Genomic DNA, 72,089 nt, shown 5'->3' with positions numbered 1-72,089 from the left:
ATATTCCCATGCACGCTGCACGTTTAGCAAAAGAAAGAAATGTGAATGGAGGAGTGCTGTATTTCCTGGATCCTATTAATGAACCTACCCAGAGTTCAGTGCTGCTCATACTCAGCGCACGCCCTGCTTTTAGGATGTGAACTTTAAACACTCAGCAGCCTTCACCCTTCCGCTGTTTAAAATAAGACAGGCGAGTACCGCTTGCCCACCTTGACAAGGAGAGATTAGATTACCTCAGAACATTTCCTGATTTCACACCAGTCATCTTAACAAGAGCCAGGACCCTTGGCAATGGGCAGGTATAAAGACAATGACAAAGTGCTGTGGGCTGACTTTTCCAATGCTACAGCAGTACACTGAAGAACTGCTTAATGTCAGGAGCTGTCAATTCCTGCACTGTTAGCCTGCTAGCAACACCATCTCAGCAGCACATTTGATTTGTGCTGCTCATTCTCGGCATTGCACTGCAGGCAATACAATCCAGGTACAACAACATGACATTAGTAGCAATCTGTGCCAGTCCTTAATAAACCCTACTTAGTCATAAATACTCTTAGAGGAGTGATACCTTGAAATTCTTGTGCTATGCCAACTTTGTAAGGCACAAGACTGATTTTACACATCGGTATTAACAACACTGCCAAGTCTGGCAAAAACAAATGTGGCAGTGAAATGCCAACCTAGAGATAGATTACAAAAAAAAGCTGTTTGTTAACATTACAATAGTATCTTCTTGTTTTCAGATTGGGCAGTACCTCAGAAGCTAAGTAGGGTTGAACCTGGTAAGTAATTAGACCAGAGACCACCAAGGAGAACAAGATGCTCTAAGAAGAGTTGTTGGTAGCTCAAGAGCATGCACCTCTGAGACAAAATTCAATGAATGATAAGCATGCTGTCAGTGGGACATTATACTTTGGAAGAGATGTACTTTGAAAGAGATTCCATGCTGCCAAGGAGGCGTTTCCTCTAACACAAGCCACTAAACGCTCCCAGTCTGTTTCAAAAGTGTTCCAACTTCCATTTCTAGGGACTTGTGCAGCAGATCTCTCTTGCGTAAACACTTAAGATGAATAAATAATTGAGTCCCAGGGGCTCACCTGGTAAAGGCACTGACATGTAATGAATGGGGAGAGTCATGCCAATGGGAGCTTGGAGGTTTAAATCCCAGTTGCAGCATATTTCAGATCTTGACCGGGAACCCATAATAACAGCTACATATTTTATTCACACTATTTAGGTAGGAAAAACCATCGCACCTCATTGCACTAAATTATATTAACCAGTCCTTATAAGGTAAATTAAATTTAAAATATACTACAGCATATAACAGTTATCCAAAACTCTTGGACGTAGTACTGAAATGTTATTATCTCAATGCTGGGGATGAATAACTCCTGACATGGATATAGTTGAGACAGCCATACATATGCACATACAGGATATTTATATCACTTGCATAGTTATTTTGTAGGAGGTACTACTGGCAGAACTTTAGCTAGTGTTAGGGGTATTATACAGCTTTTTCACAAAAAATGAGATCCACTTGACTTTACCATGCAGTATCAAAACAAGCACTTTGCAGTGAATGGGGAACCATCCTGGACACCTTAATGCAATTCTCTGTGATGTTGACTTCGGTATGCTTGCTTGGGAAGACATATTGAACACAGCACAGTGCCATCAGTTTAACGTCTCGAAACTGAGCCGAGTTTTCTACCGCACCTGGAATTAACAAGGTCCAGCTGTATTGTTCCTGAGGAAATATTGTCCGGTGAGTTTCAGATTTTATTGTTTGTTTTCAGCATCCTGCCAAAACACCAGTCACATCCCATCAAAATGTATGATCTGGAAGCATTCCCAGCTCTGACATAAGTGTGAATTAATGCACTCTGTCCTAATAACTCATTCCTACAGCTCACTCTCTGTTTGCATGTGAGGTGGAACTGGGTAGGACGCAGAAACAGACAAGCCAGAAAATAACTGTTTTGCACCAATGAAAACTGCAATCATTTCCATTGCTATGCCTTAAAATGTAATCCTTGTCAAAAAGTACTACTGAACTAGATCTTAGTTATTGCACTTGTACTGTATCTACTGTAGTTACCACTGCCACGCTGGAGTGCAATTAAACAGGGCACACTAGAACTAATGGGCAGGATCCGACTTCAGTAGAAGTGGTACTTCAATTAGTTGGATGTAACTACCATCAAGTACTATGGATTTCCACGAAGGAAGATGTTTAATAAACACCGAACTACAAGTACTTTCATGATGAATTGTGTTTATATAACAAGCACGTTATATGGAAAGGAAAGTATGTATAACCCTAAATTAAACAGCTGAACTTGGTGTGGTTGTCTTCCTTATATAAAGCTCCACATCTCCTCAGTGACACAGTGTAATTTAGGAATGCACGCTTCTGTCATTCCATTGTTGGATCTGAATGCAAATTAGATCAGATAAATAATGTAGTAATGCTGTGGCGTTGAATTACGAAAAAATAAATGACAAGATGTCTTTCAAATGTGTATAATAAATGGCCACTGGTATGAGAAAATCACTACTTTTATCATTTAAGCTCTGCTACAGCATGCACGTAATATTTCACCTTTATATTTATCTGTAAAGAAAAACCTTTTCCATAGGACTAGGGGGTTAGTTTGTTTAACCTATACCCACAGGAATTTTAGAACATTTTGCAGCACTGGGGAAGCACCCTAGATTGTATAAACCACCAATCCTTAAAATGAAGGGGTTGATTTGAGACGGATTCCCTGGTGCTGCAAAATGCTTTAAAATATCAACTTATCCTGGCAGGGTATCACAGCTTAATTACAGAAAAAAGAGAGCTCAATCAGGAATGTACGATTTGAAAATTAATATATTTTATTTACGATGTTGCTCTCTGCAGCTGCATTTTGCAATAACTAATAAAAAGCAAAAAACATCACAAAGGGCGCTTTTTAAAAAATAAATACTTATTTCTTTGCCAGTGTTGTTGATTAGTCACACAGATTTATTTAATAACTATATATATATATATATATATATAATATATATATATATATATATATATATATATATATATATATAAATAATAAATCTGTGTGACTAATCAACAACACTGGCAAAGATATATATATATATATATATATATATATATATATATATATATATATATATATATATATATACACACACACACACACACACACACACACACACATTCATATATACATATACACACACACACACACACACACACACACACTATTTTGAACAACAGACAAGATGTTAATTGTACCAAAGCATTACTTACTAGTATATGGGAATTGATACTGGTTTACCTATAGCCTGCAAATAGCGCTGGACAGACATTCCTTTTTAAATGGTATGTACCAATAAGCCAATCCACCTTTCATATGGCACCATTCACAGCGTAAACCTTCAGACTACAGAGACATGGTTTGGTATGTTTGCTTTCAACCAAATATTTTGTTTGTGGAGAAGAAACATTGTGATTCAGTATTAGAACAGCAATGAGAACACATTGGATTCAGAGCACATAGTGCTCAGTGGTCCTAGTATGGTAGAATTGCTATTATCATACCATGGCTCCAATCATACCATGAGAATAGATCCATTGCATTGTTTCTGTGGGTGAGATTGTGTTTTTTCAGGTTGCAGTTAAACTAGGGTGTAAGGCAACGTGTATGGGTAGCTGTAGTGCTTATCATTTTCTTTTCTTCGTGGTAAAATCCTTAGTGGACATTAAAATTGTGCATTGTTTAAACCGTAATCTATGTATGTGTGTGCCATGGGTGGGGGGCTTAAATGTAATGGCTCTTCAATTTTATTACACCAAAAGCATTACTTTCATTCTGATTTATACTGTGAATCTGTATTGTCTCTGCAAATCTTTGTAAATGTAATTGTGGGTCATATCCATACTGTTACCTGACTCACTAAGCTTTTATGCGAGTGGGTCATTGATGCTCTATTCTGTAGAATAAAAAAATAAATAACCGTTTATGTTTCACTAGCTCTGGTGTAGTGGTTATGGTTAGGGCTCACAGATTTTTCCTCCACAAATAAAATTGTTAAAAGAAAAGGAATGATCAGCTTTTAGGCAGTCTCAAGGTTATTTATAATAATAATTATAATAGTAAAAATAATAATAACATTTTTAATAATAATTATTATAATCATAATAACAATAATATATTTACATACAAAAATATAATCAACGAAATTCTAACAGTAAGGATTAATTTGCAGATGTATACAGTGTGCATTGTATGTTATATTCACACCCAAGATGAGAGAATGCTCACTGCTGCTCTTCTGTTCAAAGCTCTGTGCTCCCAATTCGGTCCCCTCTAGAAAACAGGACACCAGTTAAACCAAGTTCTCCTAACTGTGGCTATTTTTCAAGTCCTATTTTTAGTCTATTCCTTCAGCATTGTGTCTTATAAAAGACTTCCTTCCCAGCTGACTCTTGGTTAGGCTTTGCAACAGAACAGCATGCTTCCACAGGAATCCCACTTCTGAACAGCAAAGCTCCTTAGAGTTCAACAGGAATTTGCCAGGAATCACATGCTAAAGTCTGCTGAAGATAGTGTTGAATATTGTTGCCAAAAACTCCTGAAGACGCAGCAGATACATGGTACCTCTTTAAACATTTTCACTGGCCCATGTATTGTCTCTTCATGCTGAAATAGATGTTCCAGAGGCAAATCTCAATAATACATAACCTGTATGAACCAGGTCTGTTGGTCCCATTAGGTTCACAGTAAAGAAGTTTTAAATTACATTTGTGGCCAACCCTAAAGAAATCTGGCACCATATCTTCTCTGGGGACAATTCCTTAAACAAATAACAGCAACAGCACTGACATTGCTGCTGCTACTGTGAAATCCTTTGCTCTACATTGACTTCTGGTCATTCCGGTCCTCCTTCTCAGGAATTTTATAAATGAAATGAGTGCTAAATGTAACAGTGGTTCTGAAAAGGCCTCTGTAAGATTTAACTTCCATAGGGGAGAGATCAGAGATCCCAACAGAAGCTGCTGAATGACCATTGATCCTTCTTTAATGAGAACACTCTCATTCTAAGAACCTCTGGCAGATGCCTCTTCGAGTCCCACATTGTTGCAGTGCATAATAATTATTCCAAACTTGAGTTGGCTTTGGTTGTCCCTTTAATTCTTTATTACAAATGTATATTGAGTTCATTGTCACTCCGGGGAATGTTCCTATAGTCCATCTAAACGCCATATGGACAAATGAACACCAACCCCACTGTGTCTGGAGGCACCAACATCCAGTAGGACCTGAGCTAATGAGATCTTCATTCTTCCAACCACACTGCTATTTAAAGCTATCTGTATATATACCCTGTATGCTACAAGCAGATACCCTTTGGGGGGTTTTTCCTTGTAAATATATAACGTGCAAACTCCCTCGCCCCCCCAACCAAAAAAAGGCAACGTTATACGGTATTGTTATAGTTACCGGTGTTTTTTTTTATTTTTATATTATTGTTTTTAAGCTTTAGTTTGGTTAGACTAATGTGACCCTATGGTTTGGGAATCCTTTGTCTTTCAATGCCACATTTGGAGGTCATACAGGCTTCTGCAGGGTTTTTGGGAAGGGTGTTGGGCCTGAGGAGGAGGAGATCTTCCGACAAACAGTGTTGGTGTTGCTGCAGCGGCAGCCAGGCCTCTTGGCTTGGTCGTAGCTTCTTTGGCAGAGCTTGAGGCAGCCCTTAGCGGGGAGGTAACAGCAAAGACAGGGCAGAAAGACAGAGAGAAGGCCCATGGTTGTCCAACGGGAGCAAGCCTGGCCCTGGCTGCAAGAGCAGGGATGGTCAGCACAGTTGTCCTCATCGTCGCTGGAACAGTGGTAGAAGATTCCCTTAACGCAGCAGAGGCAGGTGCCATACTCCACAGCATTCTCCAGGGAGCACAGACACCTTTGTCCACAGAGCCAGCAGGATGGAAGGGTCCGAGGGGTGCTGCACTCCTCACACTTGCATTTCCCGCAGTGCTCACAGATAAAGAGGTGCTGGCTAAGGTCTGGACTGTCCACCACACCTTTCACCAGATCTTCTGGCTTTACTTCACCCTTGGGCTGAATCCGGATAATGACGGGACCAGAATGAGAAGGGGTCAGGCCAGCCAGCAGTCTCTGTTCTGATGCTGTGCTGCTCCAGGAAACTGAACTAACTGTGCTGGATGGGGTTTGGTGGCTGTGATTAGGATGGTGGTGATGGCTTTGGCTACGGTGGAGATTTTGCCGTTCCTGGGTCCACTCAATTTTCTGATGCTGCTGAGAGACGGATGGGTTGGACTGGGTAGTTGATGTTATTGGCCTGTCCACATAGTTATTATGGGCCCTGATGGATCGGATCTGGTCGATGGAAAGAACCTGCACCTGCTGCAGGTCCACAAGGTCTGGCTCCATCATCAGTCAGCTGTTGAGTTTCCTTGGACTGTGCGGGTCACTCAGGATCTAGTATCAGGGTACATCTGAGAAACCTAGAAAGAGAAAGAGTGAGGAATGATCAATCACTAGGCACTACCTTTGTCTAAAATACAAGCAACCATTTAATAGAACAGAAAACATTTTATAGAGATTCATCCAAAGACTTTGTGCATCTAGTTGCACAGCCAAGTTTCCACACTCCAATCCACTTGATTGTGGATGGTGAGAAATAAATATAGCAGACAACCTGGAAAACACCCAGTCATGAACAGGAAACATATGAGCTGTTTGAACTGATCGCTTGAGCATGCATAGGTTTTTTTTTTGGTTTGTTTTGGTTTTTTTTGGTGGGGAAATTATGCTTTACCTAGGGAGAATTTGGCAAAGGCACTTGGGTCAATTCCCCTGGCCCTTGTTCATCAAGCAATGTGGGATCTTGAACATCTGCATAGCAGACATGATCTGGGTTTTGCATCTTGTCTGACGCAAATCCAAATGATCCTGCTACAGCATACTGGGCTCTGTTCCATGTCCACCAACACACATAAGGGCAAAAACAGGACTTGACATTTTATCCATAATATTTATATATATATCTGCACTTTGATTTACAAATTGCTTCTTTTAATTCCTATACCAGAAGTGTTTATGATAGGTTTAAATTAATGTTACCTAAATGCCACTGCATGCACATGTTATAACTGATGTATGTGGAACTTCAATTATTATTACTGGTATCCAGTCGTTATAAAAAAAGAAAAGGCTTGCAGCCCAGTCCAGTCGCTCTGCCCAGTCGTCACTTTGCTCACTATAGTGACTCTTCGCTGCTACAATTGCTCCCATTCATGCCCTTGTTTTATGCAAAGAAATCAAAATCATGTGCTGGTTTGCTGAGCAAACACATTTTGATATGAATCCTTATTAAAAACAATCATGTTCAGGCTCAGCCCTAGCCATTGAGTAAAGAGTGAGAAGTATTGCCAGCTGAATCCAATGTCTCGGTTTAGGCTGATTGCACATATCACATGGTAATGAAACCTCTCACCTTAGTTGATAGTTATCTCTATTCTGCAAGTAGCTTAGTATTCTATGTGGTTGCTTTGAAGATATTGTTATTATGATCTGGCGTCGTTCTCTTAAATAAAACTGGTGTCCTAGCCTGCATTAACACTGGGGTGTCTGGAAACTGAGCCTCCAAACCCTGCAGAGTGAAGCAGAGGCCAGGCACTAAATAACCACAATAGGGTCATCTTGTTTCTAAATGCACTTCAGTGGTATTTTAATAAACACAAGCCCTTGCCAATATCATTCCTGCGGAAGACTACAGTAAGACGTCTTACAATACTACCATGCTTGTCACTCCATGATATATATATAATATATAACAATATTATATATATATCTATTAGTTCTGGTCCGGTTATATAATACTTATATATATATATATATATATATATTATATAAAAATATATATATATATGATGAGAACTCGATAGATGTATATATACATTTTAAACTGCAAAAGTTGAAATATTTACATACTTCAAACCTGGCTAGGCAATGTGGCATTAACATTCTGTTCTATGGGGGAAAAACAACATATCTGTGAGCTGAGAACTGAAGATGTCCGCAACATAGAACCCAGATCATTTGCTAGGGATTTGCTTGAGTAATTACCTTGTAGAAATCCTTGGCTCTGTAATTGTATCTGTTTAGGTTACAGGATGTGTACAGCGCATTATTCATAACAACCAGAGCGTCTTTTTGGCTTGAGAAACATAAAACCAAGCATTGCAAAAAAATAAATAAAACAAACATTTCTTTGTTATTGTTGGACAATGGAATAGGACCAGGTAATCCCTTAACACAAATGCACTGTCCATATATTGTATGCATGCAAGAATGCTTGAACAGCTAGTCCAGGACATGGATCACTGTCTGAACCAACACCCTGCTTTGCCTATGCCAAACAAGTCATTCTTTTCTTGATTTTTTGGAATATATCATTAAACAGGATGATTTAATATATGGTATATATTAAGATGTTTTCCAGGCTATACCCTCAGTGTTCTTTTTCATGTTTAATCAATACTGTTCAGTCCATGTTTGATATTGAATTTATGTATAGGGTGGTGGTTGTGTTTGTTTTTTCTACCGTATGTTAACCATGCTCACCTGGTTATTTTAATTGATATCCTTCTGTGTTTGTTACAGTAGAAGCTGTTAAGAGGCTTTGTGAAAAATCTAAATGCTATTCGAATGTATTAGAGGACTGATGCTGGAATACAAGCACCCATAAGTTTCAAAGAGGCACATGCCTTTCTCCGTGAAGTCCCGGGTTTCATAGTTTCGTGGTCTCAGCATAATTTCTGATTCTAATTCCGAATGAAGAAAAAAATACTTTATAGTTGCAAAATAATAAACAATTGATTGCTTTTTAAGTAAGTTTTATTAAATGTATAACATTAATATGTGGTTTCCTTCAAGTAAAAACAAAACAAAACAAAACAAAAATATGATACAAGCAAATTACACTTTTTATTTATTTTTATTTTTTTAAAGCAGCTTTTTGTATTGGCCTCTGTAGCAAAGCCACTACAATGGCAATTTATGAAAGGACTAACCTATTGACAGTTTATCTAAATAAAAAGGCAAACCAGTGACACAGAATTGATATTTTCCCACTGTGGTTACACAGTGTCATGTAAGAGGTGTTTTAGACACAGCTGTGGGTTAGTAAATGTCAGCAGGGAGCTTTAATAGCTCCTATGTTTATTTCTCAGTTTTTCTGGTGGAAGGGTGAGACATAAACCTATCAGACACAGGGACCCAGGGACCTGCTCCCGGCCCTGCTGGTAAAAAGAGGGATTGAATGACAATAAATTGTTTGAGATTCCGGATGTGCTGAATCCGATCCCCCAGGATGCACTGAAATAGATATTGCAGACAAGGGAGAAAAAGTCCAAGAGCGAGCCACATTAACAGAGCAGCATTAGGGGAGAAAGCAACAGCCATCCCAGGGAAATGGCAGGCTCCCTGATTCACTCAAGCTTTAAAGCAGAAGGGAGGGTGGCAGACACATTCCCTATACACATTGATGATAGGAGCACAGCTTTAAAAGTCACTTTGCACATGTACAATCTTTGAGCTACACTGAGTTCATTCTAATCAGCCTGAAAGAGGTGGAAAAATCACACCCTTAATATTTTACACACTTTTAAATGTAAGTTGGTATATAGTCATAGTCATGTAGTATTAAATTATATATATATATATATATATATATATATATATATATATATATATATATATATATTATTATTTATATATCTGACAACTATGCCGATTATATTTTTTAAAAAAATTTTTGAAAAGACAACTTTTCAAATGATTACATAGTATCATAATAATAATAATTATAATAATAATAATATAATATAATAATAATAATAATAATTAGAATTACATGATTATTTTTATTTTTTTTTACATGTTAATGAAATTACTATTCTGATAACATTTTGGTCCCCCCCATATATCCGTAGGCATACTTTATTAATTACATATAAATGATGAATGATATGAATATATAGTGTATAGATATAATAATATATATATATAATATATATATAATTATATATATATTATATATATAGATAGTAACGTATATATATAGACAGACATCTGACACTGCACGTTCCAAAGCTTCCAAAGATTTCTGTACTGTAGCTGTTTCCATCTATATCTTCCCATTGCTACGCTATAAACGGTTTGCCTAGTTTTATGTCCTTTTTTGTATTGCTGTGCTCCCACTGCACAGTTATGTTGCCCAAAGTGCTGAGGTGCCTGTTCTGACCATGCAAGTCCCTTACCTCTGTAACAATGTAGATCCATACTGGCAAGAGTTCACTTAGTAGACAGAGAAATTCCCCTAGTCAACCTTGAATGTTCTTATCCTTTTCAAAGTGCCTGGACAGTCCAATCAATGCAAACCCAGAATCTTCTGCAAACATCTCAAAAACAACCACCAAAAAAAAAAAGAAAAGTCTACAAATTCCAATCAAAAAGTAGAGTTTGATCTGGTACTTTTTCCCAGAAAATCCTGAATGAAATATTCCCTTCTTTTGTTAAACAACAATGATGTTTTCCCTCAAAAGAATTTAAAGGCTGGAAGCTATCTCTCTGTTTATCTCTATCTGTTCAGCTGCTTGTGTATATATTCTTATTCTTAAAGGTCTGTTTAAAGTCTGCCAGTGGCTGTGGGATGTACTTATGTGTGTGTGTGTGTGTGTGTGTGTGTGTGTGTGTGTGTGTGTGTGTGTGTGTGTGTGTGTGTGTGTGTGTGTGTGTGTGTGTGTGTATGTGAGTGTGTGTGTGTGAGAGAGAGGGTGAGTGATCGAGAGGGGATGTAGGATGTGAATGGTGAGGAGGTGGGGACTGGCTTTGGGTTATAAATTTGCTAGAGATAGTTAATGGCTAAGTGGCGTCATCAAGCCGAAACTGAATAGCCCATTTGAACTCCCAGAGGCTGCTCTTCATCTGGCCCCAGAGCACAACCTGAGAGAGAGAGAGAGAGAGAGAGAGAGAGAGAAGCAGAGGAAATAAAAGGGAGTGGGAAAAAATTGTAGGAGAGGGAGTAGAGAGAGAGAGGGAGTAGAGAGGGAAAGTGAGGGAGGTAGGGGAGGGAAAGGGCAGGGCTACGGCAGAGAGGGGGGTTAGAATAAATAGGGGAAAAAGAGACAGAGAGAGAGAGAGAGAGAGAGAGAGAGAGAGAGAGAGAGAGAGAGAGAGAGAGAGAGAGAGAGAGAGAGAGAGAAGATTGACGGGAAGGGAAAAGAATGAGGTAGAGAAGTGAGAGAGATGAGGGAGGAGAAGAAAAAGTGGGAGGGAGTGTGAGGATGTGACAAGTGGTTAGAGTGAACAACTAGGGACATCTACAAACATGTGTTTTGATATACTTTATCCACATGTCTCAAGTTACTTATCAACTGTGCCTTTTAAACATGCTCCAAGCTTTTTTCAGAATAAAAGTCCCTCATAACCATATTTCTTTTTTTTTTCTGCTTCAACAATAACAGTAATAGAGAAGGACTTTTATTGCAAAGAAGTGCACGGCCATAATATCAAAACAAATGGCAAACATTTGTGTCCCTCCCAAGGCAGTGCCTTTTACAAATGGAAAGTCTTCTACCACAGTAAAAGTATAGAAAAGTGTAGGTCAACACTGTGGCATTGTGGAAGCAGATAGACATGGCAGAGAATACATGTCAGAGGAAATGTATCATCTCCCAGTTTGATAGGACTTCCTTTAACCATTTAAAAATGATTCCTTCCCTTTTATTAGCACTAATAATGTTATTACTGACCCATCTTTGCTTTTTTGTATAAAAGGAACACCTTTTGTCATTAAAACGGTAGTGAGAGGGGTGGGGGTGTTGGCAAAAAAATCCAAGCAGCTGAAAAGTAGTTTTAGTTCTTCAATGTATTTGAATTGAACTCATCACACAGCAACACTCACACTCTCTCTATCGCTCATTAAAATCCTGAAATTGAACCAATTTTTCGAATCGCTAGACAAGACAAGCCTGGCGCTGGAGTCATTGTCCCTACACTGGGGTGCAGTGAAACCCTGCCTTTAAAACTTTTAATTAGCTATTCATGAATGACACAGCTTTCATTGCAAACTGCCTTTATGTATTGTGGCACTACAGATGTTATGAAATGAAAGTCCTGTGACTCTTTGCTGTGTTCAAAGGCTCCAGGGATTCAGTTACACACAATGTGCTGGCAGGGAACACATCACACAGTGCACAGGTAGCAAAGAACATCTCTAGCAACATGTTGCAATCCATTGGCATTTTGCTAGACCGGATGAGATTTACCTGATCTGAAGAAAAAGTTATGCCATGCCAGTTCACTTTGACTCTTGGCAATCACCAAAAAAAGAAATGCATTTCAAGTTGAACGTTTAAGTTACAAATCTATTAATAAATCTGTTAGCACTTACTGCGGTACGTCATGACTAAAAAAAAAAAAAAGCAACAGAAAGCAAAGTCAAGCTTGATTAACCACAGAAAAGCACATCATAAAACCATCATGATGAGTAGAAACCACAACTGCAAACCAGTGGATTCTCCCATATAATTCTGCAATGTTTTCAAAAGATAAAGATAAGAGAAAAGCACAGCAATTGCATAATACAGGAAGTGAAAGGCTTTGAAAACTGTGTTTACTGAAAATGGCAGTTTTCCATTCAGGTTTGCAAATTAAACAGTGTTACTAACAGGTTTCATGGATAGCAGCTTAGATCCGATTTGGAGTTCAGGCATGAAAAAACGTAGGCACCCTATATAAATTCTGCCAGAAGGAACTATAATGCATGACTGGTTAATTGTGTAAAGGAGGGGATGTTTCTATTTTTTAAGGGATGGGTTTTAGCTTGATAGAAAAGTAGTAGAGGGTCTTTTTTTAGACTCTTGCTGATAAACTAAAGCTTCTCCCTCCCACTGGAAAACACTAGGAAAATTAATTTAGGATTAACAAAAAAAAATAACAAAAATGAGCTGCATTGCTAACAATTGAGGGACTGCCCACTACCATTGGGAGAACTGGTGGGGAAAAAAAAAAAAAAAAGATTAGCTGACTTTAATCCCAGTCAAAGCAAAGCCTCCACTCCTCTGATCCCAGGCACAATGGTGGATTGTCCTCCAGGAGAATTAAAAGAGTCGGGATGTGTGGCATGCATTGAAGCCCACATCAGGATAAATGTTAAATGGTCTGGTAAATGGTTGGCACAGGCAGCAACTTCTGCTGACAATGTCATTCATCTCTCCCGCTGCTGTGTCAGTGTGTATGAGTCTGTGTGTGTGTGTGTGTGTGTGTAGGTGTGTATGTGTGCTTTTGAGCCCACAACCTTCTGCATGCTGATGTATCATTCTAACTTCTGAACTAGCTAAACCAACTTCCTTTCACATTATAAACTAGGATGTATATATGAGTAGTTAGTTGGCATTAGTTTCTGTGGTTTTAAAAGCACCAGATTGCAATCAGAAGTGAACTGACCCCTCTGGTCCTTGGGTGGGGTAATGGGGACGCACATTTTTATTACAGAAATGAATGCAGGTAGCAACCTGGGTCATACTTCTAGGGTGCTGGTTAATTTGAAGAGTGGCATATATGTGTGATGCGTCACTCCTAAACTTCTAAGCTTTAATTTCGGATGCTGGGTTGGGTATGGGTGTCTCTCTGTTGATCGGTTAATATGTTACATGTGCTCACTGTCTAGAAGCCAATTCTTATCCTTGAGGTAGTCTGTCCCCTCCCTCATCTCATTTTCCTTGGAACTCCATTTCAGACTAGCCCCCCCCCCCCCCCCATCTGCTGTCTGTGTTTATTAATGGCCATCGTAATTGTGCTTTATGTTTCAGCGAGGTATCCATTAAGTGACCAGCTCTTGCCGACTGGCTTGCGCCGCCCTCTAAATAACAGGACTGGCCACCGGCCAAACAGTCATTTCCTGTCAGTCTAATAGCCTGCAGCTGATTAGCTGGAAATGCATTTCCTGACTGTACAACATTTGTATTAATGGAGGAGGCAGATAGAGTGCATCATTGGCTCTCTGTGCTGCTGCAGCTGATGATGGGGAGTGCTGAGTGAGAGAGGCCTGCTCCCCTGGTCCACAGATCAGAAAGGAGTTCAACCCCCCTGCACCACACTTTTCACTTTAAGGGTGTAAATGCAGATGCTTATGTATTTTTAATTTAAATAAAACAAAATAAAATGAAAGCCAGCTAAATTACAGCTGCGGTAATACTATTTTTTGTTCATTTTCCATGAAGCAATCTTTTACAATTGGTCTCACAGCTATCGAATAGCTCTTACTATTCGATAGCTCTTACCCAAGATAAAGTAAATAGTGCTAATCCTAGGTATATACACTTCTCGTCTATCAAATACTTCACACATTACTGGCACCTTATCATTTTAGTAACGAAATGAAATACAGGTCTGGGACTGCAGAATCCCAACTGACTTTATACTAAAAGGGATTGCAAGCAGTGTGCTTTGGTTCAAACCACTGTAATACCATTTGAGTGTCAAATTATGTTATGGTACCATTCTACCATTGGCTCATTGCTACCTGCCTTTGGTGTACTAAAAGTGGTCCTTAGTACAGCCATTCTGCTGCATTGCTATTGAAAATGTTACTGAAAAGGTTACTTCTACCTCAGCTCTCGTATTATCTTTGCCTGACTAAATAGCCTGATTTGATTTCATTATGTTGACCAGTCTCCTCTTCTTGAGCATTACTCAGAGTGGAGAGTGATGCGGGGCTCATCCACTGCTCATGCATAATTTAATAGCGATTGTTTATTGCATCTAACCTTTCCCAGCACAGGAACCCCTTGGAAGGAAGCAATGCGCCTTAGGATAAATGCTAATCAGCCTTCTAAAGGAGATGGGATGTAATGTGGAGCAAACAGGAAATGGCTCTGTCTCTGAACAACGACCTGCTCATCAGCATGAGGTTTGCCCTCCAGTATAGGATGCTCCACTACAGAAGACCCTGTGACGGTGCCAACCAAAAAAACTTCAAAATGCAATGTTTCTCTACTAAGGTTCCTAATCTGTTGGAGAGTACTTGTGTTCTGTGAGCAAGTTCAAGTAGTCCATGAAATATCCTTACATCCTAGTTGCTAAGCAAGAGGCATTCAGAAAATTATTACATCTTTTTCATTGCTAATATATTAAACAACACGCAATCATTTACGATTATAGTGCCTTTTTTTGGTTAATGTTTAAAATAAAGATACAAATTAAATACTGGTATATAAATGTATCTATTATTGGTATAAGTTGTAGTAAAAAATGCTTGGTCCAAAGCTGCTAGTGGTCTATGGAAAAAATATTAAAAGTCAAGGTGGGCATAATCCATTGGTACTTCAATGGATTATTAGTATGTACAAATATCATATCAATGCTATTGTATCAAGTGCACTTTACCAAAGAAAGTCTGTAGCAAGATATGACAATGTGACAGGCTGGTGAGTGGATAGAGGCCCAGAGACAGACTGCAGTTCTACATACTTTTATTATAAACACAAAAATAAAGTGCACAAGGGCAAAATAAAAATCTTTAAAGACAAAAAGAAAGACAAAACAAAACTTACAAAATTAAGGTTTCCAGGCTGGGCAATGCCTTCACTGGATTCACAAATCACAAAAACCACAAACACCAACCTGCTTCCTCAGCTCCCTCCTCCTAAATGAGAAGCAGAGGCCTCCTTTTGTCAGGTGGCTGGGCGCTTATTGATCGTTAAACTAATCATCTAATCAACCCCAGCCACCCGAACACAATGAACCCAGGCAGGTAGGGGAATTTAACCCCATCCCTGCCAATTTAAAAAGGGCAGAGCTTTGCTCTGCCACAGACAATTAGACAAGCGGTTCTCTAGGTTATCCAAAACTCCAAAGTGTAGTATGTCACCCCCCTCGCATTTTCCCCCACCTCCCCCCACCCCCCATGGGAATATGCATTGAAACATGGTTGACCATGTTAAAGCACAAAAGATTAATATTATATCATGGAGATCTGCAAAATACCAAGCAGTATTACCATGGTAAACTATTATAACGGTAATGGCATTTCTGTATAGAAGTTGATATTTTAGTTATATCCATATCATTTCACAAATTACCCGTATGACTTGTCAGTCTTGAACATAGTTTAATTTGCTTTACTGGTTGTGTTTCTTTACATCAGTTGTCCCCAGCCTGCAAAGCCATGAAAATCTTCATGTCAGTGACTCACCATCAGATTATTATGCTATACTTTTATTATGGTGTCCTGTATCTGACCTCTATCTCAATAAAACTAGAAATTGTAGTTTTTTTGTGAATAAACATACATGGGGGCATAATCAGATTGGAAGACATATTTGATTGAAGTAGAATGGGTATGTGAAAAACATTTTTGGATCACTGTTATGTGCAAACATGTGATGGGAGTTTGTTGAGCGAATCTTAGAATAGATAAGTGTAGCAACTATACAAGACAAATGTCAAAGCGGGTGGTCTCTGTCATTTATGAGGTTATTTTTTACTGGACAACACCAGTAATGGAACTTAAGCAAGAGTCAAAGAATGCAACTGTGTTTGAAAAATTAAGACAATAATCAGAAACATCGAATTCATATGACCTCAATGCCATAGTCAGCAACACACGTACATGCAAATATGAAGTCACTACCTGAAATGGTATTGTAGGCTGTGACATTATGATACTCAGAATCTTGACAGAGAGAAACACAGAATACAGCTGTGAGCAAGGAGCCAATTTGAAGCTTTATTTATTTATAAAATGACCCTGCAATTTACTCAAATGTATATGGTCATCTGACATGTCATGTGTTCCTCTTGACTACGCTGTTTGAGAGTTGCGTGTAGCTATTTAAGTACAATCAGTGGAAATTAGTGACTTCACATATGCTATGCATCGTGGGCTATTAATAGTAATAATAATAATAATCTTTATTTTTATATAGCACCTTTCATAGTGGACCTCCATCACAAAGTGCTTTACGAGATACAAAACTAGCATGTGTAAACTATGCATCAGAGGTACTTACAATAACATCTCTACATATAGATGGAGCACAAGAAGGTTAAGTGACTTGCTCACTGGTCACATAATGAGTCTGTGGTTGAGCTTGGATTTGAACCAGCTACCTGCTGGTTATAAGCATGTTTCTTTAACCACTGGACCCCACAGCCTCCTGTAAGGCCATTCTTTAATTCAGTGTATGTTAACAACCTTTTGAAATATTGAAAGGCTATTTTGAAAACTGGGAGACTGCACCTTAAGTAAAAGCTGTCAATTATTTATGAATGCATCTCTTCTTCTTTTCTCAATGATAGCGTGACCTGGGTTTTGAAGATAATGCTTCACTATATAGTAGGACAAAACAGAGCGTACAACATACTTCTGTTACCTCCCTTTTAAAAGTTTAGTGCAGTCTACCATGGTAAGAGCATACTTTAGAAAGTAGGTGAAAGCACTACAGAATTGCCACTGCAAATCTGACACTGGCTTGTGCAATGTTTATGCTAAGTGGATCCCCCTCCCCATTTGGGATATTAATGTGTGTTGTTCAGAGGTGAATAAATAGTACCTCATCTTTCCACCATGCCGCTAATTCCTTTAGCTCCACACTCTTTACTTTGTTATTTTAACTGGCCCATGACCCTATGCTTTATTTGTTAAAGAAAGAACCACAATTAAAACTCTTGAATTGGTATAAATGAGATTTGAGTAGGGGGTAGACTCTCCTATTGACAGAGTACAGCTCTGCCCTGTGCAAGAAGTGGGGGTCACAGAAGACACAATTGGAATCAGAATTCCCAGGTTGTCAAAAGCTGCTATTATGAACTGCCACCTGGTAGGGTCAAGGGCCATTGTTTCAGGGGAGAGTGTGACATTGGTAGTGAATAATTGGGCAGGAAGGATGGGTATACATGGGATGAAGTTACCCTTTCATTCAATACTTTCCTCTTGCAACTCCGTAAAGCATAACTTTACTGATTATATCAGACCAACTAAAGGTTATGTATAATGCTTAGAATTGTCATCATACATATACAGTAATGTAGTAACTCCAAGAATATATAATATGATACCCCTATAAAAAGGTAGAAAAATACTGATAGATACCACAAATGTAAAGGAATGGAAACACAATTTGAGAGAAATATTGCTCTTAGCCCTGGTATAGTAACACCCTTAACTGACGCTGTTTAAACCAATGGTGTGCATTGGTTGTGCACTGGTTTAAACCTGTGTGTGAAATATGAACATCTTACTACAGTTGGAGCATTCTATAGTACCAATGGCTTATAACATTTTAGCAACCATTTTGTAAAGGTATACAATGCAACTCAGGTCAACAAATAGATTCCTCTCAACATCCAAAATTCCATGTAACACTACCCTCGGTACATTCAAAGTCTGCCCACAAAAATTCCAAACTTTTCCCAGGGTCCATTTTGTCCCCATCCACAATATATCTTAATGCTAATCATTCAGTACAATTATGGAAGCTGTCCAGGTGAATCGCCCAAGGCTCAGTGAAGCTGTGGGAGCAACGGGCGCTGACCCATATTGTTGGATTCCAGTGGTAACAAACCCATAGAATTAGCAAGGCTGCTTTTGCGAGTCCTGCTTCTCAAGTAACAGCTGCCCCTGCCCAAGCTGTGGATCTATTTTCTTGTGATTCATGGGCTGCAATAACCAGTCAATGAGCGGGACTGAGTAATGAACAGTGCTGGGTTTCACTGATTCCTCAATGCAATCACCTCCACGCCTATATACTATAACTCAAGATGTCGCATAACAACACTAAAACACTCCATTCTCAGCTCTCCAGCATGGTCACTGTGGGCCTTATTATAACAATGACCACCAAGCATCCTGAACCTTAATATAATACACCATGTCACTAGAACCAACCAGATGACAATGCTCCCATCCACAGAGTACGTGTGCTGGCCCAATGGTTTGATAAGCATGACACTGATGTTATCCATGTCATGGCCTTCTCAGTCACTAGATCAGAACCCAATCGAGCATTTATGGGATATTCTGTAACGGCGCCTGAGACAGCGTTTTCCACCTCAATCAACCAGGCGTGAGTTGATTGACTTTCTTGTGGAAGAATGGTGCTGCATCCCTCCTGCAGAAATCCAGAGGCTGGTAGACTCTATGCCACGGCGCATACAGGCCGTACTGGCTGCACATGGCGGCCCAACACCCTATTAAGTTGTGGGGGGGGGGGGGGGGGGGGGGGGGGGGGGGGGGGGGGGGGTACTTTACGTTGGTGTTTCCATTTTTTTGGCCATTGTGTTTGTGTGTGTGTGTGTGTGTGTATATATATATATATAGGGAATTATTTAGATAGAAAAAGTTGACACACAAAGCCAACTGTCATAAGTTCAGGGAGGAAGGGAGAAACAAAATCAATCAAAAGGTAAGAGAATTCTTTCATTGAGCTGTGTGTCTTGGGGCAGGGCAGATGTTCCGCCACATTTATATTAATATTAATAGTACATGTCAAAGAAGGGTCAGGAAATTTGACCCAGTTGTGATTCAAACAAGCCTTCTGCACTAAGATGACAGTGGAAGGCTGGACAGTTCTTGTGTAGGTAGCTGGAGATTACAAAGAAATCAGGAAAGTATCCAGCTGTTTACCTTTTTACTGCACTACCACAAGGACAAACACCAAATATGTGTCAAATTTGAATAGTTGTGTTGTGTGCTGTCTAAGACAACTTTATACATCTTTGTACTTCCATGGCATAGCGAGGCTAACCAAACTAGGGGGGCAAATAGGCCACATGTATTTCTTAAATAGAAAGAAAGGGCTTCCCTTGATTGCACATTGTCACAATATGGTTATAAATGACAATTACAAACTGTTTTTTTCAAAATCTTGACATTCTTGTGTTTCTCAGAAACCTTAACAAACTCCTCAAGATCTAAGACCTGGACGCTCTACATGGAGATTTAGACTCCATTCTGCTGGGGTCATTGTATCACCCCTAGCGGATTAAAAAAAAAAAAAAAAAAAAACACACGTCTGTTACATATTCGCATTGATATTGGTCTGAATTTTTAAGTACAGAAATACAGTGTATATATATATATATATATATATATATATATATATATATATATATATATATATATATATATATATATATATATATATATATATTTGTAATGAAGGACACTGCTTCTTTAAGCAAATAGCAGTTGATGATTCAACTCTGCAATATAATGCCCTATCCAGCAGTGTTGATCTGAGTCTTATTCCCTAGGAAATTCTCTGTAAATAATGCCTGGACCAAGAGAGGAGGAAATGCATTCATTATCGCGCTCACACGGCAGGGGGTGGAGTGGATGGCAATTAGATCAGGCATTTCCAGATCTGGCCCCTTTTTTCTGGAGAATTGATTGGAAACACTTGTCTGAATGATAATTAGTTCAACTTCAAGCCACCGCTGCATTTAAAAGGGAAAAGAATCGGTCAATCAGCTTTTGTGATCAAGGGGCTAACGGCAGCTTGTTATCACGGTAATGGAAAGCACATACACCTGGAGATCCTAAAACACAAACAAAACAAAACAAAACACCTTCAGGAAGTGCACTGTGCATGCCAGAGAAATAGGCTACAAGTAACTGTAGCAGGTAAAGCCTGACAGAATAAATGATCCAAGGATAACCAGAGTACTACTAAATTACAGCTATAACATTACTAAGTATTACTTATAATATTATTTAATATTACTAGTACCTAACTGTTCTACCCTATTACGTAATCAAAATAATATAAAATATTCATGTGTTGGGAATATGATTGTGATTTTAAATCAGCATTCACAATATCACAAGCTTTAAATACAAAAGTATATACATTTTGCTTGATGTTGAGATTTAGGTCGGAAACCATTGCCCCAAGGGTTTAAAGAGTGACACAGTGGGCAATAATGGCCTACACGATTGTTGCTTTTTTATCCAAGAGGCAACAATTTCCACTAGAAAACTGCATTCAATTTCAGTTTTATTAAATCTGTGACGTCGGAGGTCGTGTTTTGACTACTGACTGCTGTTTGTGTACGTTTACAAAAAAGAATAATACACGGTAACCAGTGACAACTAAACCATTTAACCAGGAATGACTGGAACAGGAATACCTAGCAAGGGAGAACCAAGGAACAAGGGGAAATGGGCATGACTTTGTCATCTTTCAACGACTATCAAAATGACCAATACCTCCTTGTGTGAGTTTAGCCTTGCCTCACTTTATATTTCTTATTTTTAACTTTTAAAGCACAGACTAGAAAAGACTGCATATCCAGCTTTGGTCTCTTGTGATTTGTCCAGGAGAAATATTCATGCTGTATCTGCAGAGGTACTGGATTGTGTTATTAATGGGATTTGGTCAAGGTTTGTTTTAGATTTACTTTTTTATTTGAAAGATTTCTGCTTATGAATTTTACTACTCATGAAAGTTGAAAGTTGAAAGCACTACCGTATTTGAGCTTCTGTATAAAGTTCGGCCAAAGCACTTCAAGCTTCACTTAAACAACCACCCCTTCAACCCTTCATTCAGTCCTGGGACTCTCTTAAATGGAGACCGACAGTGGAGTACTGTCTGTGTAGAACTTCAGGCCACCAAACTGCTTTCTCTTGTTACCTTAGACAGATAACTGTTCTGGCTTCCAGGGGTTAATTGATAGATCATGCACCTATGCCCATTAATTGCACAAAATTCTGCACTGTCCTGTCTGAACTGTTTTATCACTCTAAAACCTGGTAGGATGTTCTTATACAGTTCTTTATAATGTCCTTTTGTAAGGTAATAAGAGCCTGATGGCTGAGAGGGGCTGCACTTTCCCTTCACAGCCACACACAAACACACCTTCTTTTAAACCTGATATCCTTTCCGCTCCCAGGGGAGACTATGCACAGGAAGCAACTCTGCATTATCCACATCAAAGCCCTGAATTATCAGCCATAATCAATCCCTGCCCATTGTCTGTAGAGAATGCTGTAGGTACAACGGTTTACTGCACTAAAGCGCAATGCTTATGCTGCATATTGATTTTTGGTTCTGGAGCGCTACTCATCCCATGGGGTACTGAAACTCTCCATGAATGGGAGGTGAGATTCCATTTATTGATCATGCTTGATTAGGGGGTTGGGCTATTGTTCAAGTCAGCATTAAGAATGGAAGCTCTGGTGGTTGGAAAGACCTTGACTTCTCACAACATCCCCAAATGCGGCCTTGGGCTATGAGGGAGTCTGCATTGTTCCACTGCCCACTGAGTATCACAGGTCTCATACTCACCTTTGAGGAGTGGCCTTGTGGAGCTGTTAATAGAAGACTGTGTTATAGTCCTCTTACTCCCTCTTCTGATAGGAACTTGGTATTACAGTCTGTACCAGCCATACTATCAGTATGGTAAATACAGGGCTTTAAGTCTTAACTTATCCAACCATTCTTTGAAGTATACTAATCCATTGCATATCCAACTGCGGTGGGGCCAGAGAAGAGAAAGGGTGGATAAGTAAAGGCAGATGAATGAACCGTTTCAAATACCATTATACACAGCTGTAACAATTACTATATTCACACAATTATTGTTTTGAGATTCAGCTTTTATTAGGGAGCTCCCCTAAATCCCTTGTTTAGAAAGATACAGGGTATCTGTCTGCTGTGTGGAGGCAAACAGGATTTATTTACATATCAGCATACGGAACAGCAATGGCAGCACATGGATCACGTATAACATGGTGTACTAAAACTTTGGTAGGATCTGCAATATCTGAACTAATCTTCTCTGTTCAATAGCATACTAACTTTGCTGAAGAAGTTGATCATGGCAGAGAAACGGCTAGGGTGGATACGCGATGGATTACTGTTGTACTAAAAAAAACCAAAAAACTTTTCAACCAGAACACATTCTTATTACTTTTTTTTGACCGAGCAAGAACAATAAAATGTTCTCAATAGCATTATCTCCCAAGTCAGTTACACAAATTAAGCTTGGTTGTGTGTGTTGCTGGAAAAAAAATTACAAGTTCTTCTAGAGCACACACATATTCTGTGCATGATTGTTGTTCTACAGATACATCCCTGATTCAACCAATTACAGTACAATGCTTTTCTCATTCGAAAGTGGTGTCAGCATCAAATTCTCTTTTAGGAATGATATTTATATGGAGGCACACTCTCTTGTGGCAGTTTTTAATATTTGAAAGCCAATATCCAGAGGTGGAGTTAGTAGATTACAGATACATTTCGAAACTTAGTAAAGGAATTGTTTATTTCTGCAAGCCTTGCAATGTCCTAACCTGTACATATTCCGAATGTCTCCCTCTGCTGGTGTATAACCATGAATTTAACTCTAGGTCAATATGGGTCTGTGGCAGGGCAGGTAAATGTGTTATGATTTTAAAAGGAATGGTGTTTGGAAACACAATGGTTTTGGAGTTATCATTTTACAGCATGGATGGGTTTAATTCCCCATCCAGGTAAACATTTGCATATTGTGGCCATCTTCAAATTAATTAAGTACTTACTAATTTGGAGATGGCCATGCATATAAAAGAGCATCAGTTGCTCACAAAGGGAGAGTGGTGGGTTACTCAGAGGAATGTCAACGTAAGAAGCAAAAAAGAAATACAATTGCTACTCATGCTGGATTTCGACCAGCACAGTATTGGTTTTTGATTGAAGCAGTGTGCCTGTTTATTTTGGCCACGGTGCCGTTTCTTTAGTGTTGTTTTATTTAACCATTTTGTTTAAATAAATGAAAAGAGCGCATTGTCGACTAACCCGCAGTACTTGTGTGTCAACTTCCTGGTCTGTGACATCATCCACTCAGCTATCCGGTCACAGTGGGCCATTAAGAAAAACTGAAGGAAGAAGGGTTCAGGATACAATTTCTACAGACTGCATTTATGCCTTTCTTTCTTTCTATGTATTCTCATTTCATTCAATCAGCTCCTTTGATTTGATCAAGGTGGAATCCAAATTGCTGTTCACCTAATCAATAACTGACCTATTCCAGGAGACACTTCTGAACCTGCTTTGTTGTGGCATTCTCTGACCTGAAGGTTTTTTTTTTTTTTTTTTTTTTTTTCATTACTTACAATATTTGGTTATTTCAATTTAGAGAATTTGACACTAGGCATGGACCCGTTTTCCATTCGAGATGAGTTATCCCCCCAAACAGATGTTCCTTTCTCATTACTTATAAAAGGAGACCTTTACCAGAGTAACATTTTAGCACTTCCACTTTTTTTCACAATCCTTGAAGATAATGATCAGTGTCATTTATCACTTTATTTGGGATTTTTATTAAACACGTTTTCAATTAAAAGTATCTGTTGAGTGTCATTCCCTTTCTATGCAGTTTGTCAGATGAAATCATACAACTCATTCTTAAGCGGTGTGCATGAGGCAAGTCGACTCGAATTCCAGTTGACATACGTGACAATGCACACATATGAAAACAAAGTAGTGCAGGGTTATTAGTTGTCTATTTACAATTTAAATGTAAAATAATTGTATAGTAGTCATATTTCAGATGAGTGCAGGACTTTGACCTTAACTGCAGTATGTCAAATGGAACACATTACACACTTGTGTTGCAAATTAGATATATCTTTATTTTGAACAATTAAAAAACCTTGATGTTGTCTTCAAATTCCTATTTTAATTTCAGGCACATCTACCTTGTTAATAACGTGCTCTTACAGTATTTGCATTGTAGTGTTGATTTTGCACCACAATAACACTTAATAGAAAAACGGTGTTTATTTGAATTTCTGTAGACTCCATGTTTACCCTAGGAGCCAACACCCAAATATCCTATTATGATAGTGTCCCCTCCCTCAGAGCCATTTTGCAGCCTGCAGCTGTACACACACATAACATTGGATTACTATTGTTGAGCACTTTACACATCAGAAGTGAGTTTGTATTTTAAACTTGTACCAGCAGTTGTTACTAAATGGTGATGTATTTCTGCCTGTCTTTACCAGAGAGAAGGGGAATGCTATACTCTTTGCCCCCTGATGTCATGTTATGTAAAGCAAAGTTCGATCAAACAGTGGCCAAGAAAATAATATGTGTTACAGAAGGAATGCTTACACTAACATTGAATTGTGTTTTCTTTACTAGATAAAAGACCACCGCTATTTAGTGTATTTAGGCCTAGGGAACATATTCATTTTATGAGATTTGACTCAAGATGCCTCATAATTTGTTCGAAAGTTGTTTTATATGCTACCATATTGGATACTGGATAGGTCCATAAGGTATAAGTCACCCTCTCTTCACTATTAGTGGCAGATATATCTAAGGAAACACTGCATTTAAATTGTTCCTGGGAACTGAGTTATAGTTATTCCCAGTTTCACATAACTATGAAACTATTAACACTGTCCCCAAATTCACAGCTGACATTGACTAAACAAGTCACATGACACTATTAGACAAGTCCTTTTGGAATTAGACTCAACGCTGGGAACTGTTGTTGCAACTAGATCTAAGCTGAGACAGCATATGGAAATATACAAAATACATTTCTAATATTTACCATACAATATAAAACTGCACAAACTATAATGCTTCCATTATTTTTTCACCAGTATATTTACTCTGTAAAACCCATACATCTGACCTAATATGAATAAAGCTATCCTCTAAAAATGCAAGTTATTTAATGTTCTTGACTATAGTGGCCTCTGCTGGCAGAAATTAAAATGTCCTTCTAAATCTTTTGTCAGAATAAATCTATGTACTGGTTCCCTTATTGTTGTTATTATTAATATGATTTTCTTTTTGTTAACAGGATTTTAAAAATAAACAAACAAATAAATAAATAAATAAATACACATTCATAATGTTTAAACCACTGCTTCCCAGTACCTTCTTACATCCTGGGCGACAGGTCAATCTCTTGTCCATGGGCTGGGGGTAAAAAGAAGTGCATGTAATGTGCTCAATGTTGATGTTTGATTACTCCACAAAAAAAGCATTATGGTGATAATTAGGTGTGTGATCCAGTGGTTAAAGAAACAGGCTTGTAACCAGCAGGTCCCCAGTTCAAATCCCAGCTCAGCCACTAACTTATTGTGTGACCCTGAGCAAGTCACTCCACCTCCTTGTGCTCCATCTTCTGGGTGAGACACTGTTGTAACTCTGCAACTGATGTATAGTTCATACACCCTATTCTTGTATCTTGTAAAGCTCTTTGTGATGGTGGTCAACTATGAAAGGTGCTATATAAAAATAAAGAGCATTATTAAGACAATTTAACAAAACAATGGTGATGCAGCCTTCAGAACCCAAATGCTTAGTGTAGATCTGTTAACTTCCGATAGCACAACCGTCACTTCAGAAGTGAAAGAATCTTAATTATAGACTCCACAAGAGTTTGAAAAGGCCTCCTTGTTCAATTCAACCCAGATATGTCACAAAAAATTCTTATGTTTCTGTAATTTGGGTTGCAGTACTTTTTTTCTTCTTCTAAAAACAAGCCATTTAATTGTTTAAAGTATGTTAGCAACATGTAGCCACTCATAATTGTAACTAGCCAGTTTCATGAAAAAGTAGATCAACAAGACCTACATTCACCATATGCACCTGCAAAAATGTATAGATGCACAGACATCTCTGTATATGCCCAGATTCAAAATCTATGCAAACCAAACACTTGGCAGACAGACATCTAATATAATTTGGCTTGAACAATAAAACACAGATTTTTTTTATTTATTTTTTTTTATAAAAAATGGTTTTGTGGTGACTGTGTGGCTAACAGTAAAGTAGTGCAGTGTCATGGCTAGCAAAACATGTATTTGTGATAAAAAGGGACAGACATTTGTAAGCATAGTTTCACCTCTCATCTGAAGCACTACAGACTAAAACTAGATTTAAAGAGCATCCCCCCCAGTCATGAAAATGACACTATTTGATGGCATTTTCATACAGTACGTTGACATTTTTACTTGGAGTAGCAATATGTGATCTCTGCAGCAAAGGACATTTTTTTCACTTGCCCTCAAGAACAATCCTTATATACACCGTAGCAAAAGATGACTAAAAATTTCTGTTCGAGATTACAAAATGATTTCTGCTTCAGAAAAAAAAGTTTTCCATCCAGCAGTCTAACAAAACACAATTTAAAAAGTCCACCATCTTTTATGGTTCGGGGAACTGAAAATGTGGAGATGTTTATACACAGATTACTTGAAGTTTAAAAATACCAGCCAGAGTGTCTCCTGCTAAGCAGGAATGCATATTTTCTAATGTCTGATACAGAGCTTGTGGCCCAGCCGGCTGGGTTTGTGCTTCAATAGGAGCTGCTGATGTGTATCTTTGTGTTCAGCGGGGAACTGGGAGAGCTCTCTGGGTTTTCAGTAACATCCATCCTTCCAGGACTCATCTCTGACAGGGCTGCAGGTTTTCGTTAAGCCCAGAGACCTGCCGTAAAACAAAATTAACTAATAAAATAAGATGGGTAAAAACAAGGTGAAGAGGGGGAGTATATGTTATCTCATTTTGTTTTCCTAACATTTTCCCCTCCAAGGCACAACACAAGGCAGAAGGTGGTTACGTGGAACACTGAACACATACGCGATACATTTTTGGCTGGTTTCACAGACCTCTTGGACCATCTTCAAGATCAAACCTAATTGGGGTCTATGAAATATTATAAAATCTTAACTATCAGTTAAAACGAGAACTAAACACCCAAAACAACATACAAATGTAATCTAGAACTATGAATATGTATGAAAGCACTGAACCCAGTCGATGTCAGTTGTATATGAAGCCAGATCCGAGCTCAGGGATCCAAAGATGAGACAGAGGTACTGGACCAATGTACCCATAGGTCCCTAAATGAGAATATTTCTGTAATTAACGTAAGGCAGGAACTGGAAACTAATTCAGCTTTCACAGCATTAAATTACTTACAGTTAATCAAAATGTTACGTTTGTAATACAGAATCTATAATTTGTATCAAATGTGGATATATGCAAAAAAGAAAATAAATCAACACTTTGAGCCAAAAGCAATTAAGCCACCTTTCAAAAGTGAACAACCGTGAGTTTGCAGAAAACCAAAAATGAAGGAAACAAAAAATAAGCTACTGTGGTCTTACTTGTATATGAAAAGCCACATATTTAAAAGGAACCTTGGAATTTATTCTAGTCAAACACATCCTAGGAATAAGGTCAGACAAGTAAGATGGCATCATTTATTTAGCATGAAAAGAATAACAGTAGAAAATGAAGAGCGGGAGCATCCTTATTCCAGAGCCAGGGTTGAGAGAGTAGTGAAGGCATTACATTACCTCCTGGAAGGCTGGGGCAGCCTTCCCCTGGGTGAGCCAGTGGGACCCCCAAGGGAGGTGTGGGTTCGGCCCTGGGTGTGCTTTCCTCCAACTCCAATGCTCCTGCTGGTGGATGAGACTCCCCCCGTGGAGCCTGAAATGGAGCACGTGGGTGACTGAATCCTGCAGATGCCCCCAGAAGGGCCTCCTAAGACTGCTGCTGCTTTCAGAGGCTGCCTGGATGCCCCTATAGAGCCTGCATGTCCCACAGGTTTCACAGGTGCACGGACTGACAATGGTGACTGGCTACTAGTAGAGGGGCCACGCAGCTTACTGGAAGGCAAACCTGCAGGAGATGAAAAAGAAAACTTGTAGAAAGAGTTTAAAAAAATGAAATAAATAAACTCCCTGATAAACAGATTTAAAAAATCAAATAATTAAACTAGGATGAAATAAGTCAAAGCAAGGAATACAGTGCTTAAATTCAGGCAGACATGACAATATTCAAAATATATTTTGTTAAATGTGCAGTAGACAAATTTTTCTAACATCCCTGTTTCTAACAATGAAAATCACTTTACACAGATGTGATTTTTTTTTTTTTTAATTAAATTAAGAGCTAGCTCTTGGCTAGGGAAAGGTTTACAGAAAAGCCAGGTGTTGCAAGCACAAAGCAGATGTTCTGTGCCCATCATCAAACAGATGTCTCAAAAGCAATATTGTCAAACTGTTTTCAATCACACTTTACACAATAAAATGAACAGTCAGTAAATCAGACCTGTGGAAGTGTGCTGCAAGCGGGAGATTCGGCTTCCGGGCACTTGCAGGTTGGACTCTACACTGCGGCTGTTCCTCACTGCTTCCAGGGAGCGCAGGCTGGTACGGGCCAGGTTGGGCATGCTGCGCCGCATTTCATCTGAGAGATACACAGGGAGCAACACCTTAGACATCCAGACAGTCTCTGCACCAAACACCTCTGTATTTACACTACAGTCTGCCCTGAAGCTATTCTGTTCCACATGCTTATCCCATCAGGAATTACTGAACTAAAAATACTACATAAATGAGAATCCCAACAGGACATTACCAGTTTCACACAACAGCCACAACTTTAAATGTTTTCCTACCTTCATTCTTGGCAAATCTGACCAGCTCAGGGGCAGGTCCCTGAAGGGATCTACGTGGGGGTCGGGCATGTGGGGCAGTGGCTCTGCTGTACTCTGCCATGGCACTGGGAGACTGGCAGCGAGGGGAGCTGAGTGGGGAGGGGGAGTAGCGGTAGTTGCTGCGGTAAGACAATGAGCAATCCTCCTCTTCATCCTCCAGGCTGTAGGTATCGAACTCCTGGTCACTGTAAGTTCCCCTGCGTAGTGAGTGCAATGAGGCACTGGAGCTACGTCGAGACACTGAGGCAGAGCTAGAGGCGTAGTCTTGACGCAGGCCTGTTCACAAACAGCCTCGTTAGGATGGGAAGGGGTAAATCTGAAGATTGCAGTTAATTTTTTCGCGTTTACTCAAACAAAAAATACTACGTTTGAAAATGTATGTTTTATTCAAGATGTAGACTCTGAACAAACTACCAGTATCTGAAGGAATAAGAAAATAATTATTGATGGCAGAATAAAACAAAATGCCTCATTACCTTTTGTCAATTTCAAAAAAACAGTTGAAAATTGGTAGACATTGTTTAAATGCATTACAACTAAATAAACTGGATCTGTAATTAATAACTATGTTTATATTCATTGAATTAAGATCAAGAGAAGTGGCTATTTGGTCAATACATTTACATAGCTTTACAACAGATTGGCATACAGTATTTGAACATGTATATAATTGTAGTATGTAAAATTATCCGTTCTTTTATATTTAAATTAGCTTATATTCAAGTCTTAAAACTCAAAGCCTCATCCATTATTATTTGTGGCGTAAATCCAGTCAAATTAAGTTTTACTATTATTTTACAGAGCTCACTGAATATTAGAAGTAAATTATATCTTTCTCTTCTCTTTCCTCTTTATCCCTGGTCTTGTAATCTTAAAAAAAAAAAAGAAAAAATCAACTTGCTTTCTTCTTGTAAGCGAGCCATAATCTGTACATCAGTGAGGTCTTGCAGTTTGTATCCCATTGAAATTGAGTCATCAGAGGTGCTCTGCTCGCTGTCAACAGAGGACTGGGAACTCAGGGCAGAGTGCATGCTCATGTAGCCTTAAATTTACAAGGATAAAAAAAATATACATTAATTCATACAAAAATAATAATCTGCTCTAAAGTATGGTAGAGCAGTAGCTCTAAACTTATTAACCCGCCCCACCCTGCACTGGTATTCAAAAAGGTTTCTAGCTAGTTACCCTTACCTAAACTAAACTGTTGTCTGACATGAAAAAAAGGTTTAAGTTTTGAGAGCAGATCAGCAGCATGCAAAGCATACTCAGCAATAAAATGTTTCATGCAAGAGGTTATTTTAATCATCAGATACTGACAAACATGACTCTTAGTTCTTAAAGCTTTGTCCCAAAAATACATTCACATTACGTTGAAAAACTTCTTGTAACAAATGTCTGTACTAATATGGGGGAGCAAATCTACTGTATTAGCTTAACCAAGCTTAAAACCGTTAAAAAAAAAAAAAAAAAAAATATATATATATATATATATATATATATATATATATATATTATATATATATATATATATATATATATATATATACACACACACACACACACACACACACACACACACACACACACACACACACACACACACACATATATATATATATATATATAAGAAGATGTTGTTTTCTTACATAAACATATGTTTAAGAAGGTAATTTGTCATGTATTTATTTTTGGAAGTGGGAGATGAGGGACATATTCTATTTTGGGTGTATTTACATACAGTGACTTTTAATTTGATAGTCCATGCAGCATGCACTGTAGAAAAAAAAAAAGCCACATTAACTTGTAGAGAGCAAGCAGTGTATACCAGTGTGACTTCGTCAGGCCAAATCAAGGGTGTAATTTTTTTTGTATTTTGTTAATGCCATGCCATACCTGAGCTGCCACAGGTTAGTAGTGTTTTGTTAGTCGATTTGAGATACCCAGGAGAGTTTAAGGCATTGCTAGCACAGCCCACTTCTGAGGTGGAGCTAGAAGCACACTGGGATGGGCTGCTGTAAATGTTCTTCCACCGGGTCGCTAGAAAAAGGAACAAGCATAAAAATGGTTAATAGAACTCACTAAACCTTTAATTCATACATTGTGTCAAATCAATGGTCTGATTTTACTCTTAAGTAAAACCAAAACAAACAAGTGGAATGCAAGTTATAACTAACGGAAAGTATCCAACATAAGGAGACAAAATGTCTACAGTAAAACAGAAAACAAATTAAAAAAAAAAAAAAAAAAAAAACTTGTCTAAAGTTTGCTACAGTGATAACTAAAACAATATTTTTGGTATCTTGTAACAGCTGAGATGTTTCGTTTTAGATTTGCCTTTACAATATGCAAAGAGCAACTGCTTTACATAGGTATCTGAAATACATGTGGACAGGTTGTACAGTGAGTAAAGCACATGCTATTTGTTTAAGCTCACATGACTTTACACTAGCCCATGTTAACTTTAAACTGCAAGACTAAAGCGCCGTAATTTTAAAAATGTAAAGCTTATGTACTATTGAAAAAACAACGAATTGAACTACTCTGCATAAAAAGGTATAAAGCAAAGTATTTCTGTTATCATACAATTAGAAAACAAAGCATATTTAACACAGGCCAGCTGAAAGCTATTTGTAAAGGTACCTGAACAATGTTATGAATAACGTGATCAGCCAGCAGACTTAGCCCTCTCTTTCTTTCCAAATTAAATAATACTACACAAAGCCGACAGCAGGATCCAGTCAAGTGAGAAAACCTACAAAGGACATTTTCTCTAAGAAAGCTTATTTGATTGAGTCTACAAAGAGACAACATCTGCATCCAAGAACCTCCACATACACTAAAGAGTCAGCATTACAATTGAACCCATTGCTTTCCTTTGAATTTCAAGTTTTCATCTTCTGACAGTTTACAAATTGACTTGCCAATTATTGTTTTAACATCCCCACCACCCAACCCCTCTAGATAGCTTTTCTCCCACTTGTTAGGAGGTGGAAAAACACACTCTGATCAAGGCGACCCATGAGGGTGCGGCATGCTACTTCAGTCTCTGGGCTGGGGTGGTCCAGGACCTGACGGCACCACTTCAGAGGGCTCTCGGGTCGCTGTCCTGCTAAAAGCTTCTTGGGAGACACGTACAACCTGCAAACACATAGAAAATATTTTAATACGCCGGTAATAAGTGAAAGGTTGAAAACTCTTTTGTATTCAGCGACAAGTTTTTTTTTTTTTTTTTTTTTAAGGAAGACTGGAGGCTGCAGAACAAATGGGAAGAACATTTCTAAAAAATGCACTTTTATTTGCAATTTATAGACTTGTCTTGTGTTCATTTTTCTTCTTATTTTTCTTAGTGGGTCTAATTCATAATTGCGTGTGGCTGTGTAGAACGATAGGTTCATTGTGAAGTATCTATTAATTGGTCTTACAATAAACACAAAGACAAGTGGTCTTTCTCTTGGACAGGCACAATGGAGATACAAACATCTAGCAGAATACAGAGAGAGACACAACTGTAGTGTAGAGTGTTTAGTTCCTTGCCATCTGTTTATTTTAAGAGCTCTACAAGTAAGTGAATACAAATCGATCTAACTGGTTTAACAAGCAGCCTAAGGTAAAAACTATGCATACATAGAGCAATCAAAACACATTATGCTCTTGATGAGAACAAACAATGAATTTGTTAGGTAGAAGAGAAGATTCGGTAAACCCACTGAGCATCAAGACTGAGTTTGTACTGCCTCGGTCTTACTCATAGGATAGGATAAGCTGTGCTGGTCCACATATGAGAAGTACAACAAAGTCTTTTAACACATTACCCCGGAGTTACTAATCTAGGAGATGTTTTTGAAAGTCATTAATACTAGAACTACCGGAGCTGTCATTTTGACCGCTATATTAAAATGAGTATAAAACTATTATAGCGTTGTACACAACGGAACTGTTTTGTCTTATTGTTTAATTTCCTGCAGGATTATGTTTGTGACTCAGTTTTTGTAGCCTACTTCGTACACATGAGGGACACCTGTTACAAGATGGGACTTGGGGGTGGTGTTGGAAGGGGAGTTAAAAACGTTGCAAGTTTATGCAAACGGTGGGCTATAAAATGGGGTGGTTTTAGCAGCTCAGAGCCATCTTTTGGGATACAGTGGGAGCTTATGACGCTGTGGAGCAGTAGCGAATTACAGTGCCCGAGATTTGGTTGTTTATCCGTTTTATTTTGTGCCTGCTGAGTTAGATTCATTTTCATTAGACAATAAGTATTTTTACAGTTGCTGATAAATCATGTCTGAAAAAGTCTCCTGTAGCTATTCGAAATAAAAGCAAAGCTTTCAAGTTGCAGTTTCATCATGTGCACTAAGTCAAACCCACCGTTTTTACTATGACGGTGAAAATGACAGCTCCGGTAGTTCTAGGTATAACGTCTTATATCACCATACGTTTCTGCAACCTTGAGGAACTGCTGAATTTATCCTGAAATCACATGAATCACTACAATTTAACACAGGTGGAGGCCACTTAACTTGGTGTGTGATTTTGAAGGCGATTGGTTACACCTGAGCTAATTTAGGATTGCTACAAGGGGGATGGACACTTATCCAACCAAGCTATTTCAGTTTTTATTTTTAATTAATTTTCTACAAATTTCAAAGTCTCTTCAAAGTCTCTGGGGGCATACCGTAGTAATTTCTCTCTAAAAAACAGCCATTTACGACTACATTGAGGATTTGTTATACAGCCGAGGAAAAACAAAAACAACCCCTGCTACTTTAACAGCAGTACAGAAATTAATGAGTGCGTTCTTGTAAAGCAGATTTCCGAAGTTCTGCGAATTTCACACAACAGAACTGCAGAAATATGCGTTTTTCAACTACCAGAAGTTTCTATTGGTGCAGAGGTGCACACACTTAATGGTTAAAATTAATTCTCTCTTGTCACTCTCACGCAAAAGCCAAAATAAGATGAAGCAGGCAGTTCGCACTTTCTAAAAAACATCACAAAGAAAATTTTGACTTGTATTTTAAGCGTGCCAATTGTAATGCTGAAGAACCTGAAAACGCTAACCTGGAATTACGCAAATACAATACAAAAAAAAGTTTAAAACGTGTCATACAAAACAACATGGTTTTCTTGTTGCAGTGATAAATAGTGCAGGGTAAAAACTACTGTTTTTGGAAAGTTGAAACAAATTACAGTATATTGTGCCATATATTGCATGTGTATTGTTCAGCGCACATATACTGGTACATAATTAGAAACTTAAATTTTATCTGTCGAAGAGTCTAAAGAAATGCAGATTTTGCTAGTACACAACCATATATGATAAGAAAGTAATGGAATTGTTACACTGCTAGTCTATACCACGCACTCCATTAAAAAAAATAAAAATAAAAGATTTGAGTTTCTCCCTTCTAACAACTGTAATGGATTATACCTTTTATTTGAGAAGGGAAACATGAAAACATGTGATTTTTTTTTTGATCACTATAGGTCTGTACAAATTACACTGTGTAACAATTTTTTTTTTTTTTTTTGTTCCTGGGTAGTAAGTGTTATTTCCTAATTGCTTATGCCTCAAAAGTGTAGAAAATGGCTATTATTCCCCACAAACTTTGCTTTTGTGACCAGGACAGTGATATTTCAAAATATCACTATTTCCAATGGGAAAACGGGCAAATGTGTGTCTTTTCGTTCACATAAAGTCAGAAAAAAACAACATATGAATCCAAATTAACATGTATTTATACTAAAGTAATACAATAATGACTACAAAAGATTTAGAAGTGAGTAGTTTTTCAAGATTTACGATTATACTGTATTTTAGTTTGTACAACAATAAAAATGGCTGCCTCATTTGCTAAAATAGACAAGAAAGTGGAATTTCTCATAACCTACACCTTGACATTTACCTCATAGCCGACACTTTTCTTCAAACAGAAAATATGTTGGTTATGAGAAGTTAGTGTCGGTTATGATCAATTATTTGTTGTTCAATGTTTTTGTTTGTACGTTATTGAACCAATTTAAATTTAGTTATACAATCTCATCATTTGTATTATAGAATGGTAGAGGTTAATGGTAATTCAAAGGGCAACATGTTGCCATTAGGAAGATTTACAATCTATTATTACCATTTTACAGGCCAAAACTAAAGATAATGTAGAGAAGTGTAGAAGATACAGAGAAAAGAGAAAAAATGATACTGAGAAACATATTGTAGTGATGAAACAGAAAAGCAGTTGACTAAAATATTAGTTGAACTCTATGGGCTCTATTCTGATCACTGTGCAAATGCAAGCGTGAATAAACCTTGCCCCTGTTTCTGAGGCACATAAATGGAGCGGAGACATAAAAAAACACAGACTACACAGAAATGGTATACTGCAGACATGTTCTGTGCATAAGAGAGAGCCTGCCCCAGCACCACATGTCGGCATAAATTTTGGGCTTGGCATCATTAACATATTAGCCGAAGTGATTCTGATGACAGCGCAGTGGGGTCCCGAAAAGACAATAGAGCACCGCATTAAGACTTGCCGAAAGCAAATCGATAATGTTGATATTGTCAGCAACTCACAGATAGAATGAGGAAGTCAACGAAGCAAAATTGCAATAAATAAATAAATACAAAAGCTAAGAAACTGAACAATATTTGATGTAAATTACCAATGATCAAATATATGAATAAAATAAGGTAACCGTATTTTGCCAAATCCGGGGCACAGCAAAGTAGCCAAGACTGTATCTCCAATTGTATTTTACATGTCCATAACACACAAAACAGAATATTAAACGGAAATATTGTAGTCTTCTATTACAATAAAGGTGTGTACTTACTCTCTCATTTTCTTATAATCTTCATGCAGTTGTACTTCCTTTTCTTGCAATGCAGCAGCCTACTATCTAAATGCGTTTGCACCCATGTCATCAGAATAGAGCCCTATGTCTATGTAAGAGCTAGTCCATAAACCTGAAATACAGGGAGTCTTATTTGTTTCTCTGCATTATATGAATGACTAATTTACTATACTTACTTTATTTAGATTAACTTGGTTATTTTATTTGCAAGTCATATCGTCTCTCTAATTTTTTTTTTTATCATAACCAATACCAAGATGTCATAACCGACATCAATCATTCATAACCGACATTTATATGAAAAAGACAATTTATGCAGAATACATCAGGAAAATTAAAAAAAATAATGCAATAGTTATGTTCTACACTCACAGTGCTTAATATTTACGTAAGTATTGTTTATAAAACATAATTGCTGGTTTCATAAAAAAAACAAAAAAAAAAAACAATTATGTATTAAAATTCATAAGGGGTGTTGGTTACTATATAAAACCTGAAATAAAATAAAAAATAAAGTTTGTATTTAAATTTATTTTGTACATTATAGAGACTAAAGAAAAGGCATTTTAGAAATACCAGTTTTACAATAGTTTTTTGTAGCAGAATCAGATTTAATCAGATTTAATCAGGTTTTTATATTAAGTGTCAGTTATGAGATTCTAAGGAGTTTATTTGTAAAAATTAAGAAAAAAATCTATATAAATGAACAAAATTTGATGTGCCAATACTTGGATGCAAAACTTCAAAGCCTGCTAAACAGGAAAATGTTTCTAAAAAAAAAAAAAAAAAAAAAAACTTTTTTTTTTTACTATGTTTTTTAGCCCAACTGACATAGTTATTTGCAAATTACCCAACAGTGTACAGTTGATCTGTTTATAGTAATTTAACATACAGAATAAAAACAGGGTGTAAAGCCCCTTGAGGATTCTATACCAGTAGTGACTAAAGTTTAGTTAAAGGATTAGTCTATAAAAGACTACAAAAATATAAATGCCAGGGTAAACCCTCACTTACTTTATTATCACAGAACTACTGCTGCAGTTTGTGGGAAATTTAAAATTACCTCTGCTGACAAAATTCTGTGGGTGATTACTGCTGACAGAAAAAACAAAAATCTGGAGCACTGAATATAAATATTTTATTCCTGACCTATAAAATATGAATGAATGCACCTTTTCAGCAAATTTACCTTTCTACAAAAGAAACTATAAATGGGTGTTTTGATTAACAAAAACAAAGCATCCCCAGATGCAAAATCTAAAGCAAATGGTTTGTATCTAATCAATTGGTTTGTTAACATAAAGTAACATTGATCTGTGAACATCCTGTGCTCTGTATCTGTGACTTGACCATAGGCTAAAAAAAGCTGCCACCCAAAAGATTCACAGGACACTCCTGTAATTGAACTTGTAATATTGAAAGAATCATATAGCACTGCTGTATACAAACTTTAAAAGACAACATTTCAAAGATTGTGGTGTGGAATGTATCACTGAATTAATATAGCCAGAGGTTAAAATGGTAAAATGTATTTCACTAATCAGATGCACAGGAGATGGTTATAACAGCGTATAAATGCACGTCATTGTTTTCTGCCATCCCCAGAGTCCCTGCTGACAAGCAGCAGCACATTTTCCTGTCATTAACACATCTACAGTATAGCAAGACCTATCCGTGATGCAATTATCAACCATTCTAATTAAATACAAAACATAAATTTAGTTATTACTACATTTACGATGAAAATGGTCAATGATTGTATTTAGATTTTTATCCAAAGCTTTTTGCTAACAGTCTTTGATGTATCACTGGATCATTCATGATTCCATCTAGGCTTTATTACTATAAAAAGGAACCCTATAGGGACATCGTAAAAATAAATTAATAAATATTACACAAATAAAAATACTACTACAGTACACTCCAGCTAAGAGAACACTCCTCTGGAAGCAAGCGAAGTATTCTTATAGCCAAAGTGTTCTCTAAAATGGAGTTAGCCACCAGACACAATATGAATCAGTAAAAAAATATATAGATATGTATTACTTGTCATGACGCACGTGCATCAACATATGAAATTAACTGAACAAGTAAAAGCAAAACAATAGGCAAGTATATGTTAATAAACTACAACAACAAAGTAAATAGACAAACTAACGTTAATAAAACTAAAGCAAAACTACATACTCAAAAAGCTTTAATTATTATGTACTATGAAATTAGCTGGGGGGGGGGGGGGGGGGGAGTGTTTCGGGCTATAATGGCAGAGGCAAAAAGTTGAGTTACGTAGGGTTAACTTAACTTTAATAAACTGTCTAACTAAATTAACACAGCACCCCTACACATTTTACAAAATGCAGCAGACATACACATTATTTAACAGAATGGTGAAACAACTCACCAGAACGGGAAACACCAACCTGTTTGGCGACATTTGTGTGATTCAGGTTTTCTTCAAGAGCTTGAACAATTTGTGTAGCAAGAGCAACAGCGACGCACTTTGCCATTTGTGTGCATGACATTTTGTAGCGATGAGGTGCACTCGTGGAAATCAGAATACAAAACAATTCAATGATATGACAGTGGTTCTGGAAATATTTAATAAACCAATCAGTGTCCCTGAAGACACTCTCATGATGACAAGTTGCTTTTTTTTTTTTTTTTTTACAAAACAATACTGTATCAGTTGTGAACGAATCATTGTCGGTGCCAAGAAGGTATTCTTTTAAGTGAAGTTCCTGTTCGGAGGTTAGGAGACAATTAGCATATTTTCCTCATGGCAAAACTGGTGTGCTTTTAGACTCATGATAGTTTAACATAAATACATTATTTATTGCATCCAATTGTATTCTCTTACCGTCTGGAACATTTCACAGTTACAAAATCAATGCGAAAGGAGTAATTTGAGTCATGTTTCAGGATTTTCAACTTATCATGAAGAAAAATATGCACATATATGCCCTTTACATTATACAGTAGGCCACATCATACAAGAGATCCTAGCTCCTGAAGACTAGCTTGCAAGAGAAAGCTATTTTACCTCAGTGACACAGATCACATGATGTTCAAAGATTAATGTTACTTTATGTTATCTTCATGATATGGAGTAAATTGAGTCATGTCTCATTGATTTGCGAGTTATTACTGGGGCCGACACAATGATGATCGAGCCTGATCCTGCTTTTGTTCTCAGAAAATGGGTGATGTAGCTCATCTACGTAAATGACAGCATTGTAAAGGCTTAGAGAAATTGCAAAAGAAAAAATCAAATGAGGTTATGTGACAGAAAGATAATGAGTTCTGGTGATAGATCTCCCCCCGACCTGTGAGGGCGCTAAAGAACGGGAGGAGAAGAAGCTGGCCTGACAGTTCGTTTCAGGGACCAGGAAGTCGGTCAGCCTGAAAAGAAGCGAGACTCTGTTGTAAGACCGTATTGACCTGAAAGGTAAACGAGGGGCAGCTGCAAGCAATAAGGCAGCTGCAACTGTTTACCAAGATGTCATGTGGGATTACATATAGGGGCCAGGGTAACGCTGATCTTTTCCTTCGTTTGGGTAAAAAGCTAGAGAGAGAGAGAAGGACAGAGAGAGGAGCTCTCATTGAAATAAGTGTTGATGTTGTTTTTTGTTTGTTTAAATAACTGTCTGTGTTATCACCACTAGTCAGTTAAACGCACAAATCCAGAGCTGTCGCCGAGGGTCAGCACGAACTGGATCACCTCTGCACCAACCGTCATGAAATACCCGTGTCTTCACCACCGCACCCGCACGTCTGCACTCACCCAGGACGGGTGACCGTGTATTTGTGTCTGTTCGAGACTGTGCCCTGTTTTGTTAACCGGGATTTGTATTGCCGGGATATTATTATTTAAACGGTCAACAGACCTGGAAAACAAATAAAGCACTTTTTTCACAGGACTACAATTGTCTGCCTGTCACTCCTGCACCGCATCACCGCTACACCTGTTCCCCCTTCACCAGCCACTTTGCCACAGGTTACCACAATCTCTTACAAGTATTAAGCACTAACTAGTGCTAATGAGATACCACCTTGTGCGCACGAGATACTAACTCACGTTCCTTTAGGATTTCAGTAACAGACTGCTAGCTACTCAGCGCAAAAAAAATTATAAAATGTTTTTTATTCTTTATTGCACACTGAGATTACAAGAAAAATGCCTGATTTGTTGTAATCTATCATTTTACTGTTTTCAATTCGCAAACTGCTAAATTACAAATGGCATAATATTCAAGTATTCTTTCATACACATAACAATTATGAATTAGTTTTAGAATCATGCTTATTTTACCAATAGAAATCATTTAGGCATGCCCCAGAAAGTTCAGCCTCTGCCTCTGGGATGGTGCTGGTTATTTACAGTACTAGAGTCATAACTGATATGGACCAAGTCCTAACCTTTGAACTCAGAAGCAACATCTGAGTTATCAATTTCACCTGGCTCATTCATCAGATTCATGTTCCCCGATCCTTCCTGCCGCTGACATTACATTTACAGAGGAGATGAAATGCCTGCACGGACATATGTAGCAGTACTCAGAATTCACTATATTTATTCAATAAATACACAAGGATTATCAATGTAGGGTAAACTTTAGATTTCTGACTAGTTAAATGTGTCAAGGTGTCAAGGACAGGTGGATTTCCTTCCCCTGATGTTCCAAATAATATACAAGGATAAACACAAACACAATGCCTACTTTGGGTCAAAACCTTATTACTGTGTAGAAAAAGTTAAGCAGGCAGAAGTCAGGTCATTGTTATTTACTTTCCCTTTAGAAGGTAAAGTTAAGCCAAGATTACCTTTACAAAACAGGAACAATCACAACCAGGCAAGGATTACATTACCTTTTTAGAGTTAAGCTTACACACGTCACCAGTACAGGGTTTTGTTTTATTATGAATGTAAAAAAGTGCTCTGTGCATTGAATGATTCATGGTTAGGGTTAGCTTCGGTTCAGATGCCAAAAATGTAGAGCGGTTTAGCGGTTTCGATTAGATGATACAGACTATGCAGTCTGACTACGCTTTCCTGTTGCGCTACAATCCATATTTTGGATTTTATTTTTTAGACACTGCAAGAGCTTGTAAGGCACCATTTTTCTGTATTGGACATTTGAATGCTACAATACTACTTGTTAATTTATTATTTCAGGTTGTATTTTCCTATTGGACACTGCAATTTCTTACTTGCAGAAATTATGTAAAGCCCTTAGTGGACCAAAAATGTCATGTGGTTATATATTTTCTAAATGTTACAACTTTTATTTTAGCATTTTTCACCTACAAATGCAGTTTTTCAGAATGCGGTTTTGTACTAGACACTGCAACATTAAACTGTAATGTTTGTTTTGTGAAAAGACTTGAAATAACAAAGCTGTGTACATACTGCAGAAGCTTTATTTTAAATTGTATTTCATTGGGTGTGTGTGTGTGTGTCACATATATATATATATATATATATATATATATATATATATATATATATATATATATATATATATATATATATATATATATATATATATACACACACACACACACACACACACACACACACACACACTGAGTGTACAAAACATAAGGAACACCTGCTCTTTCCATGAAAAAGACTGACGAGGTGAATCCAGGTGAAAGCTATGATCCCTTATTGATGTAACCTGTTAAATCCATTTCAATCAGTGTAGATGACGGGGAGACAAGTTAAAGAAGGATTTTTAAGCCTTGACACAATTGAGACATGGATTGTGTATGTGTGCCATTCAGAAGGTAAATGGGCAAGACAAAAGATTTAAGTGCCTTTGAACGGGGTACGGTAGTAGGTGCCAGACACGCCAATTTGAATGTGTCAAGAACTGCAACACTGATGGGTTTTTCACGCACAACAGTTTCCTGTGTGTATCAAGGATGGTCCATCACCCAAAGGACATCCAGCCAATGGCAGGCCAGTGGTCAAAAACGTCTCATTGATGAAAGAGGCCAAAGGAGGCTGACACGAATTGTGCAGAGCAACAGGCAGGCTACAGTTAGTCAGCTGACAGTCCAGTACAACATTGGTGCCGAAAGACCCATAAAAGAATGCACAACTATGGAGGTATGGAGAAAACCACATAAGTACATGCATCCATCATGCCGCATGTCAACATTGCAGGCTAATTGATGGTGGTGGTGTGATGGTGTGGGATGTGTTTTCATGGCACACATTGGGCCCCTTGATAAAAGTGGAGCAATGTTTGAATGCCGCAGGATATTTGAACATAATTGCCAATCAGGTGAATCCCTTCATGGCAGCAGTGTATCCATCTGCTAATGGATTTTTTCAGCAGGATAATGCCCTATGCCACAAGGCTAGAATTGTCCAGGAATGGTTCCACGAACATGACAGTGAATTCAGCTTACTGCAGTGACCTGCCCAGTCACCAGATCTCAATCCAATGCGGCATCTGAGGGATAAGATGGAACAAGCTACTCGTAGAGATCCACCACCAGCCAACTTGACACAACTGTGGGAAGCACTGAAGTCAACATGGGCCAGCATCCCTGTGGAACGCTTTTGACACCTTGTACAGTCCATGCCCTGATGAATTGAGGCTGTTCTGAGGGCAAAGGGGGTGCAACTCAATATTAGGAAGGTATTCCTAATGTTTTGTACACTCAGTGTGTGTGTGTGTGTGTGTGTGTATATATATATGTTTCTGAAAAGTGGCAACATTCAGGTTGAATTTAACTTGAAAGTTTAGGTTGAATTTAGATTTAATGTTTTTTTTTTTTTTTTAATGTGCAGGTGCTAACCCTGTTTAAAAATCCTTTTAAGAGTCTATGCATTTTTATTAGGAAGTTGGTTAATGATTGCATCTCTACCTGAATTAGCACCACAAACCTGTACAGTACAATTCAGCTAGCCAGCATGCCACAGTGGCTGTATACTTTCCATGTTACCTTTATTATGCAGGTCTGAAATACAAACCAAATCAGTGCTTCTAAAAGCAGTTGCAATGGGTTGAATGCTATGAATATAAATCTGATTCATTATCAAGTAGAGATGATACTGCCCTTTAGCCCACAACAGTCCCCAAATGCAACGCAATCTGTTGCAGATGAAGAGCCACTACATTTAACAAGGGTGGCCTCAAATATAGCTTATGATTTTGTAACAGTTTGTAAAAGTTGTAGCCCTGTCGGTTTGTGTAGCAGCCTTTGCCATCTCAAAAGGAAGAGAAACGGGGTATTGATATTGTGAAAATACATACCAACTATCTTCTTCATCCTCACCATCACCATCCTCCAGGTTCAAAACCTCCACCTCGTCCAGAGCCGACTGGTCCAGTTTCTCCTCAGCACCAGGATCTCCTTCACAGTCAGAGTGTGTCAGCTCTGCTGTGGAGGAGACCTTGTCACAGGACACCTCGTCGTTACTCCTTGGCAGGTTCAAATAGCTGTTGACATTGTCACACTGGTCCACCTCCAAGTCATTGACATGCTCTAGGTTGGTCAACTTATCTATGCTGCTATTGCTGTCATGAAGGTGCATGTCCAAGTTTGTGACGGTATTGCTCAAGTTAATGTTCCCATCAGGCTGTAACAGGACAGTTTTGTTTGCAACCCCCTCAGTTAATGTCAAGCCTCCCATGGTCCTGTCATTTATGTTCCCTGTCGTTGTAAGGTTGCTGTTGGCCCCCATGCTCTTCACTCCCCGGTTCCTGAGCTGCTGGTTCTGGATCTCCAACCTCCTCACCAGGTCCTGCAGCTTACGGACCTCCTCCAGTTCTTTCTCAGACTGATTCTGGTCAGCCTCAAACTCAGGACCTGGTCCACCTCCCAGCTCAGTCGCAGCACTGTGACCTAATTGCTGTATCTCGGTGGCATTCTCGGGAACCACCATCTTTACTCACCACCGAGACTGTGGAGAAAAGAGGGAAATGATACCACAGTGAGACGACTCTTTAGACCTGCTCAAACACACCTATCTCTGTAACAGGTTATAAAGAAATAACGTAGAACACTTACGGTAAACTCAGCTTTAAAATAATAATAATAATAATAATAATAATAATAATATAATAATAATAATAATAATAATAATAATTTTAAACTGCTAGTATCTAAAATAAATGTAATTGCTCTCTGTAATTCTAGGGCTGTATATAAATACATATTTTTGAGTAACCATTTTAGTGGTTAAAGCATCTTAAAAATGCAGTTTTCTCACACTTTTTGCAAAATGTAATGGCTTCCATAGTTTTAACCCACACACCCCCAGAGACGCTGAATGTCATACTGTCCGGATGTATTTTCAGCAGGTATATTGCCTTTTTTGTGTGCCTGCCAATTTCTTGCACATTTCTTACTCTCGATGCCTAGACAAGCTGTCTGATTAATTCTGGCATGCAGAGTGAGGGAGACTTAACAGATTGTGTGTTAGATCAGCTGATCCAGTGTTAATTGGCTGTATATATTGTATATAATGAAAAAATGGTGATCCAACTTCAGTACAAACAAACTTGGAAGTAAAAATGAAATACTTTCATTAGTAATGGTCAAATATGGTTACATAAAAAAAAAATAAACAAGTTCCCTGTAGAGTAGTGAGTTATTCTTTTAGCTAGTTTTCTCTGCACTGGATTAGCACCTGCTGAGGGGTGGATGGCATCAACATCAGCAGGTTCCCTCCACATTTTTCTGACCAAGCACCTCCGAGATAAAAGTTCAATTTCCTTCAAGCAAAAATGTGCTGCGATGGCTTTGGTCTATTTTTCTTTTTGCTGTACTGTGAATACAGCTGCCCTTGAGATGGCTCACTTTTGCCAAGTACACTTGTGGGCAACGCTCCTATTGTCAGTGTCAAACAGCCACAGACAACAGTAACAGGAAATTGGGATTGTTACTCGGAAAACCACCAAAAAATATCTTTGACTAAATGCTGAGAGAGGCTGAACATTCCAGAATACAAACAGACTTTTATATTTGTGTTATAATGTGAAAATAAACTTAATTCAAGTGGGATAAATGTGGAACAAGCCTAGCTGCCACGAAACTTAAACATGAAAATTATGATTGTGTTATTATATACTGTTATTTTAACGACTTCAGAGTTGCTACGCCGTCAGTGAATTGAAGAGAAAAAAAAAACTCCCAGTTTTGTGAATATGAATATATAAACACTAGCTTCAGGTCCAAAAGCACTTTACAGTTACATATAAGAGTTTACCAATGTGTAAATGTAGCCTATATAATAACACCTGTTTCTTTAAAGGTCTGATATGCAAGTGTTCAATGCTTTGCCTCATTTCTGATGGCAAAATTAAATCTTAATCTTAATGGAATGACCACTTTGACGTAGAAACACACAAGTGACACAAATGACAGGCTTGTTGTTGATTTAAACACTTCTGCCTGTTTTGGGGAGGGGAAATGTCTTCATGCAAGGGGTGGTTGAAATGACATTATCGGACATGCGCATGCATAGAGGGCCAAAGCTGGCTCAGGTCTGCGCTCAAGTATAAACGGATGGCTCAAATTATAAGAATCTTATCTGATCGACTGAGCCAGATTAGGTCTGACTTGTAAGTGTAAACGTACTATGTTTCAGTAACAGTGCAGAGGCAAAGTGCACTGCTACAGCACTGCTCTAGCTATTGCTTGAGCAGACTGATCCATTAATCAATAGTGGGATTACAGATTAATCACCCTTGCCATGACAAATTGCACCAACTGGATTATGAGGTAGAGATCTCATAACCAAAGGGCATTGCATTTAGCATACAAGTAGGCAACTATACCGAGCATCAAAGGAAACTTATCACTTATATTTGAACATCAAAGGAAACATATCACATATTCGAGCATTAAAAGAAACTTTTGGATAAAATTCACTAGATGTGAAAAACGACAAACTATTTTAGAGAAGGAGTGACTTTTTATTGTGCCGATTAACAACTGACATCGTGAAGATGCTGCAAAATGATCTGTCGATCTTGCGCAGGTGTTGTGACTCTTGGTCTCGCAGTTTGTGGCCTGTCATTGACAGACTGTGTCTGGTTATACTGTCTCGCTGCTCACTTGACAGATGTGGCATAGTGTTTTTTTTGTTTTGTTTTTTTCTGTGATTTTCTTTATTGCTTTTATTCAAGCTTGCAATTCAAAAGACCGATCAGATTGACCGAATTCAAATCAGTTCATATCCAGTGTCCAATCAACTGTCTCCCTAATTAGGTGATTAAGTGCATCTGCTTCATTCAGTCACTCAGGCGTGTCATGGTCAAGGACGAGTGATTAAAAAGAAACCAAAAACATTTTGTCAACATCCATAATTGATATACCTTATTTTTTTCCGAAAATAAATGTGTTATAATAGCAATCAGTTTCTTTTGATGCTCTGTATACCTAGGGAGTATACTTGTGCGTTCAGGTTAGAAAGACTTCCTCCTAAATGATTTGCAAAACAAATCTGTTTGAAACAAGCTGCAAATGTTCTCCATAGTTGGTTAGCAGCACTCCCTAACCAAGCTCATGATTCACTGTCTCTAATTTCAAAAGCCATCCATAAATCTTTGGCTCCAGAAGTGCTACTTAAAATAGAAAAGTCTGCATTTCCCAGAACAGCTTGGAATAAAAAAAAAAAACAGATGTTCAAAACATCTTCAAATATATAAAAAAGGAAAAAAAGACAGTATTCAGTGGATGCAACTTGCGGTCCCCATGTGCTATAGCCTACTGAGTTACACTTGTAGACTGTGGGTCTCCTGTGTACTGTATACCCATTCTTTCTTTTGGCAGCTTTGTAATTTTACCTGAAGCAGCAGCAAATGCATATGTTACAGGGAGGTTTATATATATATATATTATATTATATATATAATTATATATATATATATATATATATATATATATATATATATATATATATATATATATATATATATATATATATATATATTTATATATATATATGACAATATATATTGTATATTAATAAAAAAAACAACAAACATGGGGACCTTTAGCTAATCATTGGCATTCTCCCACACACCAAGGCCAGAGAGAGGCTGTAATATAGTCTTCAGAGCAATTGACATGGGCTGGCAGTTACTGCTTGGTACCCGATGTGCAAAGAGAGTCAGGAGTCGTTTATGGCTAAACTAACATAGGGGTTCGCTTTACAAACAATACATTTTACAGACTCGTTATAAATAAATATTGGCTCTTTATAGAACTACAGTTTTTTTTTTTTTTTAATGACCCCTTGGATAATGCTTAAAAAAAAAAAAAACATACATAATCCATTGTCTTTTTTTTAAGAGTTAAATGTCTTAATACTCGCTGGAGGTTAAAATAAAACAGAAACAACAACAACAACAACAACAATAATATATATAATAATAATAATAATAATAATATAATAATAATAATAATAATAATAATCATAATCATAATCATCACCTATCCCTGAATTCCGGCAATAACATTAAAAGCACCATGCATTGTCTAAATCTGCAATTCCTAATATTTACAATACGTATAGCAGTGAGACTGGATACACGTCATCCGCTGTTCTCCCCACATAAAAACAAACTCAGTTTAAACAGCAACAACGATTACTTTATCAGAAACGGGAATGTACAGCATTCACGTTTGTTCTGTCACCCCTCACCCACCAACACACAACAGATTCATATATTGTCTGCCACTTCCGTTGAAACGCTTAATACACAGGAATTATATTACACGTGTGTACGCTTTAATTCTAAGTACTTCACATATGTATTACTTAAAGATAATTTAAATAAATAAATACACTGGATTGTACATGCCAAATGCAATAGACCACAACAAATGGTTTCCGTTGAAACAAATTCAATTTGAATAAAAAAAAAAAAAAAAAAAAAAAAAAAAAAATCCAGTCTCCCGAGGTACGAATACACCAGCAATATTATTCTTTTTTATTTATTAAAAATGTTTTTAAAAACACGATTTTTTACATTATTTTTTTTAAATGAAACGTCAACCCATAAACAATACCGTAATCCCGACGAAGAGTGTCCTTCACCTCTCTTCTCCTTGTTCAATAACGCTCGCTCCCAGCTCTAGCTCTTTGCTCGGGCACATCAAAGAAAGAGGCGGGACTATCACGAGCTCGTCCGGTACTGTGGGCAGGGTAAAAGGGTAAACACAAAAGCACCAATGTCGTTCTAAGTACAGTAAATGTATTTGGTAAACAATGAGAATGTAATCAGTGTATGTGTATAGATTCAGCAAGATGTGACCGCTACGACCAATCTGATTGTAGGTAGCAGCATACGTAAAACGTATGGGTTGGTTTTCCAGTGGACATGGTGGGAAAGAACTGCTTTGCTGATTTATGAAAAATGAAGAGTGAATTGGTGGTCGATTTGGAGTAAATTTGATGCATGAAATAAACGCACTAATATCTAGGCGCTAATGAAACTGGGTACATTGATGCATTAAAATATGACGAGTAAAACTACAAAAATATATTGAACTACAAATACGGGTCATAGCTTGAGGGATACTGTTCAAGTTTAATGAGAGTCTGTTTTCAAAGCGATAATCAATAAGCCAAACTGATGGTCACTGAACTTCAAGACAACTGCAAGAGCTATGCAGCAGCAGTTCTTAAAAGAACACTCATGTCAATCATAAATAATAAATCATGCACATATTTTACAGACCAAAAGAGACTGAAGCATTGTTAGGTGTTTGATTTTCATAATCTCCGTACACAAAGATTTAACTGGAATGAGAAATGATTACCGCTACTAGCACTTAGCACTTGGCTCAAGTCCAGGTAAAGGGAGATTTGGGTTTTAAAAATATAACACTTCATTACTCTTCCATACAACAGAACGTAGAACCACCCCAAACAATTGATTACAAACACCATAAATAGTGCCCTACACCTTCAGTTTTCACAACACTTGGCTGCAATCTTACATGTTATACCAATGACTGACCTCTGTGATACAGGGAAACGTCCTAGTGCCAATAATAATAATAATAATAATAATAATAATAATAATAATAATAATAATAATAATAATAATAATAATAATCTCTACGTACGACGCTTCCGTAGTGATACGTGGTTTGCTGGGCTATATAACGCATATTTGTGATGCAAGTAGTTTTGTTTGTACTTCTAATTTGTAACACGCACACCGTAAAAGAGTGTTCCGTTTGTCTATGACAGGTAGCAAAAAAAGAAGAGCAATTCCAGAATTCAAAATATTAGTGAAAATAATAAAAACAACTGCAGTCAGAACCTCTCAGGATGGTAACTACTTTATTATACATTATACTGTATTATATTATACTGTACAGACAAAACGCACCTCCCTACCAGCAGAGGTCACTAAAGTCAAGGTTATGACACAAAAGACTACTTTATTATAGTTTTAGAATAACAACTTTCGTGACGCGCCAGGGCGAAATAAATGAGCTTCAAAAATAATCTAGAAAATGTAACCAGGTACAGCAAAATAATAGGAGACTTGCATATATGATGTAGGTAAGGAAACAACACTAATTACTGAGATCACTAAATTATCCTGTATCTTGAATGCTGGATAGTGTCAATTCAATTTATTGAGTGACTCAATTTGCGTTTACCACTATGGGGAGCTTATTTGTGTATGACAAACATTTTCAAGAAAGCTCATTTCATGATTATTATTGCCATGTTGCTGGTGTGGGGGCACATGTTTTGTATTGTGGCATCAAATAGCAGTTATTCAAGTAAAAAATAAATAAATAAAAAACAAACAAACAAACAAACAAAAAAAAAACCTTTAAAGCCCACGGCTATGTTTTTAGCAAGCTGCAGAGAATGTATATTACTGGAAGTAAACACCCATGCAAACAGCTTCTCGTCTTTTCTTATTCCAGAAACAGAAGTGTAAGCTCAATGCTCAGTTTTAGTGTTTTCAGAATTGCTTTTAGCTTTTAATTGTTTATTTATCAGTCCATGCATTTATTAAATAAAAAATGTAACAGTCTGAACTTTCCTAATACAAAACATTCCAAGTCAGCCATTTCAGGTAACCTACATTATGTAGTCCCCTGCTCTACCTAAAGAGGACACTGCAGTGCAAGATTATTTTTGAAAATTTACACTGGATTCCTGCCAAATTTCGAGCGCTTAGTTTATTAGCTCTTCAGAGATGCAGACATGGTTGGTTTTCACTTGCAGCGAGACTATATTTTCAGATCCTTATAAAACAATCCTGCACATATTAATAAAGAGCAGAATATAGTTAAGAACTGGCTGCAGCGCACCTGTGCCACATGACACCTGCGATTCCCACTGCTACTCAACTGCACGCCAGTTTAGAGATAAGCAAGCACAGATTACAAATGCAATCCTTTCAGCCATTCAGGTATGTGCACCAGTTCCTCTTTAGTTTTTTTGGTAGTTCAGTTCCTTATGAATTGATAAAGCAGTCATTTCTAAAACAGGGAACTCTCCTTCTTTTAAATACAATGCCCTTTTGCAGTCTGGTTGCTTTTAACATTTTTGAAGAATGAAAAAAAAAAGATATGAAAGCTACCCATCTGAAAAAAAAATGAGGTTAGTTATTGCCACAGGTTAGTTATTGGGAGTTACATCATGTTAATATTAACTTTACTGTTGACGCTTTGGTAGGCTGCTGCTTCCTGACTATCTCACAAAAGTGTGTATCAATATCAAACAATAGCCAACGCAGTAGTGGCAATGCATTAGCAAGGATAGCACAAAGGCAGTTACAATGGTATGAGCCATTGGTAGAATGGTACCACTGCAGTAACATTTTTCCTATTTTCAGTGGTAACAATACACACTGGTAGTCCATTGCAGTGTAAGTCAGGACCACTTCAGTATATCTACACAAACATTATATTATGATTTATTGATGATTCTGATGGGGTCTACTAAGGTTAATAGAGGACATGTGTTGTAATAGAATCTCAATGTTAAGGGAAAGTCCATTTGAACATGCTCTGAAGACTGGCATTTATTGGAACACAGACCAGCAGTTTTGCAAATCTAATTACGATACTGTAGTCTTTTTTTTTTTTTTTTACATGGTCAATTCAAATACTGTAAGAATGGTTATAGACTATTTACTGTAATACAGGACTTGGCAAAAAGTTGTGTTTTCCATAGCCAGTGCCTGGCTCAGCCTTTCCGTTTTGAAAAGAGCCCCAGTGTTCACTTTATCACTCCAAGACTGTGGAGTTTGCACGCTGTTGTTTGCATTAGATTGGCAGACTTTTCTGTATATGAAAAATAAGTACATGTAAACACAGCTTTCATTGCCTGTGACAAACCAATCTGCCTATTTCTTGTAGTCAGCCTTAGGAACAGGCTTCAGTTTGCCTCGCTGCTAGCCTCTCTCTTAGACAGACAGACCCTTATTAAAGTGTAGCGCAGCATTTTTGCTTGCATTTTTACAGTGTTACCATGCTTTTTGTCAACATAGTATACTATGCATTTACCATAATTTATCCTGGTTTGCCATGTTTTGTTTACCATTCTTTCTGATCTTTATAAGACGTACCTGTGCTTTACCGTAATTGCAAAGTGCTTTATTATTATAGTTTGCTATGCTTTTACTATGGGAAACTTTTATAAGACAAGCCTCACCCTTTACAAGCACTAAACCTGTCCATGCCCTGTGCAATCAAAGAAAGACAGATGGCTCCAATACTATCAGTGCCACAACTTTCACTAGTATAGTTTTAACCTTTCCATGTTCTACTGTATAAGTGCCTGAAGGTGTACGATAGCTCTTTAAGAATGTGACATACACTTCAAAAACTGTTTGCCAGGGATTGTCACAACCCAGACAGAATGTTTATTATGTGCAAAGCTCTTCCCTCCCCTGTACAGTTCAGTAAAATTCCACTCCAACCGTTAAGTTGGCCTGATAACTTCAAAATAGCTGTGAATTCCAAACTGTAAGGGGCGCCCCCTGTAGGACACCTTTTAACAGTTACGTGGTTGGGATCCTTTAAAAGGAAGCCACTGCCCTCTGAAAGAGGACTGGATCTGAAAAGGCCTGTTCAGAGGGTCGGACCGCAGTGAAGCCAAGCTCTTCCCCTCTGATCAGGACTGCCAGGTGAGTGCCAGGTCTCATAGAGCTGTCCCTAAGCCTCTCTGTAAAGAAACCCTGCCCCTTTAAATCCTGTGCTTGTAAACACTGCTAATGAGTAGAGCAGAGGACTGTGGGAATATCCTGTCTGATGGAAGCCCTGATTGTGCCACAGTGTTTTGGAAATACCCAGTTCCCCAGAGGAGAAAGTCATTATAGAAAGAAAACAGAAATCACACACTCGCGAAGCACTGTTTTTCAGGAATAGAATAGTCTGTCTGCAGTGGTGGATTTACTAATGCAACCAACACGCTGCTGAGTAGAAGGCCGAGCCTGATAGTCTAATGGTAACCCAAGCTAAGAATGACCTTCTTCAGCAGTCCTAGTACCTTAGGAGATCCAGAATGCATTGAAAACTGTCACAGTGAACGCGATCATTCTATCAGTGAATGACAGAGGCAATTTGAATTAGTAACCACCAATCCAATTGGCCATAAATGTTTAGTACAATTGGTGAACAGTTGATTCAGATTTTGCTGTTTAAGTACAATGCAAGGGTACTGCTAGATAAAGTTGGTCAAGGTTATTCATAATTACATGACAAATGGAATTTCTCTGGCATACACTTTCATTGGGATTCCAAATCCTGTGATCCTGCAATAACAAGAAAAGCAGTTTCAATAAGCAAATATCACAAAGGTTCCCTTTCCAAGCACAGTGCAGTCGGCCTCAGTGGAAACAGTATATAACTGCCTTTTATTAAAGAGCAAGTAACTTCAAATGTAATATGAATCTTTATACAGATAGATAGATAGATAGATAGATAGATAGATAGATAGATAGATAGATAGATAGATAGATAGATATGGATATACAGTAGATACAGTATAGTCTGTTAGTAAACAACACACACTAATATATGTTTTTCTAATATTGACTTGTGTTTTTTTTTTTTTTTCTCTTATCCCTGCCTCTACGTGACTGTTTTTCACCACGTGGCTCTCCTTCCTGATCCCAGGGAAATCATGTGACTTTGTTGGCTTCAGATCAGAAGCAGGTGGTGCTTTGCACTTGAGAACAAGCTTTGTAAATCTGTCCCGTAGCACAGTGATGATACAGCCCTTGTTATTGTGTAACGGTATCTGCAGAGTAGAAAACGAGGAGGGTTGTTGTTCCCATGTCTCTGTGTTGTGACGGGTGACTACAGGAAATACTGTTGGTGGAGCTGTGTGTCTGCGTGGAGAGCAAGGCCGAGGGAGGGGGTCTCTTTATTTGAGGGTTCAAGGCTGGGCTGAGTGTGTGTGATGAAAAGCAACAGGAAGTGGAAATTCTGCAGCTTTTAGACTTGTCAACTTTCTAACTAAACACATGATGTCAGGCCAGAGGAATGAGGGGCATGTTGATTGAGGTCTGTTTAAAATATGCCAGCTGACTGCAGATATTCAAATCTTGTTTGATAGCTCTCTTTCACAGGCTTATAATCAAACAGAAATGCTGTTTCTGTGTTTTTGTGCAATGTCAATATTTATTTGGGATACACTAACTACACTGTTATTACATGTACAGTATTTACAACAAAATTATAAGATCAGGAAACATAACTAAAAATAATGTTTTTAATGTATTTCCTCACAATCACAGAGCTGCATTTAGTAATATCAGTACATTATAAATACAGTGTAATTACATGTAGCTAATGTATCTTTATTTTGAAGTGTACCAGTATCCTTTAGTTTTCATGCAAAAATTATTTAATGTGTTTTGCGTTTCTAAGCCACCATACAAAAGGGTACTACAATGTAGTACAGCTATTGGTTTCTACAATTATTATACCATTGTGTTCCTATAAATAATATACCACTTTGTTACAAGTGCACAAATGCTGCATTGCATCTTAAACCGTTGCATTGCTCTGGAAGATCAGTTGATAGGGTAAAACATTGTGAAATCATGAAGCATAAACACGTTTGGTAAAGTCCAGACATTAAACATTTTAAATGCATATTATTGGCAAGGCAAAAACAGTTACCAAGGATAAACCATGACGACAACACACAAACCCCTTTGTTTAGTATTTAGGGTTCAAAAGAGTCACAGCTCATAGACCCCAGGTGAGATGAATAGGTTATAAGTACTTTGTTCAGTTCTTTCCAGAAATACGCTGTCATTCTACAAACGTGCTTTTAAACTGATCTGATTGAACAGTGATGTTGCTTTAGATGGCATTATGTCAACACATTCTTTCTATATACATAAGCAAGCAGACAAAGTAACAATGGGGGCACTTTTTGTCTGATTTATAGCCAAAAGTACCTGCAAAAGTATTTACACTAATCTTGCTGGCTGGTGAGAGGCAGTTGCAGTTTACAATATACAAGAAAGTAACAATGGTAAATGTTCTGTTTGCCACCAAAATAAAAAACAGGCAGAGCTGGAAACATTAAAATAATTCAAACAAAATGCATTCAGCTTCATGCAAAACTGGAGGCAGCCCATTGACTGAGTATTATGGCCACTAATGTCAGGGTTTTTAGGAATCAGTGTCCTGTGCCTTCACATGTCAAAGTGCTTCCCTAACATTATTAATCAGTGTTATATGGTTTAAATAAGATCCATTCTTCTTTTCTGTAATTAAACCAAGAACTGAGGTCCATGTGTGAAGCTTCCACAACTGTGTCTAGAACTACTGTAGGTACTGTATTTCATCTCTAGCAAACTCAAGCTATCCTTTTACTATCAGTGATTGGAAACACAGTGTATTGGAACGTTCTCATTGGCGCCACACTTTGTCTTTTTCCTGGAGACATGGATCTGGATCTAATGTGCTAAGGTGTGTCACATTGTTCTCAAGGCAGTGTTTCTTTAAATAACCTCCCTTGAAATGGCCTCTCCTATCAGTAGGGCTCTGCTCCAGTAACCGACTCCTCAGGGAGAGAATTCCTTCCAAGAACACACAAATCAAGACTTGCAGCTCTTGCGGGCTGAATGCCTGGATTCACGCAGAGAGATAGAGAGAGAGCTGCTATTGCAGAGACAGCTCAAAGCTGGGTTATATCAGCAGGGATTGCGATGGAGAGAGATCAGGGGCATCAGGGGGATCGCCACCAGAGGGATCGCAGACCCATCCAAGCAGAATGTATTGTGTTGTACCTACCTGTAACTTTTATTGCAATCAAAATGTGTTTTCCCTGCACACATCTTTCACATTAAACACTTTGAATACTGTGTTCAGTTCTGGTGATAACATTAACACAAGGACACTGTGGCCTTGAAGAGAAACCAGACTAAAACCAAAGTGTAAGATAGACAACAGCAATTTATTTAGCATAGAAATTAATAGTGAGAGGAAACACACTTAGTAGACAGAAGGTAGGAGATGTTTCTTTCCACTGAGGGTGGTGAGGGGATGGAATGAGTCACGTTGTTCATGCTAAATCATTAGAATCCTTTAAGACCTACCTTTGACACAATGAGATTAACCAGTTGTAGTTATGGTTGCTCTAAATGTTTGCTTCTACACATTGCCCAGCAAACAATCCAACTCCTCATGTGATTACGTGACTCTCCCATGATCCCAGACACTAGAAACCGAGGTATGAGATAAAACAGTTCCTCATATTAAAGGATGTGTTCTGCTTTTATTCCCCAGTTGATTTATGATCCTTGAAGTGTGAATTAAAATATCAACACTTAGGGTTGAAAATATATATATATATATATATATATATATATATATATATATATATATATATAGTGCCTTGCAAAAGTATTCAGACCCCTGACCAATTCTCTCATATTAATTAATTAAAAATGGTACATTGAAATTTTGTTCTGTTTGATATTTTATTTTAAAACACTTAAACTCAAACTCAATTATTGTAAGGTGACATTGGTTTTATGTTGGGAAATATTTTTAAGAAAAATAAAAAACTGAAATATCTTGCTTGCATAAGTATTCAACCCCTGTGCTGTGGAAGCTCCCAGTTTGCACCGATGAAAGAAATTGCTCTAACGAGGACACAATTACCTTACCATTGGCCTCCACCTGTGAACCATTAAAGTTCCTGTCACATTTTCTGGATAAAAACCCCACTGTTGAAGGATCATTGGTAAGGCTGTGAATCTGAAGGAAAATGAAGACCAAAGAGCATTCTATAGATGTTAGAGATAAAGTAATACAAATGCATAGATTAGGGAAAGAGTACAAAATAATATAGTGTTTGGATATCTCAGTGAGCACAGTTGGATCAATAATCAGGAAGTGGAAGTGGAAGAAAAGGCCGTCCCTCAAAACTCAGCGCTCAAACAAGAAGGAGACTTGTGAAAGAAGCCACAGACAGGCCAACAATCACTTTGAAGGAGCTACAGAGTTCAGTGGCTGGGAGTGGAGTAATGGTTCACCAGTCAACCATATCAAGTGCTCTGCATAACACTGGCCTGTATGGGAGGGTGGCAAGAAAGAAGCCATTACTCAAAAAGTACCATCTGAAAGCATGTCTGGAGTTTGCCAGAAAGCATGAGAGTGACCCAGCTGCGATGTGGGAAAAGGTTTTGTGGTCAGATGAAACCAAGATAGAGCTTTTTGGCCAAAACTCAAAGCGTTATGTGTGGCGCAAACCTAACACTGCCCATGCCTCAAGACACACCATCCCTACAGTGAAGTATGGTGATGGCAGCATCATGCTGTGGGGATGCTTCTCATCAGCAGGGACTGGGCATCTTGTTACAATTGAAGGAAGAATGGATGGAGCAAAATACAGGAAAATACTGCAAGAGAATCTGCTTCAGTCTGCCAAAAAGCTGATGCTTGGGAGGAAATTCATTTTTCAGCAGGACAATGATCCCAAGCACAAGGCCAAAGCAACATTGGAGTGGCTCAAGAACAAAAAGGTGAATGTCCTACAGTGGCCCAGTCAAAGTCTTGATCTCAATCCCATTGAGAATCTCTGGCACTATTTGAAAATTGCAGTCCACAAGCGTCGTCCAACCAACCTAAACATCCTGGAGCAAATCTGCCAAGAAGAATGGGCCAAAATCACTCCGACTTTGTGTGCAAAGCTGGTACATACTTACCCCAAAAGACTTAAAGCTGTTATTGCAGCGAAAGGTGGCTCTACCAAATATTAATGTGTGGTGGTTGAATACTTATGCAAGCAAGATATTTCAGCCTTTTTTTTTTTTCTTAAAAATATTTCCCAACATAAAACCAATGTCACCTTACAATAATTGAGTTTGAGTTTAAGTGTTTTAAAATAAAATATCAAACAGAACGAAATTTCAATGTACCATTTATAATTCAGTAATATGAGAGAATTGGTCAGGGGGTCTGAATACTTTTGCAAGACAGTGTGTGTGTGTGTGTGTGTGTGTGTCTATCTATCTATCTATATATATATATATATATATATATATATATATATATATATATATATATAATATATATATATAATATATATATATATATATATATATATAAACGTCGGTTGCAATTGCAGCCAAGGTAAAGTACTGTCCTTGTGATCATTACAGGATGTTCCATAACAAGAGTTCATTTTTGCTGTCAAAATACACCGTGCTGCTGCAACCATAAACTGAACCTTTATATGAAAAACTGTTGTGATCCATTAAAGAGGAAGTTCTAAAATTAGATTTACAGCTTTAGAAAACTGCTATGTGTGTTCTCTGTGCGTCAATGAGCATTTAACGGTAAACAGGAAAAGGATCAGATAAAGAACTGCAAATACCTGTAATACAGAATATATGAAATATTGTCAAATTGTACTGCATTAAAAAGCAATACTGTAGCTGAATTCAAGGTCCTGTGGCTTGTGAATGTGTTGTGTAAATGTATGAATCCACAACTTATATGCATAATACAATGGAATCTATTATGTGTAAATGCCTTAGCGTTGGTCCTAATTGAAAATGATTGACAGAGGTGGTGACCTAGTCTTCATATAAAACAGTTTATTATATGTTTGAATGGATGGCATTTAAGATAACTTGTACTTAGGTTTGGATGGAGCTGTGGTTTGCATGTTTCACATCAACCCCATATGAAGAAGTGATTGCCATGCATTCCATTGAATAGAGCAGTAATACCAAAAATTATACAGCACCTCTCTATAATTTATCGTAGTATAGAGGTGTTGGAATGTTAACAGGTGTCAAGACACAAACACAAAAATGTCACTTTACTCTACAGAAGAAAAAAACAGATGTGCACAGTACATGCAAGTTGGTATATTATAGCCATTATCTGGTAATGAACAGTAAGTTGCTTGCTATGCAGTTCTTTCATCTTCTGTGCAAAAAAAGAGATGATTTGTGCCTTATGAGATAGGCACTATAGGGACTGTTACAGCATAAGTATATAAAACAAATGTTTTTGTGTTATTTTTAATATACAATTTTTAAAATCAGTTTTACCCCAATTTCTCTCCAATTAAAAATTTGAATTCTAATGTCGCCTTGCCAATCCAAACAACAATCTGAGTTTTGAAGATCAGTGGATGACCTCCTTTGCCTCTATCCATCTGCTCGTCTAACCTGCTTAACCAAAACAATGGATATTACAGAGTTACTGAACCCTGGAGACATCAGCTGCTCAAGCAGTAGGGGTCACTGTAGCACGGTGAGGTGAAAGATCTCCAAGGAGAATGCAAGATTTTTAAAAAATGGGTATGCGCGAAGTCCTTCTTTGTGTTTGTATAATGTTTGAAAAGTTTTTTCTTCAAGCTTGTATTAATGGTCTTGCACGTCTAGCTTGACCCTTTTTTGGCACAGCCCAGTGCAAACAGGAATTGAAGCGCATTGGAAAATGAAATACATGTATAATTTTATTGGCGCTCCTTTCATAAAATTAAATAATTAATATTTTTTAATATTAACTGCAAATGTATTTGATTATATTTCTGATAGAGAGAATCAGCATGCCGGCAATTTATAATCAAATACTTTTGCAGTAAACAAGCAGGTCTGTATTGAAAATATTTATTTTAGCTGTCAGTTACACTTAAATCTGTAGCAGGGCAGAGTGTTTCTGAACATTCCACAGCACTGCATGCTAAGGTCTGGCTGGTTTCAAAACCCAGTCTGGTGTTTCACAAGACAGGACCTATAGCCAGAGAAGGAGGGAGCAAGCACCTTCAGAAACCAGATTGAAGAACCCCATTGAAATCCCATTATAATGGGAGTGAGCTCAGAAGAAACCCTATCATAACTATTAGCAGACCACAGTATTTAATGGCAATGCAATAGATTTTGAAAAAATAAAATAAAAAAGTATCTACACACAAACTGCTTTTAAATCGCTTCTGATTATAAATGGATCACTCTTTCATCAGAATGTTCCTGGAATAGCTTCTGTTTAATTTTTTTTCATAATCTTTTGAATTGTTAATGTAACAGCCCACTTAAATTGTTTGCAAAAAAGAACTGAAATAAAAAAATTAAAAAAAAAACTAAAAAATAAACTTCTATAAAAAATAAATAAATAAAATAGCATATTCCCAAATGAGACAAGAACTCCATTCTACACAGTGGAAGTTTGGGACGCTGCCTCCTGTGCCATTTAAAGGCATACAGCAACCTACAGCTTAAAGGTACTGAACCCTTAAATATATAATGTTAGCTCTACTGTACTATATACCACCAGTGGCCCAAAGTGTTGTGTCACAAAAACACTTCTTTACAACTATAGTGCCTTTGAAGATTTGCTAAGTGGGGGCTGGTTTAGGTAAGCAGTCTGTAGTGGTTGAGGAAAATGCCTTGGTTTATTTTATTACTTTATAATGTACATTTTTTATTTATTTATTTATTTATTTATTTATTTATTTTTACATTAAAATGTATCTTTTTCTGTTTGTTACATGTCATGGAGGCAGTCCAGGCATGTTTAAGTTCTCCCGTTTTCCTCCCAAAATGTCTCCCTCCCTTTACTCAGTCGCCTTCTCTTTGTCTGTCTCTCTTGCAAATACAATGTAAGCCAGAGCTTGTCTGGCTAATATAACAAGGGAACTAAACTCTGATCCACCACCCTTTTCTTTCATAATGGTTTGGTTAAACTGACTACACTACAATGTAGCCCAGCAATCCTACTCTTAAAGAAAACTTTGATTAGAAATCCCATTGGCATACTAAATGCCAGTTTAAAAACCAGAAGAAACATTTGAATCACCTGCATTGACAAGACAATGGATTTGGAGAGAACATTGCACAGTGGTTCAGATGTACTGGTACTGTAGCACACTACCACTGCTGGTACCATGGCACTTCCAAAGATTGCCATTGTCAGTGTGTGTTGGTGGTACAGTGCTAATCTTAGTCAGTATGATCCTACTGTTGTGACATTCTCAGTTTTGAGGCTACTAATGAGTTACAGTCTATGTTAACCAAGGCATTTAACCCTGATAGTATCTTCTACATGAGCAAGCAATTGACACTGTGATAAAACATACATTTACAGAACCACCTTTTTAGCATCCAGCTATTCTGGTATTACCACAGTGATATTTGCATGCTATACATTTGCATGAAAACTCAATGTCTATGGCACTTAACAGTAATCTGGATTTGATGGGTAACTACATCAGTGTCCTCAACACATCAGCGTGTATTTTTCTAATTTCAACAGCAGCTGTACCATGCAGACAGTTAAGGCAAAGGTGTGCAACGAAAGTTTTTCTATTTCAAGTGACTGGTTTTGGATTCAAAATCTAAGAAAGCGATATATGCTGTGAAAGGTTGTGGGTAGCGGTATTCATTGCATGAGCAAAAGGACTCTTCACCTTTCATATGCTTTTAAAGCTGAACCTGCTTGTTTTGAATGGATACAGTTTGTTCCATGAAGTAGAAATGTTTTTTTTTTTCTCTAGTTTAAAAACAGAACTCCCACATTTGATCCCTGAGAGAGAGAGAGAGAGAGTGAGAGAGAGAGAGAGAGAGAGAGAGAGAGAGAGAGAGAGAGAGAGAGAGAGAGAGAGAGAGAGAGAGAGAGAGGCTTTGGAAAGTTCACAAAAATAGAGATATTTCCAAACTTGAATTTGTTTAAACAGTCGATGGGAACATATTTATCTGCCCTGCTGTTTAGTCACAATACTAAGTTAGAGCTGTCAGCGTCATATCTCCAAGACCTACCTAAACACAATATGCACATGGAAATGTGTGAGTGTGACATGCATACATAGGTACACACAGACAGACACACTGTATATATCCCCAGATTTTTATGCTATTTCTAAACAATGCCTTTACAAAGTTTCCTAAAAATCGCATGAGCAGTTCTCTGTGTAAAAATGTACACTTGACACAAGTACTTACTGTACAGGCACCTAATTAATATTATTTGATATTGTTATGAATCCTTTTGTGTGTTTGTTAATGGAAAAACTTAAACCTTATAAGTCATTCTATTGATTTATTGATATATGTATTTATTCATGTTTTACATTTGTCTTACTATTGTACAGTGTTTGCTATCATTCTGCTGTTTGGTGTTCTGGAGCTTGTTTTGAGCTTATCAACCTTTACATTGAGGTCAAAGGTGAAAGGTCACATTGTCAATTGATTAGAATGGGATGAGGAAGGCTGTTCAGTTCTGGCATGTAACTCAAAAAAACAAACAAACCAAAAAAAAAAAAAAAACTCAGAACCACTCAGAAAATTGCAAACATCATTGCAGAAGGGAAGTGGAATAAGGGAAATAAAACAAAGTTATAAAGATGCTATTCTCTAAAACCCAGTTCCAAATCGCTATAACTGATGTTATTATTAACTACCTGTGCATACCTGCACGCATGCATTAACATGCATTAATAAAAGAAATAATTAATAATAATTACAGCTAAAGGCTCCGCAGCTGCAAAGTACATTCCAAAGAGATCATTTCCAGTTTGGCAGGGAAGATGTGGAGGTGGAGCCTGAGCTGTTTACTTCCTCTCTTTCCTCAACTGGCTACCCCAACCAAACTGGAATGTATTAGTCAGTTTATAGGGAGCAAGCTCTGCCTTATGATGGCTTCACACGGTACAGCTGCAGTAACATTAATCATGATAATAATCTTTTAGAAGTGCTTTTCACATTGTCTTTGGATGAGTAACATTTTAAGTAACAATAGCCATAATTTACCTCCTGAATCCCAGTTAAGTCTGGTCTTGAGAGTTACAAGCACATTCTTTACTAGATGCCCTTGTATAGAAAACTAGATGGGAGATTGTTCAGAGTCTCTGGAAAACAGAACCAGAGTTGAATGCCAATAAGGCTTGCAGAGGATATGGCTCAGCTGTTTTCCTTTCAAAAAAGGACTGTTGATCTGAATTATAAACCTAAGCTAAGATTCGGTGAAGGGATCATGGGGGCTTGCTTCTCCTATTGATCCCTCCTCCTTGCTTATTTAAATCTCAGGGAATCTCGTCTGGCTTATACCAGTGTAATCCCAGTTGTATCTTCATCCTTCGCCTCCACAAACTCCACTTTATTTGCAAGCAGTGCCCTTGATGGATCCACCCTTCTGAGCTGGCCTCCTCAGATCAGCTCCTCTTACAGGGGGCAGAAGCTTCCTTCCCACCTTGAGATCTATAAGCACTAACATACCCCCAACACCCATACCCCCACAAATGTACTTTGGTCCAGACATTGAATTATTATGATGGTGCAATCTTCAAAATATTAAACCCATGATCAGGAATCGATATACGGCCACTAGTACTAACATGTAATCTCAACTTCATGATGACTGAAGTCTTCCATGTCAACCGCATTGGAGCCCCGATCCATGTGCTAGTTTCATACCCTTCTACTTTAAGTCGACAGACTGACTTCTTTTTAGACATACAGGGGTTGATGTAATTATAGGTGCAGTGCAAATAATTGCGGATGCAAAATTTAAATTGCATTGCAACCAGGCAATTATTATGCAAATTATTCAACAGGCACAAATAGTGATCCGCAATTATGATAATGAGGATCTCAACGAGTGCATCGGTCTATTTAGTGGCGGCACTTGCAGCCCAGAGGTGACGGAGTTAGGAGTACAGAGAACAGTATATACAGTATAAGCCTTGTGGAAACTTGTTTTTATCTTCTTCTTCCAAAACTACAACACATTTCTGTAATACTGACATACCTGGGCATGTGTGGTCCTGCAGCTTCAGGGAGAAGGTGTCAGCTTGCATGGGGCACATCTGGGTGTCTTGAGCTCCCATTCTGGGGTCCAATATTGATCTGTCTGCATCAGTGTGTTTATGGGTAAGAAATTAACTGCAGGTGGTTTCTGAAGTGGGCAGCTCGCATTCCTGTCAGTCTTAGCTTTCAAACCAGCTGTAGGGAGTCCATAGCTCTAAGGTTCTCAACAGTGTGAGACTCAAAAGTGCGAGACTGTTTTAAATATGTGTGAGTATCAGATTACAAAGCAAAGGATGCATGTCTAATTAAATCCATATTAAAATCATACCAATGTGTTGTTTGGGGTTTCCAGAATCAATTTAGCTTTCATTAAGAAACTTGATGGCTTAATTAACCATGGCTGATACCCTCATCTGATATATTATTTCCTTGTTTTTCATGTTAATTTCAAATATAGTTACAAAATATGAAGTAGCACATGCCAAATTGATTTGGGTGAGAATAATTGACAAACATTTTATGTGCACTTTGAGAGGTTAAAACAACACCAATGGTGAGATCTTGGAAAAGTGATCTTTGTTTGGGCAAGATAGCACAACCTAAGGTAATGGTACCTATCCCATAATCTCCTGAGCACCATCCCCAAATTGAAGTAACTCAAATAAACAAGCCGAAGAGACACTAAGAGGCAGGCTGCCTGAGGCACTGGCTCTGGCCCCAGCCTGGCGTGTGAAGGCAGGGGGATCCTCACTCTCAAGGATCAGGTGGTATGACTGCTGAGGCAGGAGAGAGCATGTTTCAGACCAAGGATGAAAACTCATGGTCTGGGTAAAACCACGGAAAACAGGAACAGACAAGAGGTGTGATAACAGCCTGTGGCAAAGTGGTGAGTGGATACAGGTGAGTACAGTGCAAAGCGGATACAAATCAGACAGACAATTACTAATCCCCAGGTTTGACCTGCAAGCAAAAGTCTAGGTTTTACACACACACCACACTAAACACACAACACAAACACAGTTAACAGTGAGTGATACTAGATGCTAGTGGTGTAAATACAGTTCTCTGTAAAATGCAGGGGTGAAAGTGATGTTCGGGTTGATGCTGGCTTGTGCTACAGCTCCAGATTGTGATACTGGTAGTCTATTGAGGCAAACAACAGTTACAGCCGACATTAACAAACACAAGACAAACACTCAGTTTTTCAGCAATATTGTATTCCTTCAAGGTCAAATCCAACCATTTACAAAGGAACAGATTACTTTGCTACAACCCCTATTTGTACCCTCCCTCATGACCCCTTAGTTAAAGAGCACATCCACTTCTCCAATCCGCGGATGCCACGCCATTTCCTGTCCAGGTCATTGAGTTTGGGTACTGTAGCTCCGCCCCTTTCTAGCCAGCCAACTTCCACCTACCCACGGGAATAAATTGCCATGCCTTTTAGTCCTGGGTACTCTGTTCTGTCTAACATCTCTAATCCAAGGTTGGGCTGGCAAAGTTGAAAGGTCCCATTGTCAAAAGATTTGAATGGAATGAAAAAATGTGATCACTGCCAGCACTTGGGATGTTTCATGATAAAAATGGTAATAACTCAGGTTTGGAGCAACAGAACTCAAAACCATTCAAAGTAATAGCACACCATAAAAAAGAAAGAGAAACAAAATAAAATAGCAACAATTAAAATAGCATTTAACTTTGCTCTTTAATCAAAGAAAACATTGCATTGTGTTAAATGGTGCTGAGCAACACTGCTTAGACTGCGTGACTGATATTCAAAACTGTGCAAAAAACACTATATACAGCATCTTGATTACTATTTGACCAATACACCTGGCCTTAAATGTAAACAAAGGACCCTTCAAAAATATCAGCATTTTTGTTAACCATTGGTTGACAAGCAATGGAACGTTTTCGACAAAAGTGGGAGAGTCTGCAGGTCTGTACTTAACATTACGACTTAACAGCACACTGGAAAACAGGACTAACAGCTTTCATTTTTTAACTTTCCACTTGCATTACTGCTGCATTGAACTACCAAGATGAAAAAAATACTGTGCTGCTCCACTCTTTTATGACACTGTGGTCATATCTGAAAGCCAGGGACGGCCAGGAAAGTGCATATAAGATCTAAGATAAGTTTAAAACAAACCCCTTTAGGATCCTGTACCGCAAACACCAAGCCAATCACATAACTCAGCTTGCCTTTTCTAACACATTTACTGACATGCAAGAAGTACTGGTGTCTGCTGCACCAGAGTTGGAGTTGCTATCGATGCACCCACAGCTAGAACTATGACGAGCCACTTGCAAATCCTGTTCACCCTAAAGAGACCAAATAAAAAAGCTGTGTTGTTCTAGCAGCCTGCCTCTGTGCTGTATCTGTATGCAAATCCTGCCACTCACGTGAAATCAATCTGATCTCATGACCTTGTCCGATATCTCCTTTTGATTCTGTTACTTCACCAGTTTCAAGTTTGTTTTCAGTTTTTACGTGATGTTGAAAGCAAAGACACAAGGATCTGCAAGACTATGCTGCAGCGCTGTGCCACAGAAAGAGTCCCATGTATTTATTTAATAATGATTTATTAATATGGCCATGGTTTGGGACAGGGAAGTTAGAATATTGAAATATATTTGCTTATTGACATAAAGGGCACATCCGCAAACTTAAACAGGGATGTGAAAATACTTAAATTGGGACAGAATAGCTGTCTTTTTTTCAACCAATGATCTGTGATAGTTTAACTAGTTCTTCATTTGACATACAGTTCAGCAGTTTGGGAGAATGTAAGCTGTAGTTCCCCAAAACACCTAATCCACAATTACAATGTCATTTAATAATGAATTTGTTTTAAGGTGAGGGTGTTGACAGTCAACTTAATCACATTTACTCTCAATAACTTCAACTGGAAATGTCTCATAACATGCTTCTTTTCTAAACTCATGATGTTGTGTGTATGACAGATGCTTTGGCGTAGCTTTAGGTTCTGTAGGTGGCATTTGAGCCAGTGATTCCCTGGCACCCACGAGTATAAGTCATTAACAATAACACCACCAGATCTTGTCTATGAGACAAAACATGTTTATCTTTGAAAATGCCTCTCGCTCCAGAATGTTCAGGGGTGGGTGGTCAAGTGACCCGTCATTGGTTCTCCTGAGCATAGGGGCAGTCAGATGAGCAATTTCAGTTTCTGATCATTTGTTTTACATTCTCCATCCCACCCTTTTGCATTTTCAATTACAAAAAAAAGCAATCTTTCAGACACCCCATTGAAACACAATTACATTTACAGACTAAAGGATTTGCTATTCCTCTGTAAATATTCAATCAATGTTGTCATACAGGTCTTGTCTTGCTGCAGTCAAATACTCTAGTTTTACCAAAATCCAACTGTGGCTTTGGATACTCAGTAATTTAGCTGTCAATGTGTGGAAGCCAGTTCTAAAATACTGAAACTTCTAAAAAATGAACTCACTTATGCATTCACTTTCCACCAAAACCAGCCGACTGCTATCCAGAATAAAATGCAAGAATACAAAAATGTAATGTTTTAAAGTGGATTTTTATTTTACATTTCTTAAAAGGAAGACAAATTGTGGCACCAGATACAACACGTTCATCTTTGAAGACATCTATCCACTACAGACTACCTTGAAATCACATGTTAACACTTGGATGCGTCAGCGAACCCCCTTTCCCCTCCCCGCAGTGAATCAAAGCAGATTTTTACAAGCTGCACTAGCACATGGTCTGCAGTTGCTCCCTCAGCCCTGCCTGAGAAATGCTGTGAAGAAGAAAGTGTTGAAGTGATGGAGGACAGGTAAAGACACATGGAATGTGCAGCTGGTGCAGGACTGCTCCTCCTTCATGTTCTCCCTTCAGCATTTAATTTCTTCTCCTGCTCGATGGCTGGGGACAGAACACAGGGAGAAACATCAGACTGGGGCAAAAGTTTAATACATAGACCCCCCCCCCCTCACCCGGTGCAGTACTGGAATAGATTATCAGGGTGTATAAGTTCATGCTGTCAAGGTGTGACCTCTTTGTCAAGGTGCCTCAAGTGCTGTATATAAGAATCTGTGTTAGAATGACCAGACCCGGATTCAAAATGCAGAATTACCAAACTTGGCAATGAGCCCGTGTCAAGGTTTGCATCACTGCTAAATGAGGGGGAATATTCAGGAGAAGCAGGGATCTGGGAGATGTGAGGACTGTTTAGACCGGGACATCCAGAATGAAACAATGCGGGGGTTCAGTCGATAAATTCTTTGGGAGTGCGATCACTGGGCTAAGGCTACAGTAAACACATCCATAACTGGAAATAAAGAACTTTCTTTTGCTGCTTTTCTCTCTTTTTGGCATTATCCAAATTACTGGCAGAGACAGCAGCTGGTCAGGCCAACTGAACAAAGTTTATCGGAATATAACCCTGCCAAGGATATACAGTACATTTATTGCAATTTATTACAAAAGGTTCTATTAGTTATAATGAATTAAGTGACAAAGGTCAGGTAGGTCACACCAACTTCGACAGCATTGGAATACAAAGTCTTCAACCAGAAACAAGTGGCTTCCAAGACACCAGTCACAATAGCCCAGGTAGTCACAACCTCCAGTTCAAGGTATTTCTTTCAAAAGAAAAGGCAAGTCGGCAGAAATCCTTTGTGATCAAATGACCATGCTGAGCACGACCACACCTGGATGTGCAGGTCTTGCTATAAATGCAAGTGTGACTGCAGTGCCTGTAATGGACCGATTACTATCACATAAAACCTGTGAATTTGAATTAGGCATTGCTATCTGTATAGCAGTTATTGAAGGGCATCACATAAAAATACCTGCAATTATTTAATTCCAGGTCAACTAGTTTTAATTGGACTAGAAATAAGCCTGTGGATCCACAAAAACATGGCCCTTTTGCAAAGGTTGCAATCAATATTGATCCACTGTTAGATTAAACTGTGTGCCACTTGAAGCGGGTGGCATTTTAAAAAGAACACCTCCCCTTACAGGGGATAGGATATCCTCTATAAATGAAGTAATCGGTCTAAATCTCCACCAACCTTGACAGCAATACATCTGAAAGGATTTTTAGATCAAGGATTGTAAGAAAATAGCTACATAAAAAAAAAAAAAAAAAAGATGCATTTAAATACTTCAGCACAGGCCATTAAGCATGTAGTTCAAATTGATCCATCAAAACAGCAAACTCTCTCATGACTGTTTACATTCTGGTTCATCCCCAAAGAGTTTTATTTATTTAAATAAAATTAAAAAAAAAAAAAAAAGTGTGTGTGGGGGGGGGGGGGGGGGTTACCCATTTAAGGAGGTGTGAGGAATTCAGCATTCCAGACAGAAGCAAAGCTTCAGGTGTCCCAAATGCTACTTGGGGAAACAAATGACACATGTTATAGGCATCAGATCCTATAACTATTTTGAAACATTGTGTGCGCTAAAGATACCTGTAACCAGGCTCCAGTGGGGTGCCCTGACCTACAACACAGGCCTTATCTTAGAGTCCCAACACCCCTAGACTCTGCAACACTTACTTTCTTGGCTTGGAAGCGTGTTCTTCTCTGCAGTATTAATCTTCTTCAGGCTCTTCTTGTTGAACTTCTCCACATCCTCTTTTATGACTGGCTTATCAGACATTTTGGAAGAGAGGTTTTGTCTTAAAAAAAAAAAAAAAAAAAAAACACCACCTTTAGCTACTCGTAGCACCTATCCATGACAAATTTACATTGACAGACAGTACACAACCTGGCACCTTCAAAGTAGTACCACTCTACCATCTAAACAGCAGGCTTTACCGGTAGTTGCACCACCACTTACCAGCACCACATCCCATCCCTATCTGCTTGGGTGTCAAAGTTTGTTCAATGCTTTAAATGTCAAGCCTAGTCTAAAGAGTCTCTGGCATACGAGGCAAAATAAATTACAAGCAGATGGGTGCTTGCATGATTAAATCAATGTTCACAAATTTTGGTTTTGATCAGACCCGACATGGTATTACTTGATAAATATGCCGATATGGCCATGAATGATAACCTGGAAGCATTTTGTCATACATTTAATATGACACCTACTAAAGGGAACCTCAGTGTGCAGATATGGATTGTGTGGCCTGTGCAGTCCCAATCTTCTACAAAGCAGAAGTCTTTGATTTGCAATACTGTGTCTTACATTGAAATTATCTGCTTGAATAAATAGAAAAGAGCCATAGCACACACCTCTCACAGCCGTGAAATGACCTGCAAATGGGGAAGTGAACGCCACAAAGTGAAAGTGCCCCTGCTTTTTTTGGTTGGTAACAAGCAGTACTAGATTAGCATATGCTTGAATAAAAAATAAAAAAAAGACCAATCATTAACTATTACTGAACAAGCATTTACTTGTCATCTACCAAACAGCCCAAATATTGTGCAATATAGACTGCACCCTTAAAAGCCAATAAACCGCTTTTTTTTATCTTTCACAAAATCTCTTGCCACGCTCTGTGGCTCCCAATAAAGACAACAATACTCTGAACTGGATATCATTCCAGTCACAACACACACCTTCCTGTAACTTGCACAATGCCACTCTCCAATGTATAGGGCTGCAAAACAGGTTGGGTGCAATCTTTAGTCAGTTAAAAGAGGGAGAGCCAGAGCCAAGATGAAGCTTTCCAGCTGCTGGGCACATTCAAGTAAATGCAGTAGCACCCACAATTCCTTTATTTTTTATTTTTTACCTAGGCATTGCCTAAAATGTTTGTTTCTGCAGGAATAGAATTTGTAAAATAAACACTAGGCTGTGATTTGGGAGCGTTGCTCTGTTACACCTTGGAGGCTGTATGGTCCAATGGTTAAAGAAAAGGGCTTGTACCCAGGAGGTCCCCAGTGAAACTTCTGGCGCACTCACGACATGACCCTCAGTAATTCACAACCTTTTTGCAACACTTCGGATGCAACGTTGTTGTGACTTCAGCTGATACATCGTTCACACACCCTAGTCTCTGTAGGTCGCCTTGGATAAAGTCGCCTGTTAAATAATACGAACGCTACTAAGGCTCGTACCCTTACTACAAACGCAACTGACACGGTATGCAGGGCACTTCTGAATAGGTCGATACGTTGCACATACCAAAAATACAATACAAAAACACACCACTTTAGCTACTCGTAGCACCTATCCATGACAAATTTACATTGACAGACAGTACACAACCTGGCACCTTCAAAGTAGTACCACTCTACCATCTAAACAGCAGGCTTTACCGGTAGTTGCACCACCACTTACCAGCACCACATCCCATCCCTATCTGCTTGGGTGTCAAAGTTTGTTCAATGCTTTAAATGTCAAGCCTAGTCTAAAGAGTCTCTGGCATACGAGGCAAAATAAATTACAAGCAGATGGGTGCTTGCATGATTAAATCAATGTTCACAAATTTTGGTTTTGATCAGACCCGACATGGTATTACTTGATAAATATGCCGATATGGCCATGAATGATAACCTGGAAGCATTTTGTCATACATTTAATATGACACCTACTAAAGGGAACCTCAGTGTGCAGATATGGATTGTGTGGCCTGTGCAGTCCCAATCTTCTACAAAGCAGAAGTCTTTGATTTGCAATACTGTGTCTTACATTGAAATTATCTGCTTGAATAAATAGAAAAGAGCCATAGCACACACCTCTCACAGCCGTGAAATGACCTGCAAATGGGGAAGTGAACGCCACAAAGTGAAAGTGCCCCTGCTTTTTTTGGTTGGTAACAAGCAGTACTAGATTAGCATATGCTTGAATAAAAAATAAAAAAAAGACCAATCATTAACTATTACTGAACAAGCATTTACTTGTCATCTACCAAACAGCCCAAATATTGTGCAATATAGACTGCACCCTTAAAAGCCAATAAACCGCTTTTTTTATCTTTCACAAAATCTCTTGCCACGCTCTGTGGCTCCCAATAAAGACAACAATACTCTGAACTGGATATCATTCCAGTCACAACACACACCTTCCTGTAACTTGCACAATGCCACTCTCCAATGTATAGGGCTGCAAAACAGGTTGGGTGCAATCTTTAGTCAGTTAAAAGAGGGAGAGCCAGAGCCAAGATGAAGCTTTCCAGCTGCTGGGCACATTCAAGTAAATGCAGTAGCACCCACAATTCCTTTATTTTTTATTTTTTACCTAGGCATTGCCTAAAATGTTTGTTTCTGCAGGAATAGAATTTGTAAAATAAACACTAGGCTGTGATTTGGGAGCGTTGCTCTGTTACACCTTGGAGGCTGTATGGTCCAATGGTTAAAGAAAAGGGCTTGTACCCAGGAGGTCCCCAGTGAAACTTCTGGCGCACTCACGACATGACCCTCAGTAATTCACAACCTTTTTGCAACACTTCGGATGCAACGTTGTTGTGACTTCAGCTGATACATCGTTCACACACCCTAGTCT

The 72,089-nt window shown here is 38.1% G+C and overlaps 3 protein-coding genes across 4 annotated transcripts in view; all 3 read right to left on the bottom strand.

The window, feature by feature from the left end:
• Positions 1-3,233: 3,233 nt before the first annotated feature.
• LOC121318742 (protein sprouty homolog 3-like) lies at positions 3,234-10,801 on the bottom strand. Its single transcript, XM_041255750.1, has 2 exons — positions 10,358-10,801; positions 3,234-6,538 (listed from the first exon to the last, which is right to left on the bottom strand). Exon 2 carries the CDS (start codon positions 6,465-6,467, stop codon positions 5,622-5,624), a length of 846 nt encoding a protein of 281 aa, XP_041111684.1. The 5' UTR covers positions 6,468-6,538; positions 10,358-10,801; the 3' UTR covers positions 3,234-5,621.
• Positions 10,802-26,311: 15,510 nt separating this feature from the next.
• On the bottom strand, positions 26,312-48,663 carry LOC121318740 (SLAIN motif-containing protein-like). 2 transcript variants are annotated; one of them, XM_041255748.1, is made up of 9 exons: positions 48,447-48,663; positions 43,679-44,328; positions 32,560-32,696; positions 31,452-31,595; positions 30,460-30,600; positions 29,520-29,834; positions 29,171-29,308; positions 28,414-28,738; positions 26,312-27,538 (listed from the first exon to the last, which is right to left on the bottom strand). In XM_041255748.1, the coding sequence occupies exons 2-9, from the start codon at positions 44,308-44,310 to the stop codon at positions 27,472-27,474; spliced, it is 1,899 nt and encodes a 632-aa protein (XP_041111682.1). In that variant the 5' UTR covers positions 44,311-44,328; positions 48,447-48,663; the 3' UTR covers positions 26,312-27,471. The 2 variants fall into 2 exon arrangements, with proteins under 2 accessions (XP_041111682.1, XP_041111683.1); XM_041255749.1 differs by lacking the exon at positions 31,452-31,595 and having other exon boundaries at positions 48,447-48,647.
• Positions 48,664-67,187: 18,524 nt separating this feature from the next.
• The window catches only part of LOC121318739 (thymosin beta-15A homolog), a 5,776-nt gene continuing 874 nt past the window's right edge, over positions 67,188-72,089 (bottom strand). Inside the window, exons 2-3 of the mRNA XM_041255747.1 lie at positions 69,194-69,315; positions 67,188-67,553 (exon numbers count right to left, since the gene is read on the bottom strand). Of these exons, the coding sequence (XP_041111681.1) occupies positions 67,510-67,553; positions 69,194-69,296 (147 nt within the window). The 5' untranslated portion in view covers positions 69,297-69,315 and the 3' untranslated portion in view covers positions 67,188-67,509. The remainder of the gene's footprint in view (positions 67,554-69,193; positions 69,316-72,089) is intronic.

This window comes from Polyodon spathula, chromosome 7 (genome assembly GCF_017654505.1).
Source record: "Polyodon spathula isolate WHYD16114869_AA chromosome 7, ASM1765450v1, whole genome shotgun sequence".
NCBI lineage: Eukaryota > Metazoa > Chordata > Actinopteri > Acipenseriformes > Polyodontidae > Polyodon > Polyodon spathula.
This window is presented reverse-complemented; position numbering and strand designations above follow the sequence as displayed.

Excerpts from the sequence above, each read along its gene's own strand:
- LOC121318740 (XM_041255748.1), bottom strand. The coding sequence starts at position 44,310 with ATGGTGGTTCCCGAGAATGCCACCGAGATACAGCAATTAGGTCACAGT. Across the intron at positions 31,596-32,559 it reads CATGGGTCGCCTTGATCAGA|CGACCCGGTGGAAGAACATT; the intron begins GTGTGTTTTTCC and ends TCCTTTTTCTAG. Across the intron at positions 29,835-30,459 it reads GGCTCGCTTACAAGAAGAAA|GCCTGCGTCAAGACTACGCC; the intron begins GCAAGTTGATTT and ends GTTTGTGAACAG.
- LOC121318742 (XM_041255750.1), bottom strand. The coding sequence starts at position 6,467 with ATGATGGAGCCAGACCTTGTGGACCTGCAGCAGGTGCAGGTTCTTTCC.